The 72089-nt window shown below is 45.9% G+C and overlaps 1 protein-coding gene across 1 annotated transcript; it reads left to right on the forward strand.

Moving 5' to 3' along the window:
• Positions 1-13012: 13012 nt before the first annotated feature.
• Positions 13013-50133, forward strand: LOC138373465 (mucin-1-like). The gene is made up of 3 exons (XM_069339675.1): positions 13013-13027; positions 48987-49057; positions 49203-50133. Exons 1-3 carry the CDS (start codon positions 13013-13015, stop codon positions 50131-50133), a joined length of 1017 nt encoding a protein of 338 aa, XP_069195776.1.
• The last annotated feature ends 21956 nt before the right edge of the window (positions 50134-72089 follow it).

Consider the following 72089-nt stretch of genomic DNA (forward strand, 5'->3'; position numbering starts at 1 on the left):
AGACGTTATTCTTTTTATGTTGGCTTCAGGAGACAGATTTGGTGTAATATTAGCTCCTAGATCTTTCTCTCTGTCCGTTTCATTAAGTACTTCATCTCCTATTCTGTATCCTGTGTCTGGCCTCCTGTTTCCACTGCCTAGTTTCAATACTTTGCATTTACTTGGGTTGAACTTCAACAGCCATTTGCTGGACCATTCACTCAGTCTGTCTAGGTCATCTTGTAGCCTCTTACTATCGTCCTCAGTTTCAATCCTCAACATAATTTTTGCATCATTGGCAAACATTGAGAGAAATGATTCTCTACCCTCTGGGAGATCATTTACGTATGTCAGAAACAGTATAGGTCCAAGGACTGAACCCTGCGGTACTCCACTCGTAACGTCTCGCCAATCTGAGACATCACCCCTCACACAGACTCGTTGTCTCCTGTTGCTTAAGTACTACCTTATCCAATGGAGTACCTTCCCTTTCACTCCAGCCTGCATCTCCAACTTTTTCACTAGCCTCTTGTGTGGCACTGTATCAAAGGCTTTCTGACAATCCAAAAATATGCCGTCTACCCACCCCTCCCTTTCTTGCCATATTTTTGTTGCCTGGTCATAGAATTGAAGTAACCATGTGAGGCAGGACCTGCCATCCCTGAACCCATGTTGATGCTGTGTTACAATGTTCTTTTGCTCTAGGTGCTCCACTAGCTTTCTTCGCACAATCTTCTCCATCAGCTTGCATGGTATGAAGGTTAGGGACACTGGCCTGTAATTCAGTGCCTCCTGTCTATCCCCTTTCTTGTATATCGGGACTACATTAGCTGCTTTCCAAATTTCTGGCAGTTCCCTTGTTGCCAGTGATTAGTTTTACACTACCTACCTTGAGGTGCTTTAAGGTAGGTAGTGCCTACCACTATAAAGAGTGGTAGGCACAGTTCTTCTGCTCCTTCCTTTAGTATCCAAGGGGAGATTCCATCTGGGACTATAGCCTTTTTCACATCCAACTCTAGTAAACACTTCGTTACTTCCCCGCGTGTAATCTCAAACTCTTCCAGTGGTTCCTGGTTAGCTATTCCCTCTCTTATCTCTGGGATTTCTCCTTGCTCTAAGGTGAAGACCTCCTGGAATTTTTTATTCAGATCCGCACACACTTCCTTCTTGTTTGTAGTGAATCCTTCTGCCCCTATCCTTAATTTCATAGCCTGTTCCTTTACTGTTGCTGTTCTGATGTGGCTATGAAGCAATTTAGGCTGAGTCCTTGCACTGCTTGCGATGTCATTTTTGTATTGTCTTTCTGCCTCTTTTCTCATCCTGACATATTCATTCCTGTCATTCTGGTATCTTTCTCTGCTCTTCAGTGTCCTGTTATTCCTATAGTTTATCCATGCCCTTTTACTTTGCTGCTTAGCTAGCCTACATCTCTGATTAAACCATGGGTTTCTCATCTTCATTCACTGTTTTTCTTTTGGGCTGGGACAAACTTGTTTGCTTCGTCCTTGCACTTTTGCGTGATGTAGTCCATCATATCTTTGGCCGTCTTTTCCTTGAGCTCTGTTTCCCATGATATATCTGTTAGGAATTATCTTATCTCCTCATAGTTTCCCTTTCAGTATGCTAACCTTTTGGTTCCGGTATCCCTCCTCGAGTTCAATAACCCTTCTTCAATCAGGTACTCAAACACCAATACATTGTGGTTGCTCATTCCTACTGGGGCCTCAAAACCGATTTCTCTTATTTCAGAGTCGTTCAGGGTGAAGACTAGGTCGAGTCTCGCTGGTTCGTCATTTCCTCTCATCCTGTGGGTTCCCTGACATGCTGGGTTAAAAAATTTCTAGTCATCACCTCCAGTAGTCTGGCTCTCCACGTATCCTCGCCTCCATGCGGTTCCTTGTTCTCCCAGTAAATCCTTCCGTGATTGAAGTCCCACATGATGAGCAGGTGGGATCTGTTTCTTCAGGCAACAGAGGCTACCCCTCTCAATTATAGTGTTAACTGCCATGTTGTTGTTTTCGTACTCTTGACTGGGTCTTCTGTCATTTGGTGGAGGGTTATATATTACTGCTACTACTATTCTTGGTCCTCCCATTGTTATGGTGCCAGTTATGTAGTCTATGAAACCATCACAGCCTGGGATAGCCATCTCCTTTAAACTCCATTCCTTTCTCATGAGTAAGGCCACTCCGCCTCCTCCCCTACCTTCCCTCTCTTTCCTTATTTCTGTGTACTCCTGGGGAAACATGGCATTCGTTATGATTCCAGAGAGTTTTGTTTCAGTGAGTGCGATTACATCTGGGTTCACTTCTTGTGCTCTTTCCCTTAGTTCACTGGCCTTGCTTGTGATCCCATCTATGTTCGAGTACATTACCCTGAAACCGACTCTCTTCTGCTTCTCCTTTGGGGGGGACCTGTGGGGTCTAGGGTGAGCGGGAGCTGGGAGGATCTGGTATGGGAAGACTGGTGGAAGAGGAAGGGCTTGTGTGTGTGTGTGTAAATCACGAAAATTAACACGTAATGAAAAATGTGACAGTGTCAGACCACGGAGGAAGAATTGAAACAGGAATTTCCTTAAGTACTTTCGTATATTAATACGAAAATATATTAATTGTCAATAATTGGAATGACATTCCTTCTGAAGATGTATTAAAAGGCAAAAGTACTCAAGCAAATTCCTGTTTCAATTCTTCCTCTGTGGTCTGACACTGCCATATATATATTGTCATGGAAAAAAAAAGAATGTAGGTGTTCGGCAATCCTCCCAATGGCTGGTGTTAATGACAATCACATTTACAAAAAAAAAGTTGACTGCGTGGCTGTTGTCTTCTGTGGTAAAGTAAGGGAAAAACACCCAAAACAAATCGTATGAACAATGAAACTTTAATTAACTTGAAAACAAATATGAACAAAGATAATCCCTTGGCTATGTACAGTGCAAATAAACAAGATTACAAAGTCAAAAAATAGTATAAAATAAAACAGTGGTTACGCTACTCTACAATGAACAAAACAAAAAATGAATTAAAAGGTGCTAAGAATATTTGCTGGCTGAACACATCCACTATTACACAGAGCGAAAATTAGATAGGTGTGTCAGCTTTGAGAGCACAGAATATTCTAAATCCAATGGCTCGTGCACGCTTAGTCATCGGCTATGCAGATGGCGCTGAAGTCGAGTGCAGACAACGATTCGCCAATGGGACGCGTGCTGGCTGGAAGTGGTGGTTTGGTAATCGACGAAGGTGGAGTGGCGACAGCGAGGAGGGGGGGGGGGAGGTGGAGAGCGAGTGTAGGGTAAGTATACGCCTGGTAGAAACGTATTCTACTAAATATGTACTACTCTTGATTGGAGTATCTAGATGTTGTAGAAGTATTGAAGTAACATGATGATAGGAAAGAGCAAGCCAAATCTCTCTTGAAGGAGATTATCGTAACAGCTCTCCCTCGAAGCCTGCTCTTATGGGTTAAGTTACTTCAGTAGATGGTAGAGAGGTAGGAGTAGCTGTCTCTACCTCGTATACTCTGGAGAGGGCGTCGGTTATGATGTTGTCCGAACCCTTGATGAAGAAGATCTCCAGATTAATATTCTGCAAGTACAGAGCCCAGCGTAGAAGACGTTATTGCTAAATTGGGCCTGTTGAAGGAACAGTAGGGGATTGTGGTCTGAGTAGATGGTAATAGACCGATTTCCCTGTAGGTAAGGTTCGAAATGTTGCAGATTCAGGACGATGGAGAGGAGTTCCTTTTCTATAGTGCTATAGTTCTTTTGATGGGGCTTCAATTTGAAGCTGACAGGAAGAACCTCTTCGCCACGTTGTTGCATTAGGACGCCCCCGATGCCGGTGCCACTGGCGTTGACATTGATGATGAAGGGCTTCGTAATATCTGGAGAGGCGAGAATTGGATCAGAACATAGCAGAGATTTAAGTGGTTCAAAGGCAACGATCTGTTGAATGGTCCAATGATACCGTTGCTTGGGGCTGGTCAGATTAATCAATGGTGTCGCTACCGTACTAAAAATTTTCACAAACTTACGATAGTAGATGCAAGGCCAAGGAAGCGCAGGAGCTGCTTCCTGGTTGTAGGTTCTGGGTAATGCTGAATGGCTTGAGTGTGAATTGTTAAAGGAGCTATGCTGCCACTCCCTATAACATGACCAAGATAACACACTTTACCTTTCGCAAAGGTGGACGTGCCCAAGTTGATGGTAAGGCCAGCTGTCAGGAGCTTGGAGAACAATCGTTGCAGATGTTCGCTCCAGGTGTAAGTTGCCACAACGATGTCGTCCAAGTAGGCGTAGGTGTGATCTATTCCGTAGATGATGTGGTTGACAGCTCGCTGGAAGGTGGCTGGGGCGTTAAACAGTCCAAAAGGAAGGCGTTCATATCTGTACAGGCCAAAAGGAGTGGTGAAGGCAGATATTTCCTTAGCTCGCTCTGTCAGGCTGATTTGGTAATAGCCCTTTAACAAATCAATTTGGGACAAACAATTTGCATTACCTACTGCGTCAAGGATATCATCTATACGAGGTAAAGGGTAAGCATCCTTGACAGTCACTAGGTTCAGTTTCCTATAGTCGGTACAAGGGCGTACTTTACCGTGCGGTTTCGGCACCAACATGCAGAGTGAGGCCCAAGGGGACTCACAAGGTGTGGCCAGCCCATGATCCAGAAGGTACTGTACTTCAGTACCCATAACTTCCTTTTTGTACGGGCTGATACGGTAGAAGGGTTGACGAATCGGCCGGGTATCAGGAAGCAGCTGGATGTCGTGCTGAACCACATTACACTCCTGGGGATCATCGCTGAACAACTTCTGATGTTCTTGAAGAACTTTGGTGAGAGGAGCACTATTACTGTCCTGTAAATGTTTAGGAAGATCAGTAAGGATTTCCGAGTTGGAAGACACTGACTCAGAGTCAGTACTTTCAGGAGGAGAAGCAGGAAAGGTCTCACTGTGGAGGTATGGATCTTTAAAAGTGGAGAGAGATACTAACACAGTGGGGGAATACCTTTATACTCCTTCAAAAGATTGACGTGGCACAACTGGGTCCTCCGCCGTCTATCTGGAGTCTCAAGAACGTAGTTGTGGTTGTTTCTGCACTCCTTGATGCGGTAGGGTCCTGAAAACCTTTTTTGCAATGGAGAACCAGGGATCGGAAAATATGCCAACACGAAGTCTCCTGTTTTAAATTTCCTGATTTTGCTGCGTTTGTCAAAATGAGTCTTTATCCTATCTTGAGCTTTCAATAAATTATCATTAGCAAATTTACATACTCTCTCTAGAATGTGCTTTAAGTTTTGAAGAAACTGGGGCACATGCTGAGGGTCACTGAAGGTGGCATTACGTAGAGAGTCTTTAAAAGCTTTAAGAGGAGCACGGCACTTACGTCCGTAGAGCATCTCATAAGGAGATACTCCTAGAGACTCATTTGGGAGACTTCTGAAAATGTACATGATGATATCAAGTTGTTTATCCCAGTCTTTTATGGTTTCATTGCAAAATTTCTTAAGGAGTGATTTTATCGTTTGGTGACTACGTTCAAGAGAACCCTGTGAAGCAGGATGATAGGGGCTGGACAATACCTGAGTGATGTTGAATTCTTCCAGTGTCTTCTTGAAGAGATCACTGGTGAAGTTGGACACTGGAATCTGGTGGTTGGACACAAGATGGTTAGTATATAAGCGTTGCCAGAACTGGTCCGGTGTAAAGGACCAACACAGTGTGAGGGAATGAAGATTCCCTCAGCTAGTTTTCCTAGTTTTCTAGGTTAGGCTAGTCGCTCTAGGGACTCTAGACAAGAAGTTTTCAAACTAACATGCACTTGTGGGGTGTTGGAGGAAAGCTCATGCTATGGACTGTCATGTAAGACTAGTCAGAAGTCTGTGATTGCTCTGTAGAGTGAGATATAGAATTTTTCCTATTGCTGTGAAATGAGATGAGACTTGAGAGTGAGTGGTATGTGTGGATACTTGACTCTCAAACGGATATTTAGAGGTGGGAAGGACAAAGGGGTGATCGTCGCCCCCCCCCCCCACCATGTAAGACATCACGCCAGTCCTAGCCCTCCCCCTCCTTGTGACGTCACAGGACACCACAGGGTGAGGGGCGCCTGTGATTGGTAGCGGCATCCTCGCCCCTAGCTGAGTTTTGGCGCTAACAGCTGTTATTGGTAGCGGCACCTTGAGTTGTGCCGGCTTTGTGCTGATTGGTCAAGACAAGGTAGGAGGTAGAGATGGGCATTTGAGTTTCACTATCCCGCCAAATCGTCAGTTTGAGCTGGGCGGCAAGCTGAGGAAGAAGTGATTGGGTGGGGGTGGCAGCCTGCCACCTCTACCCCGCCAAATCGTCAGTTTGAGCTGGGCGGCAAGCTGAGGAAGAAGTGATTGGGTGGGGGTGGCAGCCTGCCACCTCTACCCCCGTTAATCGCTGTCATCCTCATTACTCATCGTGCATAGCACTCCTACCATACTGGGTTGTGTCAAGGCCCAATTTGCGTGAAAATGGGGCCAAAGAGTACGGTAGGAACAGTAAAAACCTCAGAGACAGTGTTGACCCATGAGGCGGCTGGCAGGACTCAAGGTGTATCAGATTGATCCCTCGCATCGGGTCCGAATATCCTGTCTAGTGTTAATGGACAATTAGTGGAATATGGGCAGTGTAATTGTGGTGATATTATAGGCCCCTGTTGGACTTTGAATTCCACCTTGTTGGGTCCGCCATGTGGTGACGCCGCCGGCCATTGTCATCCCAGTGTACGAGCGAGGCATGCTCTGGTATGATGGGGTTGTAGGTGATCCCCCATCCACGTGTGTATGCCTGTGGGCGCCAGCCAGCCAGCCTGAGGCAAGCCTCATGTGCGCACCGCGCCGCTCAGTGGCAAGACAGTGGGGCCACGTGATGGCCACACCTTGGCCAGCAGCCCGAGGGCCACACCCCAGGCCACCCGCGCGCCTGCCACCCCAGGCCACCCGAGCGCCGGCCACCCCGGCCAACCCCCGCGCCACCGCAGCCTGGGTGGGGCGCTGTGATGTCCCGCGCCACTCGTGGCCACCCCCCCTTAAGGCCACGTGGTGGCCACATGCTATGGCCACTTTCCCTGGACATCCTAGGGCCACACCTAGTCGAAGCACGAGGAGCGAGCTAGGTGTTCTACAGCCAGAGTGGTAGTGACTGGGGAAATGAAATGGTTGTTGAGGATATAAGTAAACGTGAGTACAATAATCATAGTGTAACAATGTCTCAGGACTAGTGGAAATTCCGGTAAAAGCTGTGTTGTCCCATAGCCCCGCCAGGCTAGGGAAGCAGCTAAGAGACAGCTGTCTGTACTGACGTCCAGGTGACTGGTTGGGATGTACCTGGAGATGGATGTTGTACATTGTACCACACTGCAGATATATATATATATTTTTTTATTTATTTATTTATTTTTTTTTTTATTTTTTTTTTTTTTGAGATATATACAAGAGTTGTTACATTCTTGTACAGCCACTAGTACGCGTAGCGTTTCGGGCAAGTCCTTAATCCTATGGTCCCTGGAATACGATCCCCTGCCGCGAAGAATCGTTTTTCATCCAAGTACACATTTTACTGTTGCGTTAAACAGAGGCTACAGTTAAGGAATAGCGCCCAGTAAATCCTCCCCGGCCAGGATACGAACCCATGACATAGCGCTCGCGGAACGCCAGGCGAGTGTCTTACCACTACACCACGGAGACTGTAATAGTTATATATATAGTTATATATTGTGTGTAGACTGACTCGAGTATATAACTGGTCAGTGTAGAGATTTACCATATAAGTGATCCAGTCTGTCGACTCTATATAATCGTTCAGACTTGATTAATGCCATAGTGCCACATGTTAATTATATCATTGCAGAGGTAGGCAGGCCAGTGTTGCAGGGATGTCAGTGGATACCCTGAGGTCTGTGTAGTTATGGATACATTTATCTGGTGATATAATTTTCATTGATTATGTGAATGCCATTTCCATGTGTTTCATTTGCATGTTTTTGTATGTACTGTGTTGTGTGGTGAGTCAGTAGAAGTGATTGCTGACTGATTGCCTAATGATGTCATTAGCATGTGGGGTATGCTGACGGCATCATTATGCTGTAGGTTTGTGCAGTGTTGTTATCAGGTATACAATATTACTGCCCTAGGAACAATGTTGAGGCTTTATAGGGCCTCTTTGATTATTCAGGGGAATTCACAGTACTTAACTAGAGCAGGCAATTGATTTGTCTTAGCTGGCGTTAAGAGAATTAGCGCCAGCTGTCCGCGTAGCGACGGTGCTTTATATTAACGTAAATTGCCTTGCTAAAGTAGTTGTGATCGCTCACAGTAGTCCCTTGCAACGGTTGCAAGATTAGAGGGGGCAGTAATGTAGGTATCCTTTTGTTGTTGTTGCCTAACCGTGTATCATTATTGTGTGGGTACAGTAATTAACGAGTTGCAGTAGCTGCAACCGTATGTGGGCTGTGCATTTATGTTGTTATGCATGCCATTGTAAGTGTGACCTATGTAACACTGGGGTTACTTTGTTCCTTTAAGTTGTGTTGAGGACTTAAGGATTCAGTGAGTTAATTAAAGGGTAATTAATTGGATAAGGGGAGCACATTTATTGTTGAGTGAGTGAGAGCTGTTATAGCAGAACAGTGTTGAGCTTGTTGAAATACGTTTCGGGTGCAATTAATTGTCCGTGTGACAACTAATTGACCACTCTAGCTAATTATGTAATTAGCATTCTCATCATGAATTCACATTGTGGGTGAGGATCTGTCAGAGTCTGTCAGTGTTTGTGTTAACGTAATTTGCTCGAGACTAATTACCTTTCTGGGGTATAGCAATTAGTGGCTCATGATAATTAGTGGAGTAATTAACGTCTGGGGTCTTGAGGACTCAGATGATTCGGTAAAGCGAGGTCATGGAGCTAGCATAAATCGTTATATTTATCATATCCTGTCTGATGACAGTGGATTAAGATGCACTTATGTTAATTAGGGGAGTAATTAACTCTTCTCCCGTGAATTCACAGTGTTTGATGAGACCTGCTTAGGCATTGCGGAGTGAGACGTATTTATGTAACATTAATTATCGGTTCTGGTGACAATTAATTAATTGCTTGGGGTTAATTAGGGTAATTAACACTCATTAAAGTAAATTTTGGCATAGACTGTTGAGAAGCTACCAAGTTAGGGTAGGCTTAGTTAACGTAACTCAATTGGGATGTAATTAGTGGTCCGTTTGACCTTAATTAAGAATAACTCACTGAATACTTGCAAGGAGTCAAGTGTGATGTAATATAAGAGAGACTTTGAGTTATTGTTAACAAGATGACTTGTGTTACAGGAAACAAGTGTTAATGATTAACGTAGAATACCATCATGTTGTTGTCTAAGAGAGACAATTGTTTGTGATTAACATAGTACTTTGTTGCTGACTGCTGTGATCAGTTAATTAACGTAATTAATCACATAATCAATTTTGTAATTGATTAAGGCAATTTCTTTTGTTTATCATCTGGTGACGAGAGTAAAGTAACTTAGGGATTACTGGAGCTGTGTCCCAGAATCCCACCTTGCCTGGCTTCGATTACTGTTTACAGTGCAACTCTTTGCATGGGGTTGCAAAGAGTGTTCACATTAGATTGTGATAGGGGAAGTCACTGTTGGACTACCCGCCTAGTTACGGGGGTCACTCCTGTTATGGTTGGAGGACCCTTAAGATTGTGATTAAGGTATCTGTTACCGTGAAGCCGTGACAATATTGATTGCAAGCTTGTGTTATCAGTGGGCATCCGTCATTGTTCAGTTAGTTCACTGGTCAGCCCGAAGTGTCAGCAAGATGGAGACTGCTGTCATTTATCGAGGGGCTGCTGAATAGCTGTGTTGCAATTGCCACTGGATGGACATTAACGTAACGAGTCACTCTGTAGTGTAACTTAGTCTGTGATATTTTTTTGATTTGCAATATTGCGTCGTCAGTGGGAACACCTGTGGTCAGGTTAGTTCAGTATGCAGCCTCACAGCAAGGGTTGCTATTTAGCTGTTTGTTATCGTGCCACTGGATTGACATTAACGTAACGTAAACTCGGTAATGTAGTAGTTAGTCTCTTGTTATTAATAAATTGATATTTTATAGAAAACGGTCTTTGATGTCAAACCTTCAACCATTCTTTTCCACCCATGTTCTGCTTTATACGATTGAATGTTGATGTGATCTTTTGATATGACGGCTGTCCATGGGAATTCCAATTCCAATTCATAGCGCCACATCAAATATAAATATTTGATTGTGAGAACCCGTCGGTTACCCTACGTTATGTTTAACTAGGAGGAGCCAGCGGCCTATTGTGGACAGGTTTTCACCCCTAGTGGTGGAGGCCGGGCGGTTTGCTCCCGCTTTTCCTTATTCTATTGGACTCATGCTTAACTGCCGTGAGCAGCCTTTAAACTTGTAGTCCACCTCCTAAGGGAGGTAGGCGTAAAAAAATCTCACACACAGTCTATGATGAGTCTGTGAAAAGGTTCCGAAGGCACCGGGATAGGAATTAAAGGAGCCTGCGGAATCGGGATGTTAGGTTTTCCTGCAATCTGACATGTATGACACTGTTATACATAACTTTTTACATCTTTAACCATACCTGGCCAGTAGTAGTCTTGTCGGATTCCGTGATAGGTTTTATTAAAATCGTAGTGAGAAAGCGTTCCATGGGCCAGGTGTAGAATATCGGGCCGTAGGCTGGTGGGAACTACTAGTTGGTCGACATTAGCCCAATCGTCATCCTCCGTTAATTTACTGGGTCTGTACCTGCGGTAGAGCAATTGGTTCTCTAGGAAGAACCCAGGAATACTGTCAGATTGAGTCTCGGCCTGGAAGAATAATGGTGTTAATGAAGGATCTTCCCTCTGTAACTTACGGAACTCCAACATAGTAAGATTCGGTGGTAGATTTTGATGGTCTTGAGGGACAGCTGCTGCAGTAGAGTCAGCTGGTTGCGGGCGTGCATCTTGCGCACTGGTTGTCACGAAAACTGGAGGAGAGACTTCATCACTTTCTTGGACCTCTGCAGAAACATACTTCAAGATGGGGTTTTCCACTACAGAGTCACATACCTGGGGTTTGTCCATGATGATTAAGTTGGAAGGTTGCAGATCTTCTGCAAAGTCGTTGTCCAGGAGAAGTTGTACCCCTGACATGGGAAAAGGCTTTTCCCTGACGGCAACTTGGACTTCACCGGTCACGAAAGGAGAATCCAGGTGGACTCTGGCGAGTGGATACGGAGTGGTAGCAGTGAGGTCAGTGATAAGGACCGTTTCCCCGGTGTAGGTGATGTTAGGCACAGCCGATTTCAATATTATTGACTGAAGAGCCGCTATGTCCCTCAAGATCTTCAATTTGAAACATCCCTCCGAATCTGTACTGCTGGTAGAGACAGTTCCAGGATACAGGTGTTTGCTGAAGAGAGAAAGATCATTAACAGGAACACCAATATTCATTACAGGCTTACCGGACTTAGGAGGAGTCGGTTTGGGTTTAGGAGTTTCACTATAGCCTTTGTATTGGGTTTATCCACATTTATCTATGGTATGTCCATAAAGCTTGCAATACCTACAATACAATTGAGAGCTCGCCTGATCGGTACTCACTTTGTCATAACTAGAGCAAGACTTCTTACTGGAAGGTGTGTCAGGTGTTAACCGGTGTATAAGACTGTAGGTGTCAGCCAACTTCGCACATCTGATGAGGTCGGTTTCCTCTTTGTCTACTAAGTATAGACGGATGGAAGGGGGGCACGTCTAAAGAATTCCTCAACCAGAATGAGGTTGACGAGTTCTGAAAATGTAGAGACATGGGCTGCTTCCAGCCATTTCATGAAATATCTTTTCTTGGTATTGGCAAATTGTAAATAGGTGGTGGTACTTGCCTTTAGATAATCACGGAATTTTCGTCTGTAGCTTTCGGTGGAGAGAAGGTAGGCGTCTAAAACTGCTTGCTTTAGGGTCTGCAACTCACTCTCAGACGCTAAGGTACTAAGAGTAACCGCAGCTCTACCTGTGAGATGCACTCTGAGAAGTGTAGACCATTGATCTTCAGGCCAGCTAAGTTCTTCAGCTAGGGCCTCAAAAGTAGTAAAAAACACATCTATCTCTGTCTCAACGAATGGTGGCATTAACTTACTTGCCTGGGAAACATTGAAGCTTACTGGAAGACTGGCTGTAGCTTGTTGGCGCTGATTGTGGTGTGTAGTTTCCAAGTTGAGTTCTTGTTGACGATATTCTAGAGAGCTATCAGCTTGCTTCTTATCGTCATCACGTTGCATCTCCAGGTGACGTTTTCTTGCTTCAAGCTGTTCCCTCTCACGTTCACGTTGTAGGGCTGCCTCGCGTTTCTGTTCTTCTTTCTCCAGGGCAGCCTCGCGAACCTGTTCGTCTTTCTTTAGGGCAGCCTCGCGTTCCTTTAGGGCCGCCTCGTGTTCCTGTTCTTCTTTCTTTAGGGCAGCCTCTCATTCCTGTTCTTCTTTCTTTAGGGCAGCCTCGTATTCCTGTTCTTCTTTCTTTAGGGCAGCCTCGTATTCCTGTTCTTCTTTCTTTAGGGCAGCCTCTCATTCCTGTTCTTCTTTCTTGAGGGCAGCCTCATGTTCCTTTATCTGGAGAGCTTCTTTCTGTTGTTATAGAGCTTCCTTTTGTAGTTCACGCTCTACTTTCGCTAGTTCGAGCTTTAACTTCTGAGCTGCCAGAGCATGCCGATCTGCAATAGAATAGTTATCGTGAGAATCAGAGTTTTTATTCCTTCATCTCAGAGGTGGTCCAGGATAATGTTGTGCAAGTCACTTTTGTTGGCTCCGTGAGGAACATCCAGGTGATACTCATGTGCTAGAGTTTGTAATTCTGTTTTCCTGGCACGAATTAAGTTCCGTACTTCACTTGCTAGATCCTTACGAAATGCTGAGAGACGAAACATTTTGAGATAGCAAATAAACGTACAGCAAATATACCTGTGAAATTATCAGTGTCAGTAACAGGATGACGTGGCAACTGGTAACTATCCTGTGGAAATTCAATCGTTAATGTAAAAACAATTAACGGTAATATTACATGTTAAATAATTATTCAATCATAATCACAGGAAATCTTGTCCAGTACTCAATATAAGAGAATAAAGGCAAGAAAATCCTACTAAATAAACGAAACTGATAGTTTCAAAAACAAATGAAACTTGTAATTATTTCAAAAGTGAAAGGGAAGTCCAAGAATGTAGGGATACCTTGCCGGGTCTCAATAGGACAGAAGCAAGGGGTTTCCTACTTAACTATATGATACTTACAGAATTAGCGTTCATTGTGCTCTGAAAAAGAAAGCCAATTCCCTACCTGAGTAAATATCATCATCTCTGACCAACGTGTAGGGGTGCGAGAGGTCCCAAGTTCAACTCCCGGACAGGCCCCCATTAAATGTGATAGAAAAAAAATGTAGATGTTTGGCAGTCCTCCAAATGGCTGGTGTCAATGCCAATCACATTTACAAAAAAAAAAGTTGACTGCACGTCTGTTGCCTCCTGTGGTAAAGTAAGGGAAAAACACGCAAAACAAATCGTATGAACAATGAAACTTTAATTAACTTGAAAACAAATATGAACAAAGATAATCACTTGGCTATGTACAGTGCAAATAAACAAGATTACAAAGTAAAAAAAAATATATAAAATAAAACAGTGGTTATGTTACTCTACAATGAACAAGACAAAAAATTAATTAAAAGGTGCTGAGAATATTTGCTGGCTGAACACATCCACTATTACACAGAGCGTATATTAGATAGGTGTGTCAGCTTTGAGAGCACAGAATATTCTAAATCCAATGGCTCGTGCATGCTTAGTCATCAGCTATGCAGATGGCACTGAAGTCGAGTGCAGACGACGATTTACCAATGGGACACATGCTAGCTGGAAGTGATGGTTTGGTGATCGACTAAGATGGAGTGGCAACAGCGGGGGGGAGGGGGGGGGGGGGAAGGTGGAAAGCGAGTGTAGGGTACGTATACGCCTGGTAGAAACGTATTCTACTAAATATATACTACTCTTGATTGTAGTATCTAGATGTTGTAGATGTACTGAAGTAACATGATGATAGGAGAGAGCAGGCCAAATCTCTCTTGAAGGAGATTATCGTAACAATATATATATATATGTATATATATATATATATATATATATATATATATATATATATATATATATATATATATATATATATATATATATATATATATATATATATATATATATATATATATATATATATATATATATATATATCTTCAGACTCCTTCTGAAGACGTATTAATATACGAAAGTACTTAAGGAAATTCCTGTTTCAATTTTCATCCGCGGTCTGACACTGTCACATTTTTAATCACGTGTTTATTTTTCGTGATTTACACACACACACACACACACACACACACACACACATATAAATATATATATATATATATATATATATATATATATATATATATATATATATATATATATATATATATATATATGTATATATATGTATATATATATATATATATATATATATATATATATATATATATATATATATATATATATATATATATATATATATATATATTGGTAGCAGTCTTTCCTGTAGACATATATTATTAAATATGATCGAAAAAGTAAGATTAATAATTCTAACACGAATTTTCTCAATCTTTCGTACATTCCTTTTCACTGTTGGAGGTAAATCAAAAATCAATTCTCTAAAATTCATTTTTATTTCTAGTCTGACACGACACGAGCGCGTTTCGTAAAACTTATTACATTTTCAAAGACTTTAGTTTACAAATACACAACTGAATAGAACTTACACATCTCCGATTTTATATTTACATTTGAGTGAGGTGGATGGGGTGAGGTGGCATTAATAGGGTATTAATTTCATCAACACAAGACAGAACAAGAGGTGGCATTAATAGGGTATTAATTTCATCAACACAAGACAGAACACGAAACAATGGGTATTGAATAGAAGTGTTTGTAGAAAGCCTATTGGTCCATATTTATTGATGCTTCTATATTGGAGCGGAGTCTTGAGGTGGGTAGAATATAGTTGTGCATTAATTGGCTGTTGATTGCTGGTGTTGACTTCTTGATGTGTAGTGCCTCGCAAACGTCAAGCCGCCTGCTATCGCTGTATCTATCGATGATTTCTGTGTTGTTTACTAGGATTTCTCTGGCGATGGTTTGGTTGTGGGAAGAGATTATATGTTCCTTAATGGAGCCCTGTTGCTTATGCATCGTTAAACGCCTAGAAAGAGATGTTGTTGTCTTGCCTATATACTGGGTTTTTTGGAGCTTACAGTCCCCAAGAGGGCATTTGAAGGCATAGACGACGTTAGTCTCTTTTAAAGCGTTCTGTTTTGTGTCTGGAGAGTTTCTCATGAGTAGGCTGGCCGTTTTTCTGGTTTTATAGTAAATCGTCAGTTGTATCCTCTGATTTTTGTCTGTAGGGATAACGTTTCTATTAACAATATCTTTCAGGACCCTTTCCTCCGTTTTATGAGCTGTGGAAAAGAAGTTCCTGTAAAATAGTCTAATAGGGGGTATAGGTGTTGTGTTAGTTGTCTCTTCAGAGGTTGCATGGCGTTTCACTTTCCTTCTTATGATGTCTTCAACGAAACCATTGGAGAAGCCTTTGTTGACTAGGACCTGCCTTACCCTACAGATTTCTTCGTCGACTTGCTTCCATTCTGAGCTGTGGCTGAGAGCACGGTCGACATATGCGTTAACAACACTCCTCTTGTACCTGTCTGGGCAGTCGCTGTTGGCATTTAGGCACATTCCTATGTTCGTTTCCTTAGTGTAGACTGCAGTGTGGAAACCTCCGCTCTTTTCCATGACTGTTACATCTAGAAAGGGCAGCTTCCCATCCTTTTCCATCTCGTAAGGGAAACGCAGCGTGGAACTCTGCTCAAATGCCTCCTTCAGCTCCTGCAGATGTCTGACATTAGGTACCTGTGTAAAAATGTCGTCAACATACCTGCAGTATATGGCCGGTTTCAAGTTCATGTCGACTAAGACTTTTTGCTCGATGGTACCCATGTAGAAGTTTGCAAACAGGACACCTAGGGGAGAACCCATGGCGACCCCATCTACTTGCTTATACATGTGCCCATCCGGGCTCAAGAAGGGTGCCTCTTTAGTACAAGCTTGGAGTAGTTTCCTCAGAATATTTTCTGGTATGTCAAGAGGAGTACAGGCTGGATCACGATACACTCTGTCGGCTATCATCCCGATTGTCTCGTCCACAGGTACGTTGGTAAACAGCGATTCTACGTCCAACGAGGATCTTATCCCTGTGGCCCGTGTGCCCCGCAGTAAGTCAACAAATTCCTTTGGAGACTTCAGGCTGAAGGCGCAAGGAACATAAGGAGTCAGCAGGCCGTTGAGTCGCTTCGCCAGTCTGTACGTGGGTGTGGGTATCTGGCTAATGATTGGCCGAAGTGGGTTTCCAGGCTTGTGTGTCTTGACATTTCCATACGCATATCCAGGTTTATATTCCCCAATGATCTTTGGCAGGTGGAGTCCGGATTTCTTGGCGTTCACAGTTTCGATCAGTTTGTTGACCTTTGCTTTTAATTCGGCTGTAGTGTCCTTCGTTACCCTTTGGAACTTAGTTTGGTCAGAGAGTATGAGGTTCATTTTCGCCAGATATTCGTCTTTTTTAAGAATGACATATATTGGCGACTTGTCACCTCTCCTGACAACTATCTCCTTGTTCTCACGAAGGCTTTTAGCTGCCGCTTTGAGCTCGGGGGACAGTATGGTACTTCTGTAATTGCCTCTATTCTTTCCTCCTTCTGCAATAAGTTCTGCTTGTAAGGTATCTTTGGTAGTGACCTTCTTTTGTGTCTCGAGGTCGAATATGTCGTCCAACAGAATTTCCAACTCTACTTTCCGGGCCATCTCACTCGGTCTGGACATAACATGACAGTTTATGCCCAGATTTAGGAGAGTGACTTGGTCCTCAGTGAGTTTAATTCCTGCAAGGTTCAGGAAGCCATCTCTTGGTCGTGGAATTGCCATAGGTCCTCCATATAATGTTGCTAGTTTCTTGATAATCTTTGCTTCAGTGCTGAGGTGATGTTGGTCTGTGAGGATGTCGAGGTGTTGTTCAATGCGGGTACGGATACTTTCGTCGATGTTGCTATTTCTCCACTCGTTTGTAGCATGAAGTAGTTGCGTTTTGTTGTCTTTGATTTCATTCTCTGCCTTGTATATCTGATCACGAATCAGATCCTGGCGATATTTTATCGTGAAGGCTTGATTCCTTGCTGCTGGGTCGTGCGCTTTAATATTAGTATATTTTGGTAGCAGTCTTTCCTGTAGACATATATTATTAAATATGACCGAAAAAGTAAGATTAATAATTCTAACACGAATTTTCTCAATCTTTCGTACACTTCTTTTCACTGCTAGAGGTAAATCAAAAATCAATTCTCCAAAATTCATTTTTATTTCTAGTCTGACGCGACACGAGCGCGTTTCGTAAAACTTATTACATTTTCAAAGACTTTAGTTTACAAATACACAACTGAATAGAACTTACGCATCTCCGATTTTATATTTACATTTGAGTGAGGTGGATGGGGTGAGGTGGCATTAATAGGGTATTAATTTCATCAACACAAGACAGAACAAGAGGTGGCATTAATAGGGTATTAATTTCATCAACACAAGACAGAACACGAAACAATGGGTATTGAATAGAAGTGTTTGTAGAAAGCCTATTGGTCCATATTTATTGATGCTTCTATATTGGAGCGGAGTCTTGAGGTGGGTAGAATATAGTTGTGCATTAATTGGCTGTTGATTGCTGGTGTTGACTTCTTGATGTGTAGTGCCTCGCAAACGTCAAGCCGCCTGCTATCGCTGTATCTATCGATGATTTCTGTGTTGTTTACTAGGATTTCTCTGGCGATGGTTTGGTTGTGGGAAGAGATTATATGTTCCTTAATGGAGCCCTGTTGCTTATGCATCGTTAAACGCCTAGAAAGAGATGTTGTTGTCTTGCCTATATACTGGGTTTTTTGGAGCTTACAGTCCCCAAGAGGGCATTTGAAGGCATAGACGACGTTAGTCTCTTTTAAAGCGTTCTGTTTTGTGTCTGGAGAGTTTCTCATGAGTAGGCTGGCCGATTTTCTGGTTTTATAGTAAATCGTCAGTTGTATCCTCTGATTTTTGTCTGTAGGGATAACGTTTCTATTAACAATATCTTTCAGGACCCTTTCCTCCGTTTTATGAGCTGTGGAAAAGAAGTTCCTGTAAAATAGTCTAATAGGGGGTATAGGTGTTGTGTTAGTTGTCTCTTCAGAGGTTGCATGGCGTTTCACTTTCCTTCTTATGATGTCTTCAACGAAACCATTGGAGAAGCCTTTGTTGACTAGGACCTGCCTTACCCTACAGAGTTCTTCGTCGACTTGCTTCCATTCTGAGCTGTGGCTGAGAGCACGGTCGACATATGCGTTAACAACACTCCTCTTGTACCTGTCTGGGCAGTCGCTGTTGGCATTTAGGCACATTCCTATGTTCGTTTCCTTAGTGTAGACTGCAGTGTGGAAACCTCCGCTCTTTTCCATGACTGTTACATCTAGAAAGGGCAGCTTCCCATCCTTTTCCATCTCGTAAGGGAAACGCAGCGTGGAACTCTGCTCAAATGCCTCCTTCAGCTCCTGCAGATGTCTGACATTAGGTACCTGTGTAAAAATGTCGTCAACATACCTGCAGTATATGGCCGGTTTCAAGTTCATGTCGACTAAGACTTTTTGCTCGATGGTACCAATGTAGAAGTTTGCAAACAGGACACCTAGGGGAGAACCCATGGCGACCCCATCTACTTGCTTATACATGTGCCCATCCGGGCTCAAGAAGGGTGCCTGTTTAGTACAAGCTTGGAGTAGTTTCCTCAGAATATTTTCTGGTATGTCAAGAGGAGTACAGGCTGGATCACGATACACTCTGTCGGCTATCATCCCGATTGTCTCGTCCACAGGTACGTTGGTAAACAGCGATTCTACGTCCAACGAGGATCTTATCCCTGTGGCCCGTGTGCCCCGCAGTAAGTCAACAAATTCCTTTGGAGACTTCAGGCTGAAGGCGCAAGGAACATAAGGAGTCAGCAGGCCGTTGAGTCGCTTCGCCAGTCTGTACGTGGGTGTGGGTATCTGGCTAATGATTGGCCGAAGTGGGTTTCCAGGCTTGTGTGTCTTGACATTTCAATACGCATATCCAGGTTTATATTCCCCAATGATCTTTGGCAGGTGGAGTCCGGATTTCTTGGCGTTCACAGTTTCGATCAGTTTGTTGACCTTTGCTTTTAATTCGGCTGTAGTGTCCTTCGTTACCCTTTGGAACTTAGTTTGGTCAGAGAGTATGAGGTTCATTTTCGCCAGATATTCGTCTTTTTTAAGAATGACATATATTGGCGACTTGTCACCTCTCCTGACAACTATCTCCTTGTTCTCACGAAGGCTTTTAGCTGCCGCTTTGAGCTCGGGGGACAGTATGGTGCTTCTGTAATTGCCTCTATTCTTTCCTCCTTCTGCAATAAGTTCTGCTTGTAAGGTATCTTTGGTAGTGACCTTCTTTTGTGTCTCGAGGTCGTATATGTCGTCCAACAGAATTTCCAACTCTACTTTCCGGGCCATCTCACTCGGTCTGGACATAACATGACAGTTTATGCCCAGATTTAGGAGAGTGACTTGGTCCTCAGTGAGTTTAATTCCTGCAAGGTTCAGGAAGCCATCTCTTGGTCGTGGAATTGCCATAGGTCCTCCATATAATGTTGTTAGTTTCTTGATAATCTTTGCTTCAGTGCTGAGGTGATGTTGGTCTGTGAGGATGTCGAGGTGTTGTTCAATGCGGGTACGGATACTTTCGTCGATGTTGCTATTTCTCCACTCGTTTGTAGCATGAAGTAGTTGCGTTTTGTTGTCTTTGATTTCATTCTCTGCCTTGTATATCTGATCACGAATCAGATCCTGGCGATATTTTATCGTGAAGGCTTGATTCCTTGCTGCTGGGTCGTGCGCTTTAATATTAGTATATTTTGGTAGCAGTCTTTCCTGTAGACATATATTATTAAATATGACCGAAAAAGTAAGATTAATAATTCTAACACGAATTTTCTCAATCTTTCGTACACTTCTTTTCACTGCTAGAGGTAAATCAAAAATCAATTCTCCAAAATTCATTTTTATTTCTAGTCTGACGCGACACGAGCGCGTTTCGTAAAACTTATTACATTTTCAAAGACTTTAGTTTACAAATACACAACTGAATAGAACTTACGCATCTCCGATTTTATATTTACATTTGAGTGAGGTGGATGGGGTGAGGTGGCATTAATAGGGTATTAATTTCATCAACACAAGACAGAACAAGAGGTGGCATTAATAGGGTATTAATTTCATCAACACAAGACAGAACACGAAACAATGGGTATTGAATAGAAGTGTTTGTAGAAAGCCTATTGGTCCATATTTATTGATGCTTCTATATTGGAGCGGAGTCTTGAGGTGGGTAGAATATAGTTGTGCATTAATTGGCTGTTGATTGCTGGTGTTGACTTCTTGATGTGTAGTGCCTCGCAAACGTCAAGCCGCCTGCTATCGCTGTATCTATCGATGATTTCTGTGTTGTTTACTAGGATTTCTCTGGCGATGGTTTGGTTGTGGGAAGAGATTATATGTTCCTTAATGGAGCCCTGTTGCTTATGCATCATTAAACGCCTAGAAAGAGATGTTGTTGTCTTGCCTATATACTGGGTTTTTTGGAGCTTACAGTCCCCAAGAGGGCATTTGAAGGCATAGACGACGTTAGTCTCTTTTAAAGCGTTCTGTTTTGTGTCTGGAGAGTTTCTCATAAGTAGGCTGGCCGTTTTTCTGGTTTTATAGTAAATCGTCAGTTGTATCCTCTGATTTTTGTCTGTAGGGATAACGTTTCTATTAACAATATCTTTCAGGACCCTTTCCTCCGTTTTATGAGCTGTGGAAAAGAAGCTCCTGTAAAATAGTCTAATAGGGGGTATAGGTGTTGTGTTAGTTGTCTCTTCAGAGGTTGCATGGCGTTTCACTTTCCTTCTTATGATGTCTGCGACGAAACCATTGGAGAAGCCGTTGTTGACTAGGACCTGCCTTACCCTACAGAGTTCTTCGTCGACTTGCTTCCATTCTGAGCTGTGGCTGAGAGCACGGTCGACATATGCGTTAACAACACTCCTCTTGTACCTGTCTGGGCAGTCGCTGTTGGCATTTAGGCACATTCCTATGTTCGTTTCCTTAGTGTAGACTGCAGTGTGGAAACCTCCGCTCTTTTCCATGACTGTTACATCTAGAAAGGGCAGCTTCCCATCCTTTTCCATCTCGTAAGTGAAACGCAGCACGGAACTCTGCTCAAATGTCTCCTTCAGCTCCTGCAGATGTCTGACATCAGGTACCTGTGTAAAAATGTCGTCAACATACCTGCAGTATATGGCCGGTTTCAAGTTCATGTCGACTAAGTATTTTTTCTCGATGGTACCCATGTAGAAGTTTGCAAACAGGACACCTAGGGGAGAACCCATGGCGACCCCATCTACTTGCTTATACATGTGCCCATCCGGGCTCAAGAAGGGTGCCTCTTTAGTACAAGCTTGGAGTAGTTTCCTCAGAATATTTTCTGGTATGTCAAGAGGAGTACAGGCTGGATCACGATACACTCTGTCGGCTATCATCCCGATTGTCTCGTCCACAGGTACGTTGGTAAACAGCGATTCTACGTCCAACGAGGCTCTTATCCCTGTGGCCCGTGTGCCACGCAGTAAGTCAACAAATTCCTTTGGAGACTTCAGGCTGAAGGCGCAAGGAACATAAGGAGTCAGCAGGCCGTTGAGTCGCTTCGCCAGTCTGTACGTGGGTGTGGGTATCTGGCTAATGATTGGCCGAAGTGGGTTTCCAGGCTTGTGTGTCTTGACATTTCCATACGCATATCCAGGTTTATATTCCCCAATGATCTTTGGCAGGTGGAGTCCAGATTTCTTGGCGTTCACAGTTTCGATCAGTTTGTTGATCTTTGCTTTTAATTCGGCTGTAGTGTCCTTCGTTACCCTTTGGAACTTAGTTTGGTCAGAGAGTATGAGGTCCATTTTCGCCAGATATTCGTCTTTTTTAAGAATGACACATATTGGCGACTTGTCACCTCTCCTGACAACTATCTCCTTGTTCTAACGAAGGCTTTTAGCTGCCGTTTTGAGCTCGGGGGACAGTATGGTGCTTCTGTAATTGCCTCGATTCTTTCCTCCTTCTGCAATAAGTTCTGCTTGTAAGGTATCTTTGGTAGTGACCTTCTTTTGTGTCTCGAGGTCGAATATGTCGTCCAACAGAATTTCCAACTCTACTTTCCTCTCTACTACGAGTCTGACGCTCGTGTCGCGTCAGACTAGAAATGAAAATGAATTTTGGAGAATTGATTTTTGATTTACCTCCAACAGTGAAAAGAAATGTACGAAAGATTGAGAAAATTCGTGTTAGAATTATTAATCTTACTTTTTCGGTCATATTTAATAATATATATATATATATATATATATATATATATATATATATATATATATATATATATATATATATATATATATATATATATATATATATAAATATATATATATATATGCGAACAAGCCAACCCAACTGGTAACTACAGGACGCCCTAATCCGCTTGACCATCACAACCGGACATAAGGAAGTGATAGCCAAAGTGATTTGAACCACTTCCCCGCAGTCACTCAGATGGTAATCTTGGGCATAGCATTTCATCAAATCGAAAAAACATTAATTCATGAAAAGTTGGCTTATTAGGCAAATCGGGCCTTGCATATTAGGCTGAGAAGTGCGTTCTGGCTACTAGGTACGACATATATATATATATATATATATATATATATATATATATATATATATATATATATATATATATATATATATATATATATATATATATATATATATATATATATATATGTCGTACCTAGTAGCCAGAACGCACTTCTCAGCCTAATATGCAAGGCACGGTTTGCCTAATAAGCCGAGTTTTCCTGAATTAATATATTTTCTCTAATTTTGTTTTTATGAAATGATAAAGCTACCCATTTCATTATGTTTGAGGTCAATTTCTTTTTATTGGAGTTAAAATTAACGTAGATATATGACCGAACCTAACTAACCCTACCTAACCTAACCTAACCTATCTCTATAGGTTAGGTTAAGTTAGGTAGCCGAAAACGTTAGGGTAGGTTAGGTAATCGAAAAACAATTAATTCATGAAAACTTGGCTTATTAGGCAAATCGGGCCTTGCATAGTAGGCTGAGAAGTGCGTTCTAGCTACTAGGTACGACATATATATATATATATATATATATATATATATATATATATATATATATATATATATATATATATATATATATATATATATATATATATATATATATATATATATATATGTCGTACCTAGTAGCCAGAACGCACTTCTCGGCCTACTATGCAAGGCCCGATTTGCCTAATAAGCCAAGTTTTCCAGAATTAATATATTTTCTCAAAATTTTTTCTGTTGAAATGATAAAGCTACCCATTTCATTATGTATGAGGTCAATTTTTTTTTATTGGAGTTAAAATTAACGTAGATATATGACCGAACCTAACCAACCCTACCTAACCTAACCTAACCTATCTTTATAGGTTAGGTTAGGTTAGGTAGCCGAAAAAGTTAGGTTAGGTTAGGTTAGGTAGGTTAGGTAGTCGAAAAACAATTAATTCATGAAAACTTGGCTTATTAGGCAAATCGGGCCTTGCATAGTAGGCTGAGAATTGCGTTCTGGCTACTAGGTACAACATATATATATATATATATATATATATATATATATATATATATATATATATATATATATATATATATATATATATATATATATATATATATATATATACAATATATGTATATTGTGTTATTTATATATAGTTAACACAATATATATATATATATATATATATATATATTTTTTTTTTTTTTTTTTTTTTTTTTTTTTTTTTTTTTTCACAATATATATATATATATATATATATATATATATATATATATATATATATATATATATATATATATATATATATATATATATATATATATATATATATATATATATATATATTGTGTTAACTGACCTGAGCGCCCACATGCATGGTAAAATAATTCCCTGTGCATGAGACCAGACAGCTGTCATGGCAGGCAAGCTTAATGGGCTTAGTAACAATCAGTTATGCTGTTATATCGTATTATGCACGTCTCTGTTTGTGGGTCAACGTGTGTGTGAGTAATTATTATTTTTGGTCCCCGTGTATATGGTGTATATGTACGACTGTACATATGCACGAAGCAAATATAACATATATCAAGATCAGTGTTTATAAATTGCTATGTAGATCAGAGCAAATGTCATGCTGTGTGTCACTCATTTATTCGTGCTTGCGAGGGTTGAGCCTCGCAAGCCTCTCCAGCCTCGCAAGCCATTGGTCCAGCCTCTCAACTACCAATCAACTGGTGTACAGGTTCCTGGGATTATTTGACTCTATCATACACATCTGAAACTGTATATGGAGTCAGCCTCAACCTCATAACGTCCTAATACATTCCATTTGTTAACTACTCTGACACTGAAAACAAAAACTATTTCTAATGTCTCTGTGGCTCATTTGGGCACTCAGTTTCCACCTGTGCCCACCCCTCCCCTCTCCAGCTCATATACGAGTGCCACCCGTCCTAAATTGCCTGTCTTTATCTACCTTGAATGTCTATTTTCCTCTCTGAATGTGTATGACTGATTGTGTACATGAATAACTGTATGTTTGTCTGTGTACATGAATGTTCGTCCGTCCGTATGTATGACTATGATTACTGTGTATATGTTTGAGTATGTTGTTCCATATATATATATATATATATATATATATATATATATATATATATATATATATATATATATATATATATATATATATATATATATATATATATATTATTAAATATGACCGAAAAAGTAAGATTAATAATTCTAACACGAATTTTCTCAATCTTTCGTACATTACGCTTCACTGTTGGAGGTAAATCAAAAATCACTTCTCCAAAATTCATTTTTATTTCTAGTCTGACGCGACACGGGCGCGTTTCGTAAAACTTATTACATTTTCAAAGACTTCACAAATACACAACTGATTAGAACTCAGAACTGAGAACACAACTCAAGACTCCGCTCCAATATAGAAGTATCAAGAAATATGGACCAATAGGCTTTCTACAAACACTTCTATTCAATACTTATTGTTTCTGTTCTGTCTTGTGTTGATACTTTTAATACCCTATTAATATCCCCCCCTTGTTCTGTCTTGTGTTAATGCCACATCACCCTTCCCACCTCACTCAAATGTAGATATAAAATCAGAGAATACGTAAGTTCTAATCAGTTGTGTATTTGTGAAGTCTTTGAAAATGTTATAAGTTTTACGAAACGCGCCCGTGTCGCGTCAGACTAGAAATAAAAATGAATTTTGGAGAAGTGATTTTTGATTTACCTCCAACAGTGAAGCGTAATGTACGAAAGATTGAGAAAATTCGTGTTAGAATTATTAATCTTAATTTTTCGGTCATATTTAATAATATATGTCTACAGGAAAGACTGCTACCAAAATATACTAATATATATATATATATATATATATATATATATATATATATATATATATATATATATATATATATATATATATATATATATATATATATATATATATATATATATATATATATAGATGTATGTTTTACGTGTATATATATGTATATATATATATATATATATATATATATATATATATATATATATATATATATATATATATATATATATATATATATATATATATATATATATATATATATATGACTATGTTATTATATGAATAATAATGACACAATGTTGGTCCGTGTATATATATGTGTAAATATCTTGGTCCGTGGATATGTTTCATTGTTAAGTAGACCATGTATATGTGTGATTGAATGTCAATCAATATATATATATATATATATATATATATATATATATATATATATATATATATATATATATATATATATATATATATATATATAATATATATATATATATATATATATATATATATATATATATATATATATATATATATATATTTAAGATTGCATGTAGGTTCGTGTATATATATGACAGTATTATTACTCTCATACACAACATTCCCCAACAGGAACCACATAGATACTGTCGACTCCTGCCTTTCTCAGAACATACTTAAATCCTGTAATTATCTTAAACAAACGTGATCTGTCTTAGTTGTATAACCCTACGTGTTGTCTTTTTATTTCTTCTGGTGTCACGTGGGGGTGGGCGGTCCGGGGCTCTGCTAACACTCGGCCACTAGGGGCTCAAAGGCCCAAATACTCAGCCCCTCCGACTCCCTGGATTCACCGGAGTCCCCTTGGTCACACAAGAGAGGACCAACAATGCCCACCTCCGCAGGTCTTTGCTTCCACCACAAAGGGGTGCCACTGATTCACCCTGGAAGCCCTTCAGTCAAACACGGGGAAACTGCTGTTAACAGTTCCGGCCTAGACCCGTGGGGGAGTGAAGGAAGACTCAGGCTTACCTATAACCATAACCTCCCTGAGTCTTGCCTGCCAGACAAAAAAAAAGGTTGCAGGAACTCCTTTCCCGCCTGTCATCTCTATCTTCCTCTTAGCAAGGTCGCCAGCTGGGTTATTATATCTGCACCCCAGCAATGCAGTTCAGTGGGTGTATTATATATTGTTTGTAGCCAGAAATGTATGCTCATAGAGAAATATCATAAATGGAGGCGCACTCAAACACAGTAATAAAATGTGTGGATTTACTGACGCAAATTACATGAACACACACACACAATCACAAGTAATACATGAATATGGAATATGGATAATGAGTCTGGAGATCGTCAGCCTCTTCTTCCACGACCTCCAACACTCCTTCAAATGGGCAGGAAGACCGGAGTCTCACACTCTCACAGGAGGGCCTCTTCACCACGTCGGCACCTCTTCTTCACTGTCCTGCCATCCATACACACTGTCCTCTCTGACAGTCCTGGACACAAGCTGCCTTGCAGCCTACTCTACTATTAAAGTAATAAAGTCTTGCTGCCACATACACGAGTAAATATTGTGGCCTAACTAGCCTACTCATACAAGGGGTAATGGGAGGGAAAAATGATCTACCTTGCACTCCTGGCTCACGACGCCTGTCCCTCGATGGTGTGAGGTTCCCACGCTTCCTTGGGTCGATCCTCGACGATCCAGGACGTTCCACAGGCCCCCAGGTGTCGTGAAGCCTTCGCGTCGTCGCCGTTCCAATCCCTGAGATTCAGCTGCCCCAATCCTGGTTCATCGATGGGCGCTGAGCTAATCACTATTTTTCCCCACACTCGCCTCTCCCACAGGGCGTCGCTCCTTGTCCTAGGCACTGTGTCGTCCTTCCAAGATTCTCAGTGGATGTGACCCCAGTCACAGCTAGGCTTGCTCGCCCACCTTCCAGACCTCAACGTCCAGCCAGCGGCGCCGCCCAGCGTCGTCGCCGACTATTTTCCAAGTTTGGCACTTCTCTGCTCACTGAACTTGGTTCCTCTTTGGCTTCCCAGAAGCGCAGGGTCTCCAATAACTATGATGGCTGCGACAGCCAGCTCAATCCACTGAACAAGGCTTGCAGAGCCTCCAATCCCTGAGAGCAGACCGAGGCGCGTCCTGTCGCTTCCACGGTCAGTACAACTCTCACGTTGGCGCCGCCCGGGGCACTCGGTGACGTCATGGCGGGCCCTGATTTGTCGCCCGCGACCTACGTCGGCCAATCCGCGATCGGCTTGTCTCCCTTCCAAAAGGTCATATCTGCCGTAGGGGATACTGTTTCATTTTATAACAGGGCGCCAATTTTCCTTTATTTACAACTTATAATATAACCTCCTTCCATTAAATGGCAGCCGGTCTGGTCGCCACATATATCATTAGACTCCCTGAACCTCAGAGAATCAGTAGGGAGAGCTGATATGACTCTTTAAGCCGGCAAACGAAAGAAATAGGAGAGGGCACCGTAACATACCCCTCCCCTTAAAATAAGAGTCATATCGGAAGAGCAGCACTCAAGAGGGCAATCTATACTCTTGCTCCCTCCGTTCCTGAAGTGTCACTCCTCCAGTTGGTGACGTGGCTCGTACCACCTTGCCAGTCACTTGCCTCATTGTATCTCCACCTCGCATAGGAACGGGAGTGATGGGTGTTCCCTGAACACCTACAAGAAATCCCCTCTCCGTGGCTACGAGTGTACTCCCACGGCTCGTTACCACTGTAAGATTCAGTGCATGCAGCGCCTCCACCGCGTCGTGCACTCCGAGATAGTCTTGCATTTCCACTGCGTCCTACAGGTACTCCATGTTTCCTCTCATGATCTCCTCTTCGCCAATCTTCTCTCTTCTCGGTTCCTCTTCTCCCATAGGTGCGTTGTCTCCTCACAGTGGCACTTGTAACCTGTACTCCATCCAGCAGCTTCCTCTCTTCCACACTAGGCTTTTGCGATGGCCCAATGCCCCTCTGGTTAGGCTGGCGCCTACCCTGGGTGTACCTATTCCCTGCTTTCTTCGTATTGCCTTTCCTATACCACTCGCTCCTTCGTTCCCGACGAACATCTTCACTCCTCCATGAGATTCTCTTCCCTGCAGACGTCTTCTTCGGTTCGTGGTTGGGCTCATCCACCTCCCTGTGGCTCCCCTCACTACGGTGGTTCATCTTGCACCTACCACTATTCATCTGGCCGGCATAGGGTGCACTGCGTCGTGGCTCCTCCACTCTGCCCCTCACTGCCGTTCGCTCATCCACTGAGCTTACTTTATTCACGTTTCTGTATGGAGGGAGTGCGGTCTGCAGCCTCTTCACCGCCCCAGGCGTTTGCACAGCTGCTCCTCGCCACTCCTCCACACGCATCATAAGGCTTAGTCGGAGGTCCCCGTCGGGGTTTTCCACAACCTCCGACGACCTCTCTGCACTCTCGCCCTCGTTGTCGTCGTCTCTGGCGACGTTTTCCCTGGCGAAGTCGGCTTCCTCACCACCATCTGGAACGACCGATACCTCACCTGGCAGGGTTGTACTGCTGCTTGCAACATAGGCACTCCTGGCCCAATCGGGTTGTATCCTGCCTCCTCCGAGGTCATTACCCAGCACCATTTGTACATGCTCTAGGGGTAACTTAGGGGCTACAGCTACCATAGCTTTCTCGACTCCGCAGTCGGCAATCAGCTGTACTTCGTGAAGTGGCAACCTGTATTCCTCCCCCACACTGCGTATCCTCACCACTCCCACAGGTGAATCATTAAATTCCTTGGGGAGAATACTCCTGGTCACCATACTTATGTCAGCACCCGTATCTCGAAGCACGGCAACCTCCACTGGGTCTGACTTTCCAAACTTCACGTTGGCCCCGAAAACGAAGGGATGTTCACCCAACTTCATTTCCCAACCATTCACGTTGGGTCCACTATAATATGGGGTGTGAACAAACACTCTCTCCTCTTCCAACATTAATCCTACATTCCTTTGGTGCTCCTCACACTCGCGGGCATAATGTCCTCTCACGCCACAGTTGTAGCATCGGCTGCCTCTCCTGGGCGGCCACTCGCCAGTCACTCTGGCGGTACCACTTGCAGACGTCCCCTGGGTCCTCCTTGGACTCCCTGTCGTCGTGTCCGGGACTGCAGCACTCGCTCCCGAGTTAGGTCCACTGCTCACAGCTTGGGGCTTCCTCCCCGCGTCTCTTGAGCTCTTGAACCACGTTACTTCATCGGGCACACTACTCTTGGGAGAGTCCCCACCCGTCCTCGCTCCTCCTGAACTCCTAAGGTTCCCTCCCGACCTGGGGTAAGGCGAGTGTCTGGGCGGCCCCTCCCTCCTGATATGTAGTGCCTCCTCCAGCATGTCGGCTCGATCCGCTGCAGCCTTCAGGTCCTTAATACCTGCTTCTCTCACCCTTACTCGCAACTCAGGATGGAGCACTGACATAAACTTCTCCATCACTATCAGTCGTTTGATATCATCCACCGACTCCGCTTCCTCCGCCTTCAACCATCGTAGGAATTTCCGTTCCATATCCCTGGCGGTCTCGGCGTAAGTCTTTCCCGACGCTCTTGTACACTCTCTGAACCGCTTCCGGTACATCTCCGGAGTCAGCCGGAATGAGTGGAGAACCGCATTCTTAATCGCGTCATAATTAGTACACTCCTCTAGGTCCAGCATGTTATAGGCTTCCCGGGCCTCACCAGTCAATCTGCCCTGGACCAGAGCAGCCCAATCATCTTCCGGCCACTCCTTCAGAGTCGCTATCCGTTCAAAGTGTTCGAAGAACGCCTCAGCTTCTTGTGGTTCGAACGTAGGTAAGTCACGTTCCCTTACCTTGAGGTCATCCCGCCGTGCAGGTAGTGAGGGCAGACCACGTTCAACGCGACGCAATTCGACTTCTTTCTTTGCCTTTATCTCCTCCAGTCGCAGTTGTCTCTCTCCTTCTTCTCGCTGCAGCCGAGCTTCTCGCTCCTCTCGCTGCAGCTGCAGCCGTGCTTCTCGCTCACCTCGCTGCAGCTCAGCTGCACGTTCCTCTCGCTGCAGCTCAGCTGCACGTTCCTCTCGCTGCATTTGCGCTTCTCTTTCCTCTCGTCGCAGCTGGGCTTCCAGTTGCATCTTCATTATTTCCAGTTGCAGGCTCCTCTTACTACAGCTGGACCTTCCACTGCTCCCATGTTCACTGTGAATTCTCTCCACACTGGTAGGCGCTTGGGGTGGCCCTAGTCGGGACGGTTCACCTTGCGACGGCTCTCCTCGGGACGGCTCCTCTTGAGATGGCTCCTCTCCCGTCGCTTCCTCTCGAGCTGTGAGCTGTGCCATGATCTCTATCCTTCGCTCCGCTACCTTAGTCGTCCTCAACCTGATCCCAAAGTGGTTTGCCACTTGTTGGAGCTGGGCCTTGGTACACTCTTCCAAAATTCTCTCGTCCCTTGTGTCAATAAATTTCTTTACTTTGTCTTCCTCCATCTCTATATCATTGAGCATATACGACAGCACAGACAAGTTAGTAGGCACTAATTTCACCGTTTCAGTCCCTTAGCTGGTTGAGTAACAGTACCACCGAATTCACTGGCCACACTGTATTAGTACCCTGGCAACACTTGTCTTGCAATTTGGTCCACACTGTAGCTTGATCCACGCTTCCTGGCGAAGTTCCCAGTTCTTGGCTACTGGGGTTCGAATCCTGGCGAGGTCGCCAGTTCTCTTGTCACGTGGGGGTGGGCGGTCCGGGGCTCTGCTAACACTCGGCCACTAGGGGCTCAAAGGCCCAAATACTCAGCCCCTCCGACTCCCTGGATTCACCGGAGTCCCCTTGGTCACACAAGAGAGGACCAACAATGCCCACCTCCGCAGGTCTTTGCTTCCACCACAAAGGGGTGCCACTGATTCACCCTGGAAGCCCTTCAGTCAAACACGGGGAAACTGCTGTTAACAGTTCCGGCCTAGACCCGTGGGGGAGTGAAGGAAGACTCAGGCTTACCTATAACCATAACCTCCCTGAGTCTTGCCTGCCAGACAAAAAAAAAGGTTGCAGGAACTCCTTTCCCGCCTGTCTTCTCTATCTTCCTCTTAGCAAGGTCGCCAGCTGGGTTATTATATCTGCACCCCAGCAATGCAGTTCAGTGGGTGTATTATATATTGTTTGTAGCCAGAAATGTATGCTCATAGAGAAATATCATAAATGGAGGCGCACTCAAACACAGTAATAAAATGTGTGGATTTACTGACGCAAATTACATGAACACACACACACAATCACAAGTAATACATGAATATGGAATATGGATAATGAGTCTGGAGATCGTCAGCCTCTTCTTCCACGACCTCCAACACTCCTTCAAATGGGCAGGAAGACCGGAGTCTCACACTCTCACAGGAGGGCCTCTTCACCACGTCGGCACCTCTTCTTCACTGTCCTGCCATCCATACACACTGTCCTCTCTGACAGTCCTGGACACAAGCTGCCTTGCAGCCTACTCTACTATTAAAGTAATAAAGTCTTGCTGCCACATACACGAGTAAATATTGTGGCCTAACTAGCCTACTCATACAAGGGGTAATGGGAGGGAAAAATGATCTACCTTGCACTCCTGGCTCACGACGCCTGTCCCTCGATGGTGTGAGGTTCCCACGCTTCCTTGGGTCGATCCTCGACGATCCAGGACGTTCCACAGGCCCTCAGGTGTCGTGAAGCCTTCGCGTCGTCGCCGTTCCAATCCCTGAGATTCAGCTGCCCCAATCCTGGTTCATCGATGGGCGCTGAGCTAATCACTATTTTTCCCCACACTCGCCTCTCCCACAGGGCGTCGCTCCTTGTCCTAGGCACTGTGTCGTCCTTCCAAGATTCTCAGTGGATGTGACCCCAGTCACAGCTAGGCTTGCTCGCCCACCTTCCAGACCTCAACGTCCAGCCAGCGGCGCCGCCCAGCGTCGTCGCCGACTATTTTCCAAGTTTGGCACTTCTCTGCTCACTGAACTTGGTTCCTCTTTGGCTTCCCAGAAGCGCAGGGTCTCCAATAACTATGATGGCTGCGACAGCCAGCTCAATCCACTGAACAAGGCTTGCAGAGCCTCCAATCCCTGAGAGCAGACCGAGGCGCGTCCTGTCGCTTCCACGGTCAGTACAACTCTCACGTTGGCGCCGCCCGGGGCACTCGGTGACGTCATGGCGGGCCCTGATTTGTCGCCCGCGACCTACGTCGGCCAATCCGCGATCGGCTTGTCTCCCTTCCAAAAGGTCATATCTGCCGTAGGGGATACTGTTTCATTTTATAACAGGGCGCCAATTTTCCTTTATTTACAACTTATAATATAACCTCCTTCCATTAAATGGCAGCCGGTCTGGTCGCCACATATATCATTAGACTCCCTGAACCTCAGAGAATCAGTAGGGAGAGCTGATATGACTCTTTAAGCCGGCAAACGAAAGAAATAGGAGAGGGCACCGTAACACTGGTCTCTCTCTTTTGTCACTCTATTTCATTTCACCCCTTTTCTGCGTACTTTATTTAGCTGCTATAAGGTGCTTTGCAGTTTCCGGTATATTTCTGCTATTTTCGTTTTCATGCTTTTATTCATACGTTCTTTTGCTCCCTTTCTCCACACGACTTGTTAAGTATGTTTCGGCCCAGGATGGGCCGAAACGTCGTCAGACAATTTTCCAGGACGGACCGAAACGGCGTCATATAAGGGTAAAAGACCGATAGAATACAGTTGTATATAATGCTACTGCTAGTTGTTCACTTATACAGCATGAGGAACACTGCCCAATAAGCATCGCCATTGGGGCCAAATTTAATGTTGTAAAACAGAATCATTAAAGAAGTGCTTATTCCGGAGTCTCCCCACCGCGACGCCTCCAAGACGAGCATTTGTTTTTTTACTTAAGACGTGGCCACACATTTACAATGCTAACCATCATATTACATTTTCTTCTGTCCTCCATGGACAGGGTGAGAGATCTGTTAAAAATATAGTTCAGGGATTTATTGAACAATCAACCACAGAAGGTGATTGTAGTGCCTTGAAAAATGCTAATCTAACCTACATACATAAATACATAGATACACAGAGGTACGTCTGCCCTACAAAAAGTATTCGATGTGTCTTTCACATAATGTCATTAATATGCATTTACAAAGGTGAAATGCAATTTTGACCAGCTTCCACACATATCCTATATGCACATGATATAAAGAATGGTAAAACGCCATTCAACCTCTAAAGAGTCAACTAACACAACACATGTATCCCCTATTAGACTATTTTACAGAAATTTCTTTTCGACAGCTCATAAAACGGAGGAAAGGGTCCTGAAAGATATTGTTGATAGGAACGTTATCCCTACAGACAAAAATCAGAAAATACAATTGCCGATTTACTATAAAACCAAAAAAAAAAAACGGCCAACCTACTGATGAAAAATCTCTCCAGACACAAAGCAAGAACACTTGAAAAGAGACCAACGTCGTCTATGCCTTCAAATGCCCTCTTGGGGACTTTAAGCCTAAAAAAACTCAGTATACAGGCAAGACAACAACATCTCTTTCCAGGCATAAGCATAATAACGATGCATAAGCAACAGGGCTCCATTAAGGAACATATAATCTCTTCCCACAACTAAACCATCGCCAGAGAAATCTTAGTAAACAACACAGAAATCATCGAGAGATACAGCGATAGCAGGCGGCTTGACATCTGCGAGGCACTACACATCAAGAAGTCAACACCAGCAATCAACAGACAATTAATGCACAACTATATTCTACCCACTTCAAGACTCCGCTCCAATATAGAAGCATCAAGAAATATGGGCCAATAGGCCCTCTGCAATTACTTCCATTCTTACCTTCAATACCCATTGTTTCGTGTTCTGGCTTGTGTTGAAAGTTTGTTTTCACCTCATCCAAAACTGTTGTGACATATCACCTCACCCAAATGCAGGTATAAAAAATCTAAGATGTTTAAGCTCTATTCAGCTATAGTTGTGTGTGTGTGTAAACTAAAGTCTTTGAAAATGTAATAAGTTTTACGAAACGCGCTCAAGTGTCGCGTCAGACTAGAAATATATATATATATATATATATATATATATATATATATATATATATATATATATATATATATATATATATATATATATATATATATGTCGTACCTAGTAGCCAGAACTCACTTCTCAGCCTACTATGCAGGGCCCGATTTGCCTAATAAGCCAAGTTTTCCTGAATTAATATATTTTCTCTAATTTTTTTCTTATGAAGTGATGAAGCTACCCATTACATTATGTATGAGGTCAATTTTTTTTTATTGGAGTAAAAATTAACGTAGATATATGACCGAACCTAACCAACCCTACCTAACCTAACCTAACCTATCTTTATAGGTTAGGTTGGGTTAGGTAGCCGAAAAAGTTAGATTAGGTTAGGTTAGGTAGGTTAGGTAGTCGAAAAACAATTAATTCATGAAAACTTGGCTTACTAGGCCAATCGGGCCTTGCATAGTAGGCTGAGAAGTGCGTTCTGGCTACTAGGTACGACATATATATATATATATATATATATATATATATATATATATATATATATATATATATATATATATATATATATATATATATATATATACTACTATACTACTATATATACTACTCAGCCTACTATGCAAGGCCCGATTTGCCTAATAAGGCAAATTTTCCTGAATTAATATATTTTCTCAATTTTTTTTCTTATGAAATGATAAAGCTACCCATTTCATTATGTATGAGGTCAATTTTCTTTTATTGGAGTTAAAATTAACGTAGATATATGACCGAACCTAACCAACCCTACCTAACCTAACCTAACCTATCTTTACAGGTTAGGTTAGGTTAGATAGCCGAAAAAGTTAGGTTAGGTAGATTAGGTAGTCGAAAAAACATTAATTCATGAAAACTTGGCTTATTAGGCAAATCGGGCCATGCATAGTAGGCTAAAAAGTGCGTTCTGGCTACTAGGTACGACATATATATATATATATATATATATATATATATATATATATATATATATATATATATATATATATATATATATATATATATATGTCGTACCTAGTAGCCAGAACGCACTTCTCGGCCTACTATGCAAGGCCCGATTTGCCTAATAAGCCAAGTTTTCCTGAATTAATATATTTTCTCTAATTTTTTTCTTATAAAATGATAAAGCTACCCATTTCATTATGTATGAGGTCAATTTTCTTTTATTGGAGTTAAAATTAACGTAGGTATATGACCGAACCTAACCAACCCTACCTAACCTAACCTAACCTATCTTAATAGGTTAGGTTAGGTTAGGTTAGGTTAGGTTAGGTAGCCGAAAAAGTTAGGTTAGGTTAGCTTAGGTAGGTTAGGTAGTCGAAAAACAATTAATTCATAAAAACTTGGCTTATTAGGCAAATAGGGCCTTGCATAGTAGGCTGAGAAGTGCATTCTGGCTACTAGGTACGACATATATATATATATATATATATATATATATATATATATATATATATATATATATATATATATATATATATATCTGAGATATATATATATCTCACATGTATATATCTTACCAACCTTGCATAGTAGGCCGAGTACGACGTCGTTCTGGCTACTAGGTACAATATATTTTTTTTTCCTTTTTTTTTTTAAATGGAAGGAAGTACCACCTCTGGCTGGAAGAAGGGGGACCCATAGCCTCGGAGGAAACCACACATAACGCATTGGAGGGAATGTGGGTCCCCTCCAATACAGTTTCTGTGTGCTTTTCTCCTACCACCCCCTTCCCTTTTTTTTTCTTTATTGTGTATTTAAAGGTTACAAAACATACAAGACAAATGCCTAAAGGTTATGGATCTCTTGAAGCTCCTCCACTTCCGGACAGGAACCGAGGACGCAGCAAGCATTTCCCCTCTGGATCGCCACACTGAGGCACTGAAACAAAAAACTGGAAGACCTTGGGTCTCTGGTGACGTCAATGAGCTTGGAACCCAATTCCTTGAGAAATCCCAAGGCACTCTTGCCCCAGGGGCCATGCGTCTCAGACGCTATGGGAACAAAGAGGTATTGACCTTCCAGTCGCCTGTACTTGAGTGATTTTGCTGTTTCCCTGTGGTTGGCCGCCCCACCTGCTTGATCAGCTCCGAAGTGTACATAGGTGTCAGCCAGGGTGGATACACATGTGTAGTCCCACACCAACTGTCTCCCCTCCTTCCATGTGTATATGGTGATGCCATCAGGGCAAAGTGCGGGGGAAATCCGGGTTTTGGACCCCTAGGATGTGAGGTTCTCTCTCCGCTGGGCACCTAGCTGAGACGAGGCTTCTCTTGATGATGTCATTGACCTCGTTGTGTCTTGCATTCCAGCCCTTTGTGCTTCCGCAATGCAACCCATGCAGTCCGTATTGGTCTGCTTCCACCCTGTTGCAAATACACTTGTATTCAGTGTGAATTGGGGCACCAAGGCGGAGGGCCACTGCTACACGAAGGGATTCTGGATCTAGGCGCGAGCCCATTGCTGACATGGGTACTGCCAGGAGGAAGTCTCCTGCATGGGGGGCACGCACTGCTCTCCTTGAGCAGTGCGTGCCTTTCTCCTTGTCTGATGTTGCGACGCTGAGCATGGCATCAGCTACTTTTTCCACTAGAGGGTGGTCCCAGCCGGACTGTTTGTGTTGTTTTGTTGGCTCTATAATGGTTGCTGGGGCTGCAAGAACATCCCACTGATTTGAACATTCAGTAAAAGCAGGATCGTGTATTCCTGCTGAATCTCTCAGGGTTGCAGGTAAAATATCTTTGACGAGGTCGTGCGATGCATGGGAGGAGGAAAGGAAGGCTGGTAGAGCAATTTGGGAGGCTGTGCGGACACCAAGGCCGCCGAGTCTTACAGGAAGGGTTGCTTGCTCCCACTGAGAGTCGTCCAATGGCAAGTTCAGGACTTTCACCAGCATGGACCTCAGTAGGGTGTCATACACATTTAACTTAGGGCTGCTGTAGGATGGAGAACATCTCAGAAAGTAGGTCAACTTAGGGAGAGACAGGCATCTTGTGAGGAGAAAGAGAGCATCATGGGCATCAATCTTGTCAATCCTGTCCAGCATTCTCTTTAGGTCAGTGATTTTTGCATCCAAGACTTCCTGGATTGCTCGTGGGCCAATGGGGGCACCCAGGAGAGTGCAGTCCGGTGGCTCGACAACGAGAATGTCTGGAAGAACATTTTGTATTTGCCCAGTGATGTCTGGGTTGCGGGAGATTATTTCACATTTGGATGCATTGAGAATGAGGCCTAAGGCTGCTCCCTGCTCCTGGATTTTCCTTATATCCCCCAAAATGGTTTCCGGAGTTCCAGCTAGAGTGCCATCATCCAGGTACCAGATGTTTAGCTCGCTTGTCAGACTATCAGTGACCTCTTTGATAGCTAGGCAGAAAAGGAGGGGGGCTAAGGGGTCACCTTGTTGGACACCTTCACAGGAGTTTATTTCATGCTCCCCAAAAAGAAGCTTAGAGTCCCCACTGTAGCACGATCGGATGAATGGGTAAAGGGGACGGAAATGGTTGTGTACAACCCTGAGGACAGCGTCTCGTCTGACTTGATTGAAAGCATTTTTGAAGTCAAGCTTTACTAGTGCCTTCTGGTCCGGGAGATCAGCAATGTAAGCCCGCGCTGCATGTGCTGCAGCTTCACAACCTAGGGGGATCCCAAACCCTAGCTGATGAGGTTTCACATGTGTGTTGCTGAGCCACAGCAATCTTCCCTGTCCCCCAGTCTTCCACACTATTCCCCCCTCACCCATCTCCTCGGTTTCCCAACCATTCCCCACTCCACTGTTCTCACGTCCTCTCCGCCATTCCCTACTCCACCGTCTCCTCTTCCTTCCCACAATCCCCACTCCCCTGTCCCTTTGTCCTCCCCACAATTCACCTGTCTCTCATCCCCTCGTCCCCACTATCCCAAAATCCCCCGTCCTCTTGTCCTTCCCTATCGTTACTGCCTCCCTTGTTCCCTCGTCCTCCCCACTATCTGTCACCTCCGTCCCCTCGTCATCCTCACCATTCCCCACTCCCTCGTCCGATGCCTTCCCAAATGGTCTGATGTTCCCATCAGAAAATTGGGAACATCAAGTGATCTGATGTTCCCATCACTAAAATATAAGAAAAACAGTTATAAAAATATATGAAAATATGAAAATTAAAAAAAAAATGACTATTCTCACGAAAAGAATGGTATGGCAAATAACACAGCTCAATTCACACAAAATAATTCAATCAAAATGAAAATAAATAAAAATCTATGCAAATTCTATTTATCAATGCAATCAGAAACATTGAAACGGAATTGTAACCTATTTAGTACAGCATGTGTGTGTTGCTCTTACATGCAACAGATGGCGCTGTTTTTGAAGAAAAGCATAGTTATAACTGTCACAGGTGTGGCATCTATACTTATACTTACGAAATGAACGGTATGGTAAACAACACAGCTCAATTCCAACACAATGTCACACAAAATAACTCAATAAAAAATATAATAAATCGAAATCTATGAGAAAAAAAATCAGTGCAATCGGAAACATTGAAATGGAATTCGTGACATATTTAGCAAAGCGTGCATGTTGCTATTATGTGCAACAGATGGCGCTGTTTTTCAAAAACTCGTGTTTTTACCTGCCACAGGAGTGGCATCTATATAGTATGTATATATAACCACGAGCCTATTCAAATGCAACGTTGTGTCAAAATTTCAAATCAATCGGTGAAGAACTTTCGGAGATTACAGCGTGTGTTGCTCTTACGTCCAACAAATGGCACTGTTTAAAAAGAAAAAATGTTTTTTCGTGTCATAAGTGAGGCATGTATATAGTAGATATAAAAAAAGACGCGCCTATTCGAATGCAACGTTGTGTCAAAATTTCAAAGCAATCGGTAAAGAGGTTTCGAAGATTTTCCTCACATGAAAAACAGTTTTTCAGAAAGAGCATGTTTTTTTACTGTCACGGACGTGACAGCTATATAGTATGTATATATAAACCTGGCCGGATGCGAATGGAACGTTGTGTGAAAAATTCAGAGCAATCGGTGAAGAACTTTCGGAGATTAGCGATTTTGAACAAACAAACATTTCCATTTTTATTTATATGGATATGTCTCCGCTTCTCTGATAGGGTAGAATAGCTGATACAGAAACTAATGTGTTATTAAGCCCTTAACCACTGAAGGTGATTAAGATGCTTTTACAAGCTCACGTTATATAGTTACTTCACATACATTGTATAACTGATACATTACATGGTCAATTTTGTGTACAAGCCCAATATATCATCAAGTGTTCCAGTATTCACATAGTAGTTACAGAGTTCAGCATACCTCATCCCAGGAGGGCGAAAGTCAGTCAATATGGGACATTCTACAAAATAATGTTCAAGAGAGTGCATGTTTTCTCTTTCACAAAGTTGACACACTTTGTACTCGACATTTGGGTTTTGAGAAAGCTGCCAGATACATCTATATCCCAGGCGTATTCTGGCCACTATAACATCACAATACCGAGTTCTTGCTCTATTAGTCCCATATGTGAATGTCTCCTCACGATATTTAGCATAATGTTTAAGCTACAACTTTCAGGTCCTTATGAATTTGTTAGATTAGTAAGATTTTCATTAGATATTTGTTTAAGTATTCTCTTTGACACTGCAAATGAGTGTGTGTTCCATTGACCCCGTTCAACTACCGTATCTCACTACCGATCCCAAAGTCCTATATAAACTTAATACCACAATGTCCTGCTGTCACCTTTTACAAGGCTGGTAATGTTGACCCAACTAACACTGACGTCTGCACGTTTTCTTTCTTGCACTTTATTGAGAGAGAGAGAGAAAGGTTTTGAGTCTGGTTGGTCGTTGGTTTCTATTCCTGCGGAAAATGTGAGCCAGAGAGAGTTATAAATAGGATGTGAACCTTTTGCTTTTCAGTCGATACAGTTTTTTCAGGATATTATATGTATCCAATACAGGGACAGTGCTTTAGTTTCAAAGGGAAATAAACTCGATAGAAATTTTATTGTTATCATGCTTTCACTGTGCGCCTCTGTCTGTCTGTCTGTCTGTCTGTCTGTCTGTCTGTCTGTCTGTCTGTCTGTCTGTATGTCTGTCTGTATGTCTGTCTGTATGTCTGTCTGTCTGTCTGTCTGTCTGTCTGTCTGTCTGTATGTCTGTCTGTCTGTCTCTCTCTCTCTCTCTCTCTCTCTCTCTCTCTCTCTCTCTCTCTCTCTCTCTCTCTCTCTCTCTCTCTATCTCTCTCTCTCTCTCTCTCTCTCTCTCTCTCTCTCTCTCTCTCTCTCTCTCTCTCTCTCTCTCTCTCTCTCTCTCTCTCTCTCTCCCCCCCCCTCTCTCTCTCTCTCTCTCTCTCTCTCTCTCTCTCTCTCTCTCTCTCTCTCTCTCTCTCTCTCTCTCTCTCTCTCTCTCCCCCCCCCTCTCTCTCTCTCTCTCTGTCTCTCTCTCTTTCCTCTCTCTCTCTCTCTCTCTCTCTCTCTCTCTCTCTCTCTCTCTCTCTCTCTCTCTCTCTCTCTCTATCTCTCTCTCTCTCTCTCTCTCTCTCTCTCTCTCTCTCTCTCTCTCTCTCTCTCTCTCTCTCTCTCTCTCTCTCTCTCTCCCCCCCCCCTGTCTCTCCCCCCCCTCTCTCTCTCTCTCTCTCTCTCTCTCTCTCTCTCTCTCTCTCTCTCTCTCTCTCTCTCTCTCTCTCTCTCTCTCTCTCTCTCTCTCTCTCTCTTTCCTCTCTCTCTCTCTCTCTCTCTCTCTCTCTCTCTCTCTCTCTCTCTCTCTCTCTCTCTCTCTCTCTCTCTCTCTCTCTCTCTCTCTCTCCCCCCCCTCTCTCTCTCTCTCTCTCTCTCTCTCTCTCTCTCTCTCTCTCTCTCTCTTTCCTCTCTCTCTCTCGTTCTCTCTCTCTCTCTCTCTCTCTCTCTCTCTCTCTCTCTCTCTCTCTCTCTCTCTCTATCTCTCTCTCTCTCTCTCTCTCTCTCTCTCTCTATCTCTCTCTCTCCTCTCTCTCTCTCTCTCTCTCTCTCTCTCTCTCTCTCTCTCTCTCTCTCTCTCTCTCTCTCTCTCCCCCCCCTGTCTCTCCCCCTCTCTCTCTCTCTCTCTCTCTCTCTCTCTCTCTCTCTCTCTCTCTCTCTCTCTCTCTCTCTCTCTCTCTCTCTCTCTCTCTCTCTCTCTTTCCTCTCTCTCTCTCTCTCTCTCTCTCTCTCTCTCTCTCTCTCTCTCTCTCTCTCTCTCTCTCTCTCTCTCTCTCTCTCTCTCTCTCCTCTCTCTCTCTCTCTCTCTCTCTCTCTCTCTCTCTCTCTCTCTCTCTCTCTCTCTCTCTCTCTCTCTCTCTCTCTCTCTCTCCCCCCCCCTCTCTCTCTCTCTCTCTCTCTCTCTCTCTCTCTCTCTCTCTCTCTCTCTCTCTCTCTCTCTCTCTCTCCCCCCCCTGTCTCTCCCCCCCCCCCCCCTCTCTCTCTCTCTCTCTCTCTCTCTCTCTCTCTCTCTCTCTCTCTCTCTCTCTCTCTCTCTTTCCTCTCTCTCTCTCTCTCTCTCTCTCTCTCTCTCTCTCTCTCTCTCTCTCTCTCTCTCTCTCTCTCTCTCTCTCTCTCTCTCTCTCCTTCTCATTCACTAACCCTCTGTTTTCAAATAATTAGTATGCATAGCTTCTGATAAAGTCTCTTCCCCCGAACCTAACAGAAGAGGGACGATAACCACCTCCTGGCCATTGCACCACACTTTTCATCCACCTCAGGCGTGCCACCTCGCTATCACATTGCCCTGCTGCTATCATCCACATTCCCAGGAAGCTGATGTGTTTTCGGCAAGCAACGCAGGAAGTGGAGACATCCTTGTATGTATGTGTGTGTGATTGCTCTCTTATCTACGGTTCGCCGCCCGTTCTGGCGGTCAAAACTGGAGTTCTTGTTCACTGACCATTTGGAATGTATCAAGATATAGTTTGATATACGCGTATGGAATCGCATTTCAGTATTTCTCTCTCTCGGTTATTCCACGTTGGGGAAATGCCCACTGCTGGAGGCCATTCCAACGACGACTCCTGAACTCATTTAGGGGGATTACGGTTCCTGGTGTTGTTCCCCTGGTGTTGTTACCCTGGTGTTGTTCCCCTGGTGTTGCCCCCCTGGTGTTGTTCCCCTGGTGTTGTTCCCCTGGTGTTGTTCCCCTGGTGTTGTTCCCCTGGTGTTGCCCCCCTGGTGTTGTTCCCCTGGTGTTGTTCCCCTAGTGTTGTTCCCCTGGTGTTGTTACCCTGGTGTTGTTCCCCTGGTGTTGTTCCCCTGGTGTTGTTCCCCTGGTGTTGTTCCCCTGGTGTTGTTCCCCTGGTGTTGTTACCCTGGTGTTGTTCCCCTGGTGTTGCCCCCCTGGTGTTGTTCCCCTGGTGTTGTTCCCCTGGTGTTGTTCCCCTGGTGTTGTTCCCCTGGTGTTGTTCCCCTGGTGTTGCCCCCCTGGTGTTGTTCCCCTGGTGTTGTTCCCCTAGTGTTGTTCCCCTGGTGTTGTTCCCCTGGTGTTGTTCCCCTGGTGTTGTCCCCCTGGTGGTGTTCCCCTGGTGTTGTTCCCCTGATGGTGTTCCCCTGGTGTTGTCCCCCTGGTGTTGTCCCCCTGGTGTTGTTCCCCTGCTGTTGTCCCCCTGGTGTTGTCCCCCTGGTGTTGTTCCCCTGGTATTGTTCCCCTGGTGTTGTTCCCCTGGTGTTGTCCCCCTGGTGTTGTTCCCCTGCTGTTATCCCCCTGGTGTTGTTCCCCTGGTGTTGTTCCCCTGGTGGTGTTCCCCTGGTGTTGTTCCCCTGGTGTTGTCCCCCTTGTGTTGTTCCCCTGCTGTTATCCCCCTGGTGTTGTTCCCCTGGTGTTGTTCCCCTGGTGTTGTCCCCATGGTGTTGTTCCTCTGGTGTTGTCCCCCTGGTGTTGTTCCCCTGGTGTTGTTCCCCTGGTGTTGTTCCCCTGGTGTTGTTCCCCTGGTGTTGTTCCCCTGCTGTTATCCCCCTGGTGTTGTTCCCCTGGTGTTGTCCCCCTGGTGTTGTCCCCCTGGTGTTGTCCCCCTGGTGGTGTTACCCTGGTGTTGTTCCCCTGCTGTTATCCCCCTGGTGTTGTTCCCCTGGTGTTGTTCCCCTGGTGGTGTTCCCCTGGTGTTGTTCCCCTGGTGTTGCTCCCCTGGTGTTGTTCCCCTGCTGTTATCCCCCTGGTGTTGTTCCCCTGGTGTTGTTCCCCTGGTGTTGTCCCCCTGGTGTTGTCCCCCTGGTGTTGTTCCCCTGCTGTTGTCCCCCTGGTGTTGTTCCCCTGGTGGTGTTCCCCTGGTGTTGTCCCCCTGGTGTTGTTCCCCTGGTGTTGTTCCCCTGGTGGTGTTCCCCTGGTGTTGTTCCCCTGGTGTTGCTCCCCTGGTGTTGTTCCCCTGCTGTTATCCCCCTTGTATTGTTCCCCTGGTGTTGTTCCCCTGGTGTTGTCCCCCCTGGTGTTGTCCCCCTGGTGTTGTTCCCCTGCTGTTGTCCCCCTGGTGTTGTTCCCCTGGTGTTGTCCCCCTGGTGTTGTCCCCCTAGTGTTGTTCCCCTGCTGTTGTCCCCCTGGTGTTGTCCCCCTGGTGTTGTTCCCCTGCTGTTGTCCCCCTGGTGTTGTCCCCCTGGTGTTGTTCCCCTGGTGTTGTTCTCCTGGTGTTGTTCCCCTGGTGTTGTCCCCCTGGTGTTGTTCCACCCCCTGGTGTTGTTCTCCCCTGGTGTTGTTCCCCTGGTGTTGTTCCCCTGGTGGTGTTCCCCTGGTGTTGTTCCCCTGATGGTGTTCCCCTGGTGTTGTCCCCCTGGTGTTGTCCCCCTGGTGTTGTTCCCCAGCTGTTGTCCCCCTGGAGTTGTCCCCCTGGTGTTGTTCCCCTGGTGTTGTTCCCCTGGTGTTGTTCCCCTGGTGTTGTCCCCCTGGTGTTGTTCCCCTGCTGTTATCACCCTGGTGATGTTCCCCTGGTGTTGTTCCCCTGGTGGTGTTCCCCTGGTGTTGTTCCCCTGGTGTTGTCCTCCTTGTGTTGTTCCCCTGCTGCTATCCCCCTGGTGTTGTCCCCCTGGTGTTGTCCCCCTAGTGTTGTTCCCCTGGTGTTGTTCCCCTGGTGTTGTCCCCCTGGTGTTGTTCCCCTGGTGTTGTTCCCCTGGTGTTGTCCCCCTGGTGTTGTTCCCCTGGTGTTGTTCCCCTGGTGTTGTTCCCCTGGTGTTGTTCCCCTGGTGTTGTTCCCCTGGTGTTGTTCCCGTGGTGTTATCCCCCTGGTGTGGTTCCCGTGGTGTTGTTCCCCTGGTGGTGTTCCCCTGGTGTTGTCCCCCTGGTGTTGTTCCCCTGGTGTTGTTCCCCTGGTGTTGTTCCCCTGGTGTTGTCCCCCTGGTGTTGTTCCCCTGCTGTTATCCCCCTGGTGTTGTTCCCGTGGTGTTGTTCCCCTGGTGATGTTCCCCTGGTGTTGTTCCCCTGGTGTTGTCCTCCTTGTGTTGTTCCCCTGGTGTTGTCCCCCTGGTGTTGTTCCCCTGGTGTTGTTCCCCTGGTGTTGTCCCCCTGGTGTTGTTACCCTGCTGTTATCCCCCTGGTGTTGTTCCCCTGCTGTTATCCCCCTGGTGTTGTTCCCCTGGTGTTGTTCCCCTGGTGTTGTCCCCCTGGTGTTGTTCCCCTGCTGTTATCCCCCTGGTGTTGTTCCCCTGGTGTTGTTCCCCTGGTGGTGTTCCCCTGGTGTTGTTCCCCTGGTGTTGTCCCCCTGGTGTTGTTCCCCTGCTGTTATCCCCCTGGTGTTGTCCTCCTGGTGTTGTCCCCCTGGTGTTGTTCCCCTGGTGTTGTTCCCCTGTTGTTGTCCCCCTGGTGTTGTCCCCCTGGTGTTGTTCCCCTGCTGTTGTCCCCCTGGTGTTGTGTCCTGGTGTTGTTCCCCTGGTGTTGTTCCCCTGGTGTTGTTCCCCTTGTGTTGTCCCCCTGGTGTTGTCCCCCTGGTGTTGTCCCCCTGGTGTTGTCCCCCTGGTGTTGTTCCCCTGGTGTTGTTCCCCTGTTGTTGTCCCCCTGGTGTTGTCCCCCTGGTGTTGTTCTCCTGGTGTTGTCCCCCTGGTGTTGTCCCCCTGGTGTTGTTCCCCTGCTGTTATCCCCCTGGTGTCGTTCCCCTGGTGTTGTTCCCCTGGTGGTGTTCCCCTGGTGTTGTTCCCCTGGTGTTGTCCCCCTGGTGTTGTTCCCCTGCTGTTATCCCCCTGGTGTTGTCCCCCTGGTGTTGTCCCCCTGGTGTTGTTCCCCTGGTGTTGTTCCCCTGTTGTTGTCCCCCTGGTGTTGTCCCCCTGGTGTTGTTCCCCTGCTGTTGTCCCCCTGGTGTTGTGTCCTGGTGTTGTTCCCCTGGTGTTGTTCCCCTGGTGTTGTTCCCCTTGTGTTGTCCCCCTGGTGTTGTCCCCCTGGTGTTGTCCCCCTGGTGTTGTCCCCCTGGTGTTGTTCCCCTGGTGTTGTTCCCCTGTTGTTGTCCCCCTGGTGTTGTCCCCCTGGTGTTGTTCCCCTGGTGTTGTCCCCCTGGTGTTGTCCCCCTGGTGTTGTTCCCCTGGTGGTGTTCCCCTGGTGTTGTCCCCCTGGTGTTGTTCCCCTGGTGGTGTTCCCCTGTTGTTGTCCCCCTGGTGTTGTTCCCCTTGTGTTGTCCCCCTGGTGTTGTCCCCCTGGTGTTGTCCCCCTGGTGTTGTCCCCCTGGTGTTGTTCCCCTGGTGTTGTTCCCCTGTTGTTGTCCCCCTGGTGTTGTCCCCCTGGTGTTGTTCCCCTGGTGTTGTCCCCCTGGTGTTGTCCCCCTGGTGTTGTTCCCCTGGTGGTGTTCCCCTGGTGTTGTCCCCCTGGTGTTGTTCCCCTGTTGTTGTCCCCCTGGTGTTATCCCCCTGCTATTATCCCCCTGGTGTCGTTCCCCTGGTGTTGTTCCCCTGGTGGTGTTCCCCTGGTGTTGTCCACCTGGTGTTGTTCCCCTGGTGTTGTTCCCCTGGTGGTGTTCCCCTGTTGTTGTCCCCCTGGTGTTGTTCCCCTGGTGTTGTTCCCCTGGTGGTGTTCCCCTGGTGTTGTTCCCCTGGTGTTGTTCCCCTGGTGGTGTCCCCCTGGTGTTGTTCCCCTGGTGTTGTTCCCCTGGTGGTGTTCCCCTGGTGTTGTCCCCCTGGTGTTGTTCCCCTGGTGTTGTTCCCCTGGTGGTGTCCCCCTGGTGTTGTTCCCCTGGTGTTGTTCCCCTGTTGTTGTCCCTCTGGTGTTGTCCCCCTGGTGTTGTTCCCCTGCTGTTATCCCCCTGGTGTTGTCCCCCTGGTGTTGTCCCCCTGGTGTTGTTCCCCTGGTGTTGTTCCCCTGTTGTTGTCCCCCTGGTGTTGTCCCCCTGGTGTTGTTCCCTGCTGTTGTCCCCCTGGTGTTGTCCCCCTGGTGTTGTTCCCCTGGTGTTGTTCCCCTGGTGTTGTTCCCCTGGTGTTGTCCCCCTGGTGTTGTCCCCCTGGTGTTGTCCCCCTGGTGTTGTCCCCCTGGTGTTGTTCCCCTGGTGTTGTTCCCCTGTTGTTGTCCCCCTGGTGTTGTCCCCCTGGTGTTGTTCCCCTGCTGTTATCCCCCTGGTGTTGTTCCCCTGGTGTTGTTCCCCTGGTGGTGTTCCCCTGGTGTTGTCCTCCTGGTGTTGTTCCCCTGGTGGTGTTCCCCTGGTGTTGTCCACCTGGTGTTGTTCCCCTGGTGTTGTTCCCCTGGTGGTGTTCCCCTGTTGTTGTCCCCCTGGTGTTGTTCCCCTGGTGTTGTTCCCATGGTGGTGTTCCCCTGGTGTTGTTCCCCTGGTGGTGTTCCCCTGGTGTTGTCCCCCTGGTGTTGTTCCCCTGGTGTTGTTCCCCTGGTGTTGTTCCCATGGTGGTGTTCCCCTGGTGTTGTTCCCCTGGTGTTGTTCCCCTGGTGTTGTCCCCCTGGTGTTGTTCCCCTGGTGTTGTTCCCCTGGTGGTGTTCCCCTGGTGTTGTCCCCTGGTGTTGTTCCCCTGGTGTTGTTCCCCTGGTGGTGTCCCCCTGGTGTTGTTCCCCTGGTGTTGTTCCCCTGTTGTTGTCCCCCCTGGTGTTGTCCCCCTGGTGTTTTTCCCCTGGTGTTGTCCCCCTGGTGTTGTTCCCCTGGTGTTGTTCCCCTGCTGTTATCCCCCTGGTGTTGTTCCCCTGGTGTTGTCCCCCTGGTGTTGTTCCCCTGGTGTTGTCCCCCTGGTGTTGTTCCCCTGGTGTTGTTCCCCTGGTGTTGTTCCCCTGCTGTTATCCCCCTGGTGTTGTTCCCCTGGTGTTGTTCCCCTGGTGTTGTTCCCCTGGTGTTGTTCCCCTGGTGTTGTCCCCCTGGTGTTGTTCCCCTGGTGTTGTTCCCCTGGTGGTGTTCCCCTGGTGTTGTCCCCCTGGTGTTGTTCCCCTGGTGTTGTTCCCCTGGTGGTGTCCCCCTGGTGTTGTTCCCATGGTGTTGTTCCCCTGGTGTTGTTCCCCTGGTGGTGTCCCCCTGGTGTTGTTCCCCTGGTGTTGTTCCCCTGTTGTTGTCCCCCTGGTGTTGTCCCCCTGGTGTTGTTCCCCTGGTGTTGTCCCCCTGGTGTTGTTCCTCTGCTGTTATCCCCCTGGTGTTGTTCCCCTGGTGTTGTTCCCCTGGTGTTGTTCCCCTGGTGTTGTTCCCCTGGTGTTGTGACCATATGGATGACCATATTCGGGAAGTGTCAATGATGCGTGCAGGGTATCAACCTAGCGTCAAGCATTCACCCATATAATTATTCAAATTATTGTATATACATTTCTTTTAATTACACCTTATTAGTGTTAAATGTATATTAGTGTATTTAAAAATATGTTCATAAGTATTACTCTCAGACAGCAGAGTATCTAGAGATTTTATGTGTTCGTTTGTTGGTAATGTGTAGACGCCCAGCCGTGCATGCTCTAGCCGAGTCAGGCGCCTGGGTGGCGCTGGCTGGAGAAGATCTGTGTTTTAGTAGATAAGTTCGTGGAGGTTGTTTGTGCTTATTTAACATAGCTATGTATCTGGTAGATTTATATTAAGTATACCCATCTATTAATTTAAGTTTTTAATTAGTGATCAGTGCATATATATCATTATATTGTGATATTTCTTTCTGGTGCAATAATATTTCTGGCTGCCTATATTTCCTTTATATGTTTGTTTGTTCCTTTTTTACCCTTACTTAAAGTATATTGTTTTGCATATTAAGCGGTTGACTTTGTTTTTATCCCTAGACAATTGTAGTTGGCAAGGCCGCATTTATATCTATTTTACAACTGCAAGAGCAGAGGAGCCATACCCAGAGGTCAGGGGTCGTAACAATCCACCAACACGCCTTAACATCCACGAGCATACCTGAACATCTACCAGCACACCTGAACATCCACCACCTCACCTGTACATCCACCAGGACACCTTAACATCCACCAGCACACCTCAACATCCACCAGCACGCCTCAACATCCACCAGCACGCATCAGCATCCACCAGCACGCCTCAACATCCACCAGCACGCATCAACATCCACCAGCACGTCTCAACATCCACCAACACACTTGTACATCCACCACCACGCCTCAACATCCATCAGCACACCTCAACATCCACCAGCACACCTCAACATCCACCAGCACACCTAAACATCCACCAGCACACCTCAACATCCACCAGCACACCTCAACATCCTCCAGTACACCTCAACATCCACCAGGACGCCTCAACATCCACCAGCACACCTCAACATCCACCAGCACACCTCAACATCCACCAGCACACCTAAACATCCACCAGCACACCTCAACATCCACCAGCACACCTCAACATCCTCCAGTACACCTCAACATCCACCAGGACGCCTCAACATCCACCAGCACGCCTCAACATCCATCAGCGCACACCTCAACATCCACCAGCACACCTCAACATCCACCTTCACATCTCAACATCCACCAGCACACCTGTTCATCCACCAACGTGCCGCAACATTCACCAGGATACCACAACATCCACCAGCACACCTCAACATCCACCAGCACACCTAAACGTCCACCAGCACACCTCAACATCCACCAGCACACCTCAACATCCACCAGTACACCTCAACATCCACCAGCACACTTCAACATCCACCAGCACGCCTCAACATCCGCCACCACGCCTCAACATTCACCAGCTCGCCTCAACATCCACCAGCTCGCCTCAAAATCCACCAGCACGCCTCAACATCCACCAGCTCGCCTCAACATCCACCAGCTCGCCTCAAAATCCACCAGCACGCCTAAACATCCACCAGGACGCCTCAACATCCATCAGCACGCCTCAACATCCACCAGCACGCCTCAACATCCACCAGCTCGTCTCAAAATCCACCAGCACGCCTAAACATCAACCAGCACGCCTCAACATCCATCAGCACGCCTCAACATCCACCAGCACGCCTCAACATCCACCAGCACGCCTCAACATCCACCAGCACGCCTCAACATCCACCAGCACACCTCAACATCCACCAGCACGCCTCAACATCCACCAGCACGCCTCAACATCCATCAGCACGCCTCAACATCCACCAGCACGCCTCAACATCCACCAGCACGCCTCAACATCCACCAGCACGCCTCAACATCCACCAGCACACCTCAACATCCACCAGTACACCTCAACATCCACCAGCACACTTCAACATCCACCAGCACGCCTCAACATCCACCAGCACGCCTCAACATCCACCAGCTCGCCTCAACATCCACCAGCTCGCCTCAAAATCCACCAGCACGCCTAAACATCCACCAGCACGCCTCAACATCCACCAGCACGCCTCAACATCCACCAGCACGCCTCAACATCCACCAGCACGCCTCAACATCCACCAGCACGCCTCAACATCCACTAGCACGCCTAAACATCCACCAGCACGCCTCAACATCCACCGACAAGCCTCAACATCCACCAGCACGCATCAACATCCACCAGCACGCCTCAACATCCACCAGCACGCCTCAAAATCCACCAGCTCGCCTCAACATCCACCAACTCGCCTCAACATCCACCAGCACGCCTCAACATCCACCAGCACGCCTCAACATCCACCAGCACGCCTCAACATCCACCAGCACGCCTCAACATCCACCAGCACGCCTCAACATCCACCAGCACGCCTCAACATCCACCAGCTCGCCTCAACATCCACCAGCTCGCCTCAAAATCCACCAGCACGCCTAAACATCCACCAGCACGCCTCAACATCCACCAGCACGCCTCAACATCCACCAGCACGCCTCAACATCCACCAGCACGCCTCAACATCCACCAGCACGCCTCAACATCCACCAGCACGCCTCAACATCCACCAACACGCCTCAACATCCACCAGCACGCCTCAACATCCACCAGCAAGCCTCAACATCCACCAGCAAGCCTCAACATCCACCAGCACGCCTCAACATCCACCAGCAAGCCTCAACATCCACCAGCACGCCTCAACATCCACCAGCAAGCCTCAACATCTACCAGCACGCCTCAACATCCACCAGCACGCCTCAACATCCACCAGCACGCCTCAACATCCACCAGCACGCCTCAACATCCACCAGCACGCCTCAACATCCACCAGCACGCCTCAACATCCACCAGCTCGCCTCAACATCCACCAGCTCGCCTCAAAATCCACCAGCACGCCTAAACATCCACCAGCACGCCTCAACATCCACCAGCACGCCTCAACATCCACCAGCACGCCTCAACATCCACCAGCACGCCTCAACATCCACCAGCACGCCTCAACATCCACCAGCACGCCTAAACATCCACCAGCACGCCTCAACATCCACCGACAAGCCTCAACATCCACCAGCACGCATCAACATCCACCAGCACGCCTCAACATCCACCAGCACGCCTCAAAATCCACCAGCACGCCTCAACATCCACCAGCTCGCCTCAACATCCACCAGCTAGCCTCAAAATCCACCAGCACGCCTAAACATCCACCAGCACGCCTCAACATCCACCAGCACGCCTCAACATCCACCAGCACGCCTCAACATCCACCAGCACGCCTCAACATCCACCAGCACGCCTCAACATCCACCAGCACGCCTAAACATCCACCAGCACGCCTCAACATCCACCGACAAGCCTCAACATCCACCAGCACGCATCAACATCCACCAGCACGCCTCAACATCCACCAGCACGCCTCAAAATCCACCAGCTCGCCTCAACATCCACCAACTCGCCTCAACATCCACCAGCACGCCTCAACATCCACCAGCACGCCTCAACATCCACCAGCACGCCTCAACATCCACCAGCACGCATCAACATCCACCAGCAAGCCTCAACATCCACCAGCACGCCTCAACATCCACCAGCAAGCCTCAACATCCACCAGCACGCCTCAACATCCACCAGCACGCCTCAACATCCACCAGCACGCCTCAACATCCACCAGCACGCCTCAACATCCACCAGCACGCCTCAACATCCACCAGCACGCCTCAACATCCACCAACTCGCCTCAACATCCACCAGCACGCCTCAACATCCACCAGCACGCCTCAACATCCACCAGCACGCCTCAACATCCACCAGCACGCATCAACATCCACCAGCAAGCCTCAACATCCACCAGCACGCCTCAACATCCACCAGCACGCCTCAACATCCACCAGCACGCCTCAACATCCACCAGCACGCCTCAACATCCACCAGCACGCCTCAACATCCACCAGCACGCCTCAACATCCACCAGCACGCCTCAACATCCACCAGCACGCCTCAACATCCACCAGCACGCCTCAACATCCACCAGCACGCCTCAACATCCACCAGCACGCCTCAACATCCACCAGCACGCCTCAACATCCACCAGCACGCCTCAACATCCACCAGCAAGCCTCAACATCCACCAGCAAGCCTCAACATCCACCAGCACGCCTCAACATCCACCAGCAAGCCTCAACATCCACCAGGAAGCCTCAACATCCACCAGCACGCCTCAACATCCACCAGCACGCCTCAACATCCACCAGCACGCCTCACCATCCACCAGCACGCCTCAACATCCACCAGCACGCCTCAACATCCACCAGCACGCCTCAACATCCACCAGCACGCCTCAACATCCACCAGCACGCCTCAACATCCACCAGCACGCCTCAACATCCACCAGCACGCCTCAACATCCACCAGCACGCCTCAACATCCACCAGCACGCCTCAACATCCACCAGCACGCCTCAACATCCACCAGCACGCCTCAACATCCACCAGCAAGCCTCAACATCCACCAGCAAGCCTCAACATCCACCAGCACGCCTCAACATCCACCAGCAAGCCTCAACATCCACCAGCACGCCTCAACATCCACCAGCAAGCCTCAACATCTACCAGCACGCCTCAACATCCACCAGCACGCCTCAACATCCACCAGCACGCCTCAACATCCACCAGCACGCCTCAACATCCACCAGCACGCCTCAACATCCACCAGCACGCCTCAACATCCACCAGCACGCCTCAACATCCACCAGCACGCCTCAACATCCACCAGCACGCCTCAACATCCACCAGCACGCCTCAACATCCACCAGCACGCATGTACACCCAACAAAATAGGTAAAAATAATATATATGACTTCTCTTGTTGTGACTTAAGGCCTTGTGACATGTTAGCTGGGGATCGCTGGTGAGTGTAAACGTGCCGAGGCCCTTCGCCAGGTAGCAAGACTTGGATAAATTTATCATTAAAGTAAGTCTACAGTGTCAGTCTTTACAAAATGTTTAGAGTAAGCTGACAAGTTCAGTCTTTCTGTTCACAATATTTATGGAAAGCTGACAACTCTAATCTGTCTGTACAAAATGTTTAGGGTAAGCTGTGTCACGGGGGGTGGGCCGGGGCTCTGCTAGCACTCAGCTGCTAGGGGCTCAAAAGGCCGAATACTCAGCCCCTCCGACTCCCGGGATTCACCGGAGTCTCCTTGGTCACACAGGAGAGGGCCAACAATGCCCACCTCCGCAGGTCTCTGCTTCCACCACAAAAGGGGAGCCACTGATTCACCCTGGAAGCCCTTCAGTCAAACACGGGGGAACTACTGTTAACAGTTCCGGCCTAGACCCGTGGAGGAGTGAAGGAAGACTCAGGCTTACCTTATAACCATAACCTCCCTGAGTCTTGCCTGCCAGACAAAAAGGTTGTAGGAACTCCTTTCCCGCCTGCCTTCTCTATCTTCTTCTTAACAAGGTCGCCAGCTAAGTTATTATATCTGCACCCCAGCAATGCAGTTCAGTGGGTGTATTATATATTGTTTGTAGCCAGAAGATTGCTACTCCCATAGATCTGCTACTAGACTGTCGGCCCAGGGTACTCTCCCAGGAAGGTCTGTGTGGCTTTACCTCTCTCTAGCCACCACGTTACTAGTTGCCACCATTCAGGCACTGATACTGATCGGATGGCTAAGGGTACACTTTTATATAGGTCCGTGCTGTCTTTACCACTCTCCAGGCAATAAGAACTTCTATAGAGAACGTAGTGTTCCCTAGGTGGTACTATGATAACCTTCGTGTATGCTCATAGAGAAACATTATAAATGGAGGCACACTTAAACACAATGATAAAATGTGTGAATTTACTGATGCAAATTACATGATCACACATACAATCACAAGTAATACATGAATATGAAAATAAGGATAATAAGTCTGGAGATCGTCAGCCTCTTCTTCCACGACCTCCAACACTCCTTCAACTGGGCAGAAAGACAGGAGTCCCACACTCTCTCACAGGAGGGCCTCTTCACCACGTCGGCGCCTCTTCTTCACTGTCCTGCCATCCATACACACTGTCCCCTCTGACAGTCCTGGACACAAGCTGCCTTGCAGCCTATTCTACTACTAAAGTATTAATGTCCTATTGCCACACACAAAAGTAAATATTGTGGCCTAACTAGCCTACTCACACAAGGGGTAATGGGAGGGAAAATGATCTACCTTACATTCCTGGCTCACGACGCCTGTCCCTCGATGGTGTGAGGTTCCCACGCTTCCTGAGTCGATCCTTGACGATCCAGGAACGTTCCACAGGTCCTCAGGTGTCGTGGAGCCTTCGCGTCGTCGCCGTTCCTATACCCTGAGATTCAGCTACCGCAATCCTGGTTCATCGATGGGCGCTGAGCTAATCACTATTTTCCCACACTCGCACCTTCCACAAGGCGTTGCTCCTTGTCCTAGGAACGGTGTCGTCCTTCCGAAACCCTCAGTGGATGTGACCCGGTCACAGCTAGGCTTGCCCGCCACACCTTTCCAGGCCCTCAACGTCCAGCGTCGCCGCCCAGCGTCGTCGCCGAATATTTTCCAAGTTTGGCACTCTTTTGCTCAATAAACTTGGTTCCTTTTTGCTTCCCAGAAGCGCGGGGTCTCCAATACATCAGATGGGCTGCGATAGCCAGCACTAATCCACTAAGAAAGGCTTGTAGAGCCTCAAATCCTTGAGAGCTGACCGAGGTGCGTCCTCTCGCTTCCAAGGTCAGGTCATCTATGACTTTGGCGCCGCCCGGGGCACTCGGTGACGTCACGGCGGGTCCTGATTGGTCGCCCGTGACCTAAGTCGGCCAATCCGCGATCGGCTAGTGTCCCTTCAAAAACGTCATATCTGCAGTAGGGGATACTCTTTCATTTTATATCAGGGTGCCAATTCCCCTTACTTACAACTTATAATGTAACTTTCTCCCTTAACTGGCAGCTGGTCTGGTCGCCACATATATCAATAGACTCCCTGAACCTCAGAGAATCAGTAGGGAGAGCTGATATGACTCTTAAAGCAGGCAAACGTAAGATATAGGAAAGGGCACTGTAACAGCTGACAAGTTCAATCTTTCCCTACACAATGTTTAGGGTCAGCTTACAAGTTCAGTCTTTCTAAACAAAATGCTTAAAGTTCAAAGGTCAGATTCTCTCTGCATAATGTTTTAAGCAAGTTTAAAGCAATGAATTTGAATACAAAATTTAGTGGAACCATCGCACCACATCAAATTTTCATAATGATATATATGAGTAAATGTTATGGACCCGAGTCCAGCGTCGGAGCACGGAGCAGTGACGACAACGCCATCTGTGAGTCCACTCCCGAAACCCACTCCAAATGGAGACGCCATCTAGTAAGGACGGGATATACCGGCCACAGGTGCTGGATGCCTGTCTTAGCCGGCTCATGATGTAGCCGCTGCTGACCTCTGGTGAGGTGGCGCTTAGACAGCAACGCCATCTATGGAGTAGAGAGGTGGACGTTTCTGTCTAAGCTTGTGAGTGAAGCGTCCCAGTATTAATGACGTGTCTGATTGCAGAGTCGACCTGGGACTGCTGTGTTGGACGATGGATCAGTCTACCCAAGGCAGCCAAGGTCTCTTCACGAGTCTGCTTTGAAGAAGCTGTGAGCCACCCCCAGACGAACTCTGTTGAGAGTGTAATAGCCTGCCTGAGGCGTGGCAGTGTCGGGAATCGCCTTATCCGGGGCTGGCTGGTGGAAGAGACCACCCACTGGGGTGCTGTATCAGGAGAGTGACCAGCGAGTCACACGAGGCTCCCGGCTAGGGCACGCTACCCTAAGTATCGGTCGTGGAGTGGCCTACACAGCGGAGCTGATCGGTACCTGCCAGCTACAGGCTGGATTGTGGTTGAAGGCCTCCACGACGAAGCACCCAGTGGGACTGTGATTTGGCTGGCCTGTGGCCAGGGTAGATTCGTCGTCATCGTGAACCACAGAAGCAGAGACCAGGGCTACCTTGAAGAAGCATCGCAGAGTGTTGAGCGTCTTCAGAGAGGGAGACCTCATTGTACATTGTGTAGTTATAATTCCCTTTTATGACTTTAAATTATGGTGGTGGAAATATATATCGGAAAATTGAAATATTTGTATCCCTCCCCCTTTAGTTTTACTTGCGTTACGGAACACACCCCTTGAAAGCCTCTACTAACTTGGGGCTGGATTCCCAAACTCTACTACCATCAGAGAAGAACCCGGTTGCGTACCAGTAGGGCCGTAACACTTTTAAACATTTTTTTAAACGGTGATTCTATATAAGTAATTAGCGAATACTTCAAAACTAATTTCTCTTTATAAAACAGGAGAGTAAACTTACAAAGAATGTTTGTTTACAAACTATTCAAGCGAGCATTAAATTACAATTTTTCTCAAGTATTCAAGGTGGAAGTGGTAGATTTAACTGGTTGTGTGTATACTGGTGTTGGGGGCTCTGGGAGTGATGAGACCAATCCTTTGACGGGTTGTGAAGAGGCTTTGTGTGTTGCCCTCACGCACGTGTGTACTCACCTAGTTGAGCTCTGGGTCTTTGGTCCCGCCTCTCAACCGTCAAACAGCTGGTGTACAGGTTCCTGAGCCTACAGTGCTCTATACTCTGACACTGAAAAAGTTTTTTTTAACGTCCATCTGGCTCATTTGGATACTCAGTCTCCACCCGTGTCCCCTTGTTCGCATACCACCCGTGTTAAACAGTTCATCCTTATCAATCCTGTCAATTCCTCTGAGAATGCTGTAGGTAGTAATCATGTCTGCCTTTACTCTTCTGTCTTCCAGTGTCGTGAGGTGCATTTCCCGCACCCTTTCCTACTAGGACTAGGACTAGCCTAGTGGTATACCTCTGAACTTTTTCCAGCTCCGTCCTGTGTGTGACAAAGTATGAGCTCCATGCTGGGGCTGCATACTCTAGGTTTAGTCTTACAAATGTTGTGTACATGGTTCGGAATGATTCCTTACACAGGTTCATGAAGGCTGCTCTGATGCTAGACAGCCCCGCGAATGCCACAGATATAATTACTTTTATATGGGCTACACGAGACAGGTTTGGTGTGATATCAACTCCTAGATCTTTCTCTCTGTCCATTTCATGAAGTATTTCATCTCTCATTTTGTATCCTATGTTGGCGTACTGCATCCACCGCCTAGTTTCATTACCTTTCATATACTTGGGTTGAACTTTAGTAACCATTTGTTGTGTGGGTGGAGTGTGTGTGTGTGTGTGTGTGTGTGTGTGTGTGTGTGTGTGTGTGTGTGTGTGTGTGTGTGTGTGTGTGTGTACTCACCAAATTGTACTCACCTAACTGTGCTTGCGGGGGTTGAGCTTTGGCTCTTTGGTCCCGCCTCTCAACCGTCAATCAACTGGTGTACAGATTCCTGAGCCTACTGGGCTCTATCATATCTACACTTGAAACTGTGTATGGAATCAGCCTCCACCACATCACTTCCTAGTGCATTTCATTTATTAACTACTTTGACACTGAAAAAAATCATTCTATCGTCTCTGTGGCTCATCTGGGTACTAAGTTCCCACCTGTGTCCCCTTGTTCGTGTCCCACCCGTGCTGAAGAGTTTTTCTTTGTCCACTCTGTCAATTCCCCTGAGAATTTTGTAGGTGGTTATCATGTTTCCCCTTACTCTTCTGTTTTCCAGGGATGTGAGGTTCAGCTCCTTTAGCCTTTCCTCGCAGCTCATTCCTCTCAGTTCCGGGACGAGCCTGGTGGCATACTGCTGAATCTTCTCTAACTTTGTCTGGTGTTTAACTAGGTATGGACTCCAGGCAGGAGCTGCATACTCCATGATTGGTCTTACATAAGTGGTATACATGGTCCTGAATGATTCCCTACACAAATTTCTAAAGGTAGTTCTTATGTTAGCCTGTCTAGCATATGCCACTGATGATATTCTTTTGATGTGGGCCTCTGGGGACAGGTTCGGTGTGATTATCAACTACCAGATCTTTCTCTCTATTTGACTCCTGCAGGATTTAACCTCCCAGATGATACTTTGTGTTCAGCCTCCTGCTCCCTTCGCCTAATTTCATTATCTTACACTTTCCTGAGTTGAACTTTAGCAGCCATTTTCTAGACCATTCCTTCAGTTTGTCCAGATCATCCTGTTGTCTCTGTCTATCTTCATCCGTCTTGATTCTTCTCATAATTTTTGCATCATCAGCAAACATTCAGAGGAACGAGTCTATACCCTCCGGAAGATCGTTTACATACATTAGAAAAAGGATGGGTCCAAGTACTGAGCCCTGTGGGATCTCGCTGGTGACATCTCGCCACTCTGATGTCTCTCTCCCCCCCCCCTCACCGTTACTTGCTGTTTCCTGTTGCTTAAGTACTCCCTTATCCACTGGAGCACCTTCCCTTTTACTCCTGCCTGTTGCTCCAACTGTTTTAACAGCCTTTTATGGGGTACTCTGTCAAAGTCTTTCTGGCAGTGCAGGAAAATGCAGTCAGCCCACCCTTCTCTTTCCTGCCTTATTTTTGTTGCCTGATCATAGAATTCTATTAAACATTTGAGGCACGATTTACCATCCCTGAACCCATGTTGTTGGTGCGTTAAAAGTTATTTCCCTCCAGATGCTCTACGAACCTATTCCTCACGATCTTCTTCATCACCTTGCATGGTATACAAGTTAGGGAAACTGGCCTGTAGTTCAATGCCTTTTGCCTGTCACCCTTCTTGTATATTGGGACTACGTTAGCTGTCTTCCAGCTTTCTGGTAAGTCTCCTGTTTCTAGTGACCTGTTATACACCATAGAAAATGGCTCACCTAGTGTTTCTGCACCTTCCTTTAGTATCCATGGTGAGATTCTGTCAGGCCCAAAAGCCTTTGTCACATCCAGCTCCAGCAGACACCTTTTGACATCATCACTGGTGAGGTCAAATTCCTCAAAGGTTGCTTGGTTTGCCTCTTCCTCATTTAGTGCAGGGGCTTCTCCTTGTTCTATTGTGAAGACCTCCTGGAATTTCTTGTTGAGTTCTTCACACACCTCCTTGTCATTCTCTGTGTATCTGTTCTCCCCTTTTTGCAACTTCATCACTTGTTCCTTCACTGCTGTTTTCCTCCTGATGGGGCTGTGGAGCAGCTTTGTTTGGCCCTTGGCTTTACTCGCTATGTCATTTTCGAACTGTCACTCTGTTTCCTTCCTCACTCTGAAGTACTCATTTCTGGCTCTCTGGTATCTCTCCCTGCTCTCCGGTGTTCTGTTATTTCTGTAGTTTCTCCACGTTCTTTTACTCAGTTGCTTCACTACCGTGCATTCCTGGTTGAACCATAGGGTTTTCTGTTGTTTTTCGTTTTTCTCCTTTTTGACGGGGATAAACCTGTCTGCAGCTTCCTGGCACTTTTGGGTGACAAAATCCATCATGACCTGCACATTCTTGTCTCTAAGTTCTGTTTCCCATGGTATTCCTTTGAAGAAGTTCCTCATCTCGTCATATTTTCCTCTTCGGTAATTTAGTCTTTTTCCCTTTAATCCCATCCTTGGATAGGTTATCCCCTCCACCAAGTACTTAATAGTCAGTACACTGTTGTCACTCATTCATATGGGGGCTTCAACTTTGACTTCCCTTATTTCTGACTCATTCAGGGTGAATATCAAGTCGAATCTAGCTGGTTAATCATTGCCTCTCACTCTCCCCAGCAAACACAAATCATCTAGAAAACGTTCGTCTATCGCTTCCCATAGGTGTGGGAATGATTTGCATTGAGAATGGTGCAGGAGAGCCTTTGAGAAACTTTTAATCCAAAAATCCAAACACAAAGGTTTTATAATAAATTGTTTTTCTACCACTATTTTGTTCCTAATGTATTACAAATAGTTTTTACATGTTTAATTATAAAATTTATGGTGTTTTTTGTAAAATTCATTAATAAATTGTGAATGATATTTATTGGCTCAGTGAAACGTTCAAAATCCATTTAGTTATAATATGATCAGAAAAAAAATAGTTTTCCCAATTTTCTAAAAATCGCTCTTTTTAACACAATTTGACCCCTTATGCATTCCACTAAACACTAATATCAAGTTTAAATATATAATTTATGTATTATTCCCTAAGATAATTTATATAAATTATAAAAGTTGCTGGAAAGTGGTGTGAAAGAATCTGAAAACGTTTTGTTGTCTTATATTGGCATGTTCTTATTAACTAGAGTGAGTAAGAGTGAGCGAGAGTGAGTAAGAGTGACTGAGAGTAAGAGTAAGAGTGACTGAAGGTGAGTGAGAGTGCCAGAGAGTGCGTAAGTGTGAGTAAGAGTGAGTAAAAGTAAGAGTGACTGAGAGTGAGTGAGAGTAAGAGTGACAGAGTGAGTAAGAGTGAGAGTATGAGTGATTGAGAGTAAGAGAGAGTATGAGAGTAAGAGTGATTCAGAGTGAGAGTAAGAGCAATTGAGAGTTAGAGTGAGAGTAAGAGTGATTGAGAGTAAGAGTGATTGGGAGTAGGAGTGAGAGTAAGAGTGATTGAGAGTAAGAGTGAGTAAGAGTAAGAATGAGAGTAGGAGTGATTGGGAGTAAGAGTGAGAGTAAGAGTGATTGAGAGTAAGAGTATGAGAGTAAGAGTGAGTATGAATGGGTAAGGGTGACTGAGAGTGAGTAAGAGTGGGTAAGAGTGAGTAAGGATGACTGAGAGTAAGAGTGAGTAATAGTGCGTAAGAGTGATTGAGAGTAAGAGTGAGAGTGTGAGGTGTGAGAGGGTAACTGGCCAGGGAGGCAGGATGTGTGGTCACAGATAGGCCTAGGCCTCGTGACTCTAATGTTGGTTTTTATATATATGTTGGATTTTTTGTCCTGTTTCAAATTATAATTATTTAGCAGGAATGTAATAAGATATTACACAGTATTAATGTGATAATAATATATGCATTATTTCCTTGATAATCAAACTTGTTGTACAAAGATAATATGCAATCTTTGAAGGAAACATTTTGAGAGGGCGAGCTGGCAACAATGGGCTGGTGGTGAGAGAGACACATGGTTAGTTGTGCTCAGACCTTCAGGAAGGGTGTGTCCCAGCTGGCCGCCACCAGCCGCCACCGCCACCAGCCGCCACCCACCACCGCCGCCCGCCACCACTAGCTGCCACCGCCCACCACCACCAGCCGCCACCACCACCACCCACCACCACCAGCCGCCACCACAGCCGCCACCACCACCACCAGCCGCCATCACCGCCACCACCAGCCGCCATCAGCTGCCACCACCACCAGCCGCCACCGCCACCACCAGCCGCCACCACCGCCCACCACTAGCTGCCACCGCCACCAGCCGCCCGCCACCACCAGCTGCCACCGCCCACCACCACCAGCCGGCACCACAGCCGCCGCCACCACCACCCACCACCACCACTAGCCGCCATCACCGCCACCACCAGCCGCCATCAGCTGCCACCGCCACCAGCCGCCACCAGCTGCTGCCACCACCACCAGCCGCCATCACCGCCACCACCGGCGCCATCAGCTGCCACCGCCACCAGCCGCCACCGCCCGCCACCAGCTGCCACCACCACAGCCACCACTAGCTGCCACCACCGCCCGCCATCAGCCGCCACCGCCCGTTGCCACAGTCGCCACCCGCTACCACCACCAGCCACCACCAGCCGCCACCGCCACCATCAGGCGCCACCACCGCCCATCACCAGCTGCCACCGCCACCAGCCGCCACCAGCCGCCACCGCCCACCACCACCAGCCGCCACCGCCCGCCACCGCCTGCCACCACCAGCCGCCACCACCGCCACCAGCTGCAACCGCCCGCCACCACCACCCACCATCAGCCGTCACCGCCCGTTGCCACAGTCGCCACCGCAAGCCGCCACCGCCAGCTGCCACCACCCACCACCGCTGATCGCCACTACCCACCACAGCCGCCACCACCCATCACAGCCGCCACCACCCATCACAGCCGCCACCACCCATCACAGCCGCCACCACCCATCACAGCCGCCGCCCGCCACCGCCCGCCACCGCCCACCACCACCCACCACTACCGCCCGCCACCACTGCTGCCACTGTCCGCCACCGCCGCTACTGTCCGCCACCGCCACCAGTGTCCGCCACCGCCACCACTGTCCGCCCGCCGCCACTGTCCGCCCGCCGCCACTGTCCACCACCGCCGCCACTGTCCGCCACAGCCGTCACTGTCCGCCCGCCGCCACTATCCGCCACCGCCGCCACTATCCGCCACAGCCGCCACTCTCCGCCGTACAGCCTCCCCTCTCTCCGTTCCCCTCCTCTCTTCTTCTCTGTCTCACTCTCTTCTTGTTCTGTCTCTATTTTTCTTGTTCTCTCTCTCTTCTTTTCACTCTCTTCTCTCTTCCTCTTCTCTCTCTCTTACATTACCTATCTGCATATCTCTTCTTCTTCTCTCTCTCACTCTCTCCTCTTCTCTCTCTCACTCACTCTTCTTCTCTCTCACTCTCTCTCCACTATATTCTAATATATATATATATATAAATATATATATATATATATATATATGTATATATATATATATATATATATATATATATATATATATATATATATATTTTATATATATATATATTTTATATATATATATATATATATTTATATATATATATATTTATATATATATATATATATATATATATATATATATATATATTTTATATATATATATATATATATATATATATTTTATATATATATATATATATATATATATATATATATATATATATATATATATATATATATATATATATATATATATATATATATTTTCACTTGGGGACTGTAAGCTCCAAAAAACCCAGTATATAGGCAAGACAACAACATCTCTTTCTAGGCGTTTAACGATGCATAAACAACAGGGCTCCATTAAGGAACATATAATCTCTTCCCATAACCAAACCATCGCCAGAGAAATCCTAGTAAACAACACAGAAATCATCGATAGATACAGCGATAGCAGGCGGCTTGACGTTTGCGAGGCACTACACATCAAGAAGTCAACACCAGCAATCAACAGCCAATTATTGCACAACTATATTCTACCCACCTCAAGACTCCGCTCCAATATAGAAGCATCAAGAAATATGGACCAATAGGCTTTCTACAAACACTTCTATTCAATATCCATTGTTTCGTGTTCTGTCTTGTGTTGATACTTTTAATACCCTATTAATATCCTCTAATGCCACATCATCCTTCCCACCTCACTCAAATGTAATGCCACATCACCCTTCCCACCTCACTCAAAAGTATATATATATATATATATATATATATATATATATATATATATATATATATATATATATATATATATATATAATATTTAAAGGTTACAAAACATACAAGACAAATGCCTAAAGGTTATGGATCTCTTGAAGCTCCTCCGCTTCTGGACAGGAACCGAGGACGCAGCAAGCATTTCCCCTCTGGATCGCCACACTGAGACGCTGAAATAAAAAACTGGAAGCCCTTGGGTCTCTGGTGACGTCAATGAGCTTGGACCCCAATTCCTTGAGAAATCCCAAGGCACTCTTGCCCCAGGGGCCATGCGTCTCAGACGCTATGGGAACAAAGAGGTATTGACCTTCCAGTCGCCTGTACTTGAGTGATTTTGCTGTTTCCCTGTGGTTGGCCGCCCCACCTGCTTGATCAGCTCCGAAGTGTACATAGGTGTCAGCCAGGGTGGATACACATGTGTAGTCCCACACCAACTGTCTACCCTCCTTCCATGAGTATATGGTGATGCCATCAGGGCGAAGTGCTGGGAAATCCGGGTTTTGGACCCCTAGGATGCGAGGTTCTCTCTCCGCTGGGCACCCAGCTGAGACGAGGCTTCTCTTGATGATGTCATTGACCTCGTTGTGTCTTGCATGCCAGCCCTTTGTGCTTCCGCAATGCAACCCATGCAGTCCGTATTGGTCTGCTTCCACCCTGTTGCAAATACACTTGTATTCAGTGTGAATTGGGGCACCAAGGCGGAGGGCCACTGCTACACGAAGGGATTCTGGATCTAGGCACGTGCCCATTGCAGACATGGGTACTGCCAGGAGGAAGTCTCCTGCATGGGGGGCACGAACTGCTCTGAGGCGGGCTTTCTCCTTGTCTTATGTTGCGACCCTTAGCATGGCATCAGCTACTTTTTCCACTAGAGGGTGGTCCCAGCCGGACTGTTTGTGTTGTTTTGTTGGCTCTATAATGGTTTCTGGGGCTGCAAGAACATTCCACTGATTTGAACATTCAGTGAAAGCAGGATCGTGTATTCCTGCTGAATCTCTCAGGGTTGCAGGTAAAATATCTCTGACGAGGTCGTGCGATGCATGAGAGGAGGAAAGGAAGGCTGGTAGAGCAATTTGGGAGGCTGTGCGGACACCAAGGCCGCCGAGTCTTACAGGAAGGGTTGCTTATATATATATATATATATATATATGTCGTACCTAGTAGCCAGAACTCACTTTTTGGCGTACTATTCAAGGCCCGATTTGCCTAATAAGCCAAGTTTTCCTGAATTAATATATTTTTTCTAATTTTTTTCTTATGAAATGATAAAGCTACCCATTTCATTATGTATGAGGTCAATTTTTTTTTATTGTAGTTAAAATTAACGTAGATATATGACCGAACCTAACCAACCCTACCTAACCTAACCTAACCTATCTTCATAGGTTAGGTTGGGTTAGGTTGCCGAAAAAGGTAGGTTAGGTTAGGTTAGGTAGGTTAGGTAGTCTAAAAAACATTAATTCATGAAAACTTGGCTTATTAGGTAAATCGGGCCTTGCATAGTAGGCTGAGAAGTGCGTTCTGGCTATTAGGTACGACATATGTCTATATATATATATATATATATATATATATATATATATATATATATATATATATATATATATATATATATATATATATATATATATATATATATATATATATATATTATATATATATACATGGGGCATATGTTTTTGTATTTTTGCTGATTTGTTAGTAAATAATAAAAGAAATATAAATTATTAGATTTTTTTACCCTTAAATTGGTTTTAATATTTAAATCGAAAATAATAATGTAATATAAAATAATATAATTTAATTTCAAGAAATTTAACTTTAAACACAAAGATGTGAAAAGGGTTCAGATTATAGGCTCAAACCTTTCATAAGAGATTCATATTGGTATATGAATGGATTATGAATGATTCATGTTAGGATTTTAAAGTTGCCACAACATCTCAAATTAGTGTTAGATACGTAGGTTTTGGTTATAAGTTTTGGAAACCTATTTAAGTCCACACACAAATTCGTATCTGATACGATAAAACAAACGTTTCCAATCCTTTCAAATACTTTCCAGATATGTTGTGGCAACCTTAAATTATTTGCTGGGTTGTGGGTTCCTTGACATGCTGGCTCAGAACGTTCCTTGTTGCCACTTCCAAGAGTTTAGCTCTCCACGTATCTGCACCACCATGTGGGTCCCCATTCTCCCCGTCTATCTTTCCATGGTTGAAATCGCCCATGATTAAGAGTCTTCAGCCAGTCCTGCAGGCAACTGAAGCTACTCTCTCTATTATAATAATGGTTGCAATGTTGTTCTTATCAAACTCCTGTCTGGGTCTTGTCATTTAGGGGAGGGTTGTAAATGACTGCCACTTTTATCTTAGGTCCACCCATTGTTATAGTTCCTGTTATGTAATCTCTGAATCCGTCACAGTCCGGAATTTCCATCTCATCAAAACTTCAGTCCTTCCTTATCAGCAGGGCCACTTCTCCACCTCCTCTCCCTTCCCTCTGTTTCCTTACTATACAGTAGTCCTTTGGAAACACAGCATCTGTTATGACTCCTGACAATTTTGTTTCCATGAGTCCTATTACATCAGGGGTTTCTTCTTGCGCCCTTTCTGCCAGTTCACTTGCTATATTGGTGATTCCATCAATGTTTGAGTACATTACCTTGAAGCTCACTTTCTTATATCCAATTTCACCCTCACTCCCCCACAAGTGTAGGAAGTTATTCCATGGTCATTGCTACTTAGGTAGGCTCATCCTGCTGTGAGGTAGATGCCAGGGGTTCAGGGGGAGGTGGAGTTGGGGATGGAGGGCTTAGGTCTTGCCCAGGCCTGCTTGGGGCAGGAAGAAGTCCTGGGGGTGAGGGAGCAGGGATTGCTTCGGGAGAGGGCACGAACTCCTGTGGTGTAGTTGACAGGGGTTTGGGGTGAGGTGGTGTGGGGGATGGAGGGCTTAGGTCTCGCCTGGGCCTGCTTGGGGCAGGAAGAAGACCAGGGACTAGGAAAGCAGGGGATACTTGAGGTAAGGAAGAGGGAGGATTTGGGTTTTATGATGTGCATTGTGCAGGGGCAAGGAATAGTTTGTGCTGGGGGATAGGGGGAGCCCCTATTGGGTGGTGAGCTGGTGTGTTGCCTTCCTCCCTGGGGTTCCTGAGTTGCTGGATTGGGGTTCCCCACTCCAATCTGGGATTGCTGGGTTGGAGGCTGAGGTTCCCTGGCTCCCTTCCCTCTCCTTGCGCCTTTCCCTTGCATCTGCTTCCGTTACTATCTCGTCTCTGGTCATGTCCCTCTGAACATATACCTCTTTTTAGTTCCTTGCATACCTCAGTTTGCTCTTCTTTACTAGGATGTCCTCTTTGATGACTTTGCTCTTGAATACTACCTAGATTACTCTCTTTTTTTCTTTGTTATACTGGTTAATCCGGAAAAACTGTGCTATGTCTCGTTCAGCCCCTTCCATTCCTATGTCCTTTAATATTCCTGCCACTGCAGCTTTGTCTTTCGTCCTCCATTCCTCCCTTGTATAACCCTCTTCTTCCTTCACACCTACCACTACTACAGCTCTTTTCCTTTCCATTAGCTGGCTTGTGCATCTAGCTGCCTGCTGTGAGGTTACTGCTTTCATTACAACTTCCTTGACTGTGCACGTAGCATCTGGGCTCTTCAGCATTTCAGCAAAAGTTGGACCAATTGTAGGGGTCCCCTGACATTGCTACATCTCCTGGCACCTGGGGATTGCCTGGGCCAGAGTCTGAGGAGGGCCTGTTTTTAGGCTTTTTATCTCCTCTTGTGCTGCACTTAGTTCTGTGTGTGTGTGTGTGTGTGTGTGTGTGTGTGTGTGTGTGTGTGTGTGTGTGTGTGTGTGTGTGTGTGTGTGTGTGTGTGTGTGTGTGTGTGTGAGTGAGTTGTGTGTGTGTGTGTGTGTGAGTTGTGTGTGTGTGTTTCATCACCCATTCACTTGCAGTTAATCTCTAGCTTTAGGAGCACGCATATCTCGTCGCCAGTCTTCTAATGTATTGACTCCCGACTTATTATACAATCAAAATAAATTTTTGAAATTGAGAAATTATCTCGCCTCAATAACCCACTCGTTCAGTTTATTCCATTCTTCTACTACTTTCATCATAACAAAAATAAACTTTCTAACAACGTCACGGCTCGTGAGGACATCGCGAGCGGCCACCCACGGCCTCTTGTTCAGTACATGTTCACTCTGACCAGTTCCTCTTTGTTCTGATGTGTTAGTTACCCTAAGTATTTTATATCAATCTCCGGCGGGGCCCAGATCAACCCGATACCCAGATCGACCCGATATGCCAGATGCCACTTACTGCCAGTTGTCACTAAATGTCAGATGTCATTAACTGCCAGATGTCACTAACTTCTGTTGCCACTAACTGTCAGATGTCACTAGCTGCCAGATGTCACTAACTGCGAGATGTCACTGTCAGATGTCACTGCCAGAAGTCTTTAACTGCCAGATGTCACTAACTGCCAGGGGTCACTAACTGCCAGACGTCAATAACTGTCAGATGTCACTAACTGTCAGATGTCACTAACTGCCAGATGTCACTAACTGCCAGATGTCACTAACTGTCAGATGTCAATAACTGTCAGATGTCACTAACTGCCAGATGTCACTAACTGCCAGATGTCACTAACTGTCAGATGTCAATAACTGCCAGATGTCACTAACAGTCAGATGTCACTAACTGTCAGATGTCACTAACTGCCAGATGTCACTAACTGCCAGATGTCACTAACTGCCAGATGTCACTAACTGTCAGATGTCACTAACTGTCAGATGTCACTGTCAGATGTCACTGCCAGAAGTCTTTAACTGCCAGATGTCACTAACTGCCAGATGTCAATAACTGTCAGATGTCACTAACTGCCAGATGTCACTGTCAGATGTCACTGGCAGAAGTCTTTAACTGCCAGATGTCACTAACTGCCAGATGTCAATAACTGCCAGATGTCACTAACTGCCAGATGTCACTAACTGTCAGGTGTCACTAACTGCCAGATGTCACTAACTGTCAGATGTCACTAACTGCCAGATGTCACTAACTGCCAGATGTCACTAACTGTCAGATGTCACTAACTGCCAGATGTCACTAACTGCCAGATGTCACTAAGTGTCAGATGTCACTAACTGCCAGATGTCACTAACTGTCAGATGTCACTAACTGCCAGATGTCACTAACTGCCAGATGTCACTAACTGTCAGATGTCACTAACTGCCAGATGTCACTAACTGCCAGATGTCACTAACTGTCAGATGTCACTGTCAGATGTCACTGCCAGAAGTCTTTAACTGCAAGATGTCACTAACTGCCAGGGGTCACTAACTGCCAGATGTCAATAACTGTCAGATGTCACTAACTGTCAGATGTCACTAACTGCCAGATGTCACTAACTGCCAGATGTCACTAACTGTCAGATGTCAATAACTGTCAGATGTCACTAACTGCCAGATGTCACTAACTGCCAGATGTCACTAACTGTCAGATGTCAATAACTGCCAGTTGTCACTAACTGTCAGATGTCACTAACTGCCAGATGTCACTAACTGCCAGATGTCACTAACTGCCAGATGTCAATAACTGTCAGATGTCACTAACTGCCAGATGTCACTGTCAGATGTCACTGCCAGAAGTCTTTAACTGCCAGATGTCACTAACTGCCAGATGTCAATAACTGCCAGATGTCACTAACTGCCAGATGTGACTAACTGTCAGATGTCACTTACTGCCAGATGTCACTAACTGCCAGATGTCACTAACTGTCAGAGTCACTGTCAGATGTCACTGCCAGAAATCTTTAACTGCCAGATGTCACTAACTGCCAGGGGTCACTAACTGCCAAATGTCACTAACTGCCAGATGTCACTAACTGCCAGATGTCACTGTCAGATGTCACTGCCAGAAGTCTTTAACTGCCAGATGTCACTAACTGCCAGGGGTCACTAACTGCCAAATGTCACTAACTGCCAGATGTCACTAACTGCCAGATGTCACTAACTGCCAGATGTCAATAACTACCAGATGTCACTCACTGCCAGATGTCACTAACTTCAGTTGCCACTAACTGTCAGATGTCACTAACTGTCAGATGTCACTAACTGCCAGATGTCACTAACTGCCAGATGTCGCTAACTGTCAAATGTCACTAACTGCCAGATGTCGCTAACTGTCAAATGTCACTAACTGCCAGATGTCACTAACTGTCAAATGTCACTAACTGCCAGATGTCACTAACTGCCAGATGTCACTAACTGCCAGATGTCGCTAACTGCCAGATGCCACTAACTGCCAGATGTCACTAACTGCCAGATGTCGCTAACTGTCAAATGTCACTAACTGTCAGATGTCACTAACTGCCAGATGTCACTCACTGCCAGATGTCACTAACTGCCAGATGCCACTAACTGCCAGATGTCACTAACTGTCAGATGTCACTAACTGCCAGATGTCACTCACTGCCAGATGTCACTAACTGCCAGATGTTACTAACTGCCAGATGTCACTAACTGCCAGATGCCACTAACTGACAGATGTCATCAACTGTCAGATGTTACTAACTGCCAGATGTCACTAACTGCCAGATGTTACTAACTGCCAGATGTCACTAACTGCCAGATGCCGCTGACTGTCAGAGGTCACTAACTGCCAGATGTCATTAACTGCCAGATGTCATTAACTGCCAGATATTACTAACTGCCATATATCACTAACTGCCACATGTCACTAACTGCCAGATGTCAATAACTACCAGATGTCACTAACTGTCAGTTGTCACTAACTGCCAGATGTCACTGCCAGATGTCACTAACTGCCTGATGCGTCTGCCAGATGTCATTATAGCCTGTATCACACTCTTTTTCCATTTCCCATCTTCATCTCTAGTTCACTCCTGCTTCCATTCGCCTAATTTTGCTGTTTATTTAATTTTCCAGATATCCGCTCTTCTTTTTGTCCCGTTTAATTTCCTCTCGTTATCTTCCTTATTTCTTTGGTACTGTGACTCTCCGACTCTTTTGATTACGTTTCTCTCTTTTGATCTCTCTCTCTCTCTCGCTCTCTCTCTCTCTCTCGCTCTCTCTCTCGCTCTCGCTCTCTCTCTCTCTCTCTCTCTCTCTCTCTCTCTCTCTCTCTCTCTCTCTCTCTCTCTCTCTCTCTCTCTCTCTCTCTCTCTCTCTCTCTCTCTCTCGCTCTCTCTCTCTCTCTCTCCTCCCTTCTCCCTTCTTGCGGGCTTCTCTTCCGATTACCCTTCCTCTCCAACCAAGGGTAATACGACAAAATGCAGACTAAGCCAGCTTTTCCAGCTTTGACGAGACCAATAACCGCGTCAGCTGTGGGGTCCACGTCACAGCTGCCACAGGAATACACTGATAGTTTGGCTCAAGAGGAACTACAAGGCACTCATGGCCACCCACCTACAGGACTTTTAGCCAAGTGTCATTGTGGATGGCTACTGGCGGAGAGAGAGAGAGAGAGAGAGAGAGAGAGAGAGAGAGAGAGAGAGAGAGAGAGAGAGAGAGAGAGAGAGAGAGAGAGAGAGAGAGAGAGAGAGCGAGAGAGCGAGAGAGCGAGAGAGAGAGAGAGAGAGAGAGAGAGAGAGAGAGAGAGAGAGAGAGAGAGAGAGAGAGAGAGAGAGAGAGAGAGAGAGCGATAGAGAGAGAGAGAGAGAGATAGAGAGAGAGAGAGAGAGAGAGAGAGAGAGAGAGAGAGAGAGAGAGAGAGAGAGAGAGAGAGAGAGAGAGAGAGAGAGAGAGAGAGAGAGAGGGAGGGAGAGAGAGAGAGAGAGAGAGAGAGAGAGAGAGAGAGAGAGAGAGAGAGAGAGAGAGAGAGAGAGAAGAGAGAGAGAGAGAGAGAGAGAGAGAGAGAGAGAGAGAGAGAGAGAGAGAGAGAGAGAGAGAGAGAGAGAGAGAGAGAGAGAGAGAGAGAGAGAGAGAGAGAGAGAGAGAGAGAGAGAGAGAGAGAGAGAGAGAGAGAGAGAGAGAGAGAGAGAGGAAAATAAGCAGTTGCAAAGTTTCCTGTATGTTTTTTAGCCATTTTTTCTGAGTATAACCAAAGGTTTACACATACCCATCTAAAAATGGGGCAACTCTCCTACCTCACTGCGTTCTGGTACTGGCCCCAGACAGACGAATGGTTGAAACCGTCTCCACTGTTCGAACCTCTGCACTGAGAGTAGGCAATTAGCTCCTCCTGGGTCACTGAGTACATTGTAACCCAACATAATTTGTTTAATAATTTT

The sequence above is a fragment of the Procambarus clarkii genome, chromosome 42 (assembly GCF_040958095.1).
Source record: "Procambarus clarkii isolate CNS0578487 chromosome 42, FALCON_Pclarkii_2.0, whole genome shotgun sequence".
NCBI lineage: Eukaryota > Metazoa > Arthropoda > Malacostraca > Decapoda > Cambaridae > Procambarus > Procambarus clarkii.

What these genes read in the sequence shown, in the direction of transcription:
- LOC138373465 (XM_069339675.1), top strand. An exon ending in CAGAGGAGCCATACCCAGAG is followed by an intron (nt 49,058 to 49,202) that starts GTCAGGGGTCGT and finishes AACATCCACCAG; the next exon opens with CACGCCTCAACATCCACCAG.